This window comes from Rattus norvegicus, chromosome X (assembly GCF_036323735.1).
Source record: "Rattus norvegicus strain BN/NHsdMcwi chromosome X, GRCr8, whole genome shotgun sequence".
NCBI lineage: Eukaryota > Metazoa > Chordata > Mammalia > Rodentia > Muridae > Rattus > Rattus norvegicus.
Genome location: NC_086039.1, coordinates 630,200 through 702,288, shown reverse-complemented (window position 1 = coordinate 702,288; position 72,089 = coordinate 630,200). Strand labels below are relative to the sequence as shown.

Here is a 72,089-nt window from a genome sequence, read left to right as displayed (position 1 = left end):
CCTGTAATATCGTGAAGCCATAGATTTATCTTTTTGAAATTGTAACCAGTTTGAGCAAATTATACATTTCATCATGTACTATGACCCTGATGTGTGTAGGTTTTTTTCAAGGTGCTACCTGAGGCATTCCACAGGGAACCAAGATAAAGAAACTCAACAGAGTGATTGAGGGACCTGTGATACCCTGGTCTACATTTCCTATAGAAATTTTCATGTATTTTGTTACTTTTAGAAGTAATACTGGATCTAAAACCTTCTGTTGAACACATAGTGATGGCCATTTTTACTGCCTCTAACAGACATCAAGATTCTAGGGAGATGTCTCCAAATGACACTTTTCCCAAGTGCATGATTTTGTTGTAGCCACCATTTATTGTCTCCTTATATTCATTTATTTGTTTATGTGTTGTCTATCTCTGTCTCTTCTGACCATTCCGTTATTTGTCACTGTGAATTGAGATTTTTTTTATTAAAACTAATAAGCCATTCACTCCTTGGGGATATTATCTTTATTATTTCCTGAAAACCACAAGGAGGTGTGTATGGATTCTTTTAGAATGGCCTTCCTTTAAGGTTAAATGGCTGAGTTCAGGGGAAAAAAACACTGGAAATCTGGAAAAGTATGGCAGGGCATCATAAGAACTCCTGGCCATTCTAATTAGTTTCCTTCCATAGATGTGTGCTTAGGTTTATAACAACACATTCCTCCCTCGTTTGCACTTGATTCCTTAAAATTATATCTGTGACAACTTTAAAAATAACCTTCCCACAGGAAATAACAGGAACCAAACCAACATCCCAAGAGTACACAGGGATTGACCTATAACTCTTGTCACATATGTAGCAGAGGATCGACCCGGAAGGAGAGGTCCCTTATCCTGTCAAGGCTCAATGTCCCAGGGTAGGGGAATGTCAGGAAATGGAGGCGGGAGGGAGTAGGTGGGTCGGTGGGTAAGGAGCTCGCTCATAGAATCAGGAGAAGAAGGATGAGATACTTGGTTCCTGGAGGTGAAACAGGGAAATGGAACAACAATTATAATGTAAATAAAAATTAATAAATTATATCAATCTTACAGTAACCAAGCTTGGAGAGAAAAAACATTAAAAAGATTCTACACATTTTTTAAGATGAGGAAGAACTACATCTCTCCTCTTTCTTTTTAGGATTGGTGAACTCATGCTGTGCATCAGTCAGGCCCAAGTTCCCTTTCCTCTTCTTCTCCTGAAGTATCTCCTTTCATACCTATGATTAATCAAATTAATTTCCTTGTGTCCTGAATACCGGAATATGGCCACAGTATGTGCAGTTTCTGCAATTATTTAATACCCCTTAAGGCCACTTGGCATGCCCATGAACTGAGAGAGAAACCTAGGTAGGACCAAGGGCTTCTCCTTCCATTGGTGCACAACAAGGCCATCCTCAGCCACATATGCAGTTGGAGCCATAGGTCTGTCAATGCACATTCTTTGAATATTGGTCTAGTACCAGAAAGATCTAATTCATTGTAATTGTTGTTTTCATGGTGTTGAAAGCACCTTCAGCTCTAGTAATCTTCTCTCAAAATGTTCCAACAAGAGGTCCGTCTTCAGTTCACTGGTTTGCTACTAGCATTCATGTATATAGTTGACCTGCTCTAGCTGTGTCTTTCAGGCAATATCTACACCCGGTTCCTGGCAGAATGCATTTCTTAACTTCATCAATCTTCTCTAGTTTTGGTGGCATGCATATATATATATATATATATATATATATATATATATATATATATATATATATACACACACACACACACACACACACACACACACACACTTTTGTTGTCTCCTAACGCTATGAGGGTACATGGAATGTTAACGTGGATTCTGTGCCACTTGGTCAAGAATATAGAATCCACAAATGACAATGCCAAATAGACTACCTATTGTTCTTTTGAACCTATTGAAGTTGAGGTTTCACTGGACCTCAAGCAATTCCTCTCCCAGCACATCCTCCTGAATCTTATATTTGCCCTGAAGAAAGATCATGGTAGAACATCCAAAACCCTCAAGTCTGGCCGTGGGAAGATATTTGAGAACTGATATCTAATGTGACTACAGAACCACGTTAGGTAGTCCATATTGTCCTTTGCTTTACTGATGTCTGATAAATTTTGGATAAAATGAGGATTTGGGAGTTTATCATTTCGAAGAGGTAAACAATATTAATCTTATATTCACTCTATAGCTGGGCATTCTTTGTTGCCAAAATCATTGCAAAATATTGAATTGGAAAACAGAATGTTTGAATACACATTCAGGAATCTATGTAAAGTCCACTATGAAGGAATGTACAGTAAGAAAATGTCATACAATATTCTTTCAATTAAAGGTCTATTGGGAAAATACTGTCCTTTAAGAAACAGAAAACACCTAGGAAATTGAACTGTATTTCACAGGAATGATCCAATGAATAAAATTATTATCCAGAAGATTCTCCTCCACTCCAAGTTCCTAGATCTTTTCTACCCATGCCGAGTCCCTAACTAACTTTCGCCATTCAGAGCATGTAACCACTAATGATGCAAAGAGAAGTCACTTTCTTTATTGAGATGTAGTATGTAATATTTTCCACTGTGTCAAAGGACACACTCCTGGAAAGGGCACCCTCTAATCTTGTCAATGTAAGGAAAGCTGTTCTGCAGGAAGGCCATGGCAGTTCTCAGTGACATCACCATTAGGCTTTTCCTGAAAAATATCTTTATCCAGAAGAGTCTTAGGTTCTTCGGTGATGTCACAGGTGTTGTTGTGACTGCTCTGCCTCTCAGATATTCCTTCAGTACCTCTACGGTTTACTAATTGTCTTCTAATTCAGAGTAAACAGCCATTTGGGAGGTGAACAAAGAAGAAGAAGAGATCAGAGATGGAGAGAATGAAGCTGGCCTTTTGTTTTAGTTTAAAAAATCGACGAAATATGTAGTCCATGGGAACGCTCACTGAATGCTCTCTCAGAATAGTTATGGTTCATTGAAGAGATGGTGTTGATCTCAGCCTTCCACACGTGGGAAGCTGGAGCCTGGATCCACTCAGTAGCATCTAGATTTACTTGCTGGCTATGGTTCCTGGAAATCAGAGATGTTTATATCATTAATATCTATATTCCAAATGTCAGGAACTGGGATGGACAGAGTTGATTTTCTAAGAGCTCATGGATTCTATTCTTTCTGCCCAGAAGGAAAGGTTCCTAAGGAAGATGGAAACAACAAGTATTGTGTCCTCAGCTCAGTGTAAACTCCTCCATGCTTTGGATTCCTAGAGTGCAGTTTGTGTCTGAAACTGATATCTGGGAAGGAGAATTGCTTCTAGTTGAGACTTCATTACATCAGACTTTCGACTATATTACTCTGATTATCATTCCCTGACAAGACCATTTAGATTTCTGAGTCAATAAGTGTGATTAGTTGGCACTTTTCTTTTCTTTTATTTCTTTCATTTTTTTTATTTTTTAGCAAATTTTATTCTTTTCTTATTGAATATTTCTATATTTACATTTCAAATATTATTTCCTTTTTCAATTTCCTGGCCATAAAATCCCTTATCAGTTCCCCTCCCCTTGTTCTATTACCCCACTTACTGTACCTTGAAAATCATTTGAACAGGCAGTCAATCCCAAGGAAGACCAATGGCCTCTTCTTCCATTGGTGCCCAATTAGGTCATCCTCTGCTACATACGCTTTTGGAGCCATAGGTCTGTCCATGTACAGTCTTTGAATATTGGTTTGGTAAAAGAAAGCTCTGGTTCATTGGCATTGTTGTTCTTATGGGATTGAAAGCCCCTTCAGCTCTTGTAATCCTTTCTCAAAATCTACCAAAATGAGGTCCGTTTTCAGTTCACTGGTTTGCCACTAGCATTCAATTCTGTATTTGGCATGCTCTAGCTGGGTCACTGTGTAAAGTTCTATACCTGGTTCCTCTCAGCATGCACTTCTAAGCTTAATCATTCTTATCTAATTTTGTTGGATGAAATTATATATATATATATATATATATATATATATATATATATATATATATTCTTGATGGTCCTTACAGCTATGAGGTTATTTGGAAATTTAGCATGAATGAGCAGATCTAGGTCAAGAATTTAGAATCCAAAAATTACAGTGTCAAATATACTCCCTCCTGTTCTTATGAACCTATTGAAGTTGATGTTTCCATGGACCTAAAGCCATCCCTCTCCTTGCCCATCTTCCTGAATCTTAGGGTTGGACTGAAAAAAGAATCATGGTAAAATATCCAAAACCCTCAAGTCTGTCCCTGGTAACACAGGAAGATTGATATTAGAGAACTGATGTCTAATGGGACTACAGAAACACATTCAATAGTTCATGTTGTCCTTTGTTTTCCTGATGTCTGGTAATTTTTGGATAAAATGTGGATTTGGGAGTTTATCATTGAAATGGGAACACAATACTTACACTGTTATAATGACTCTATAACTGGGCCCACTTTTGTTCCAAAACAATTGCAAAATAATGAAATTGGAAAACGGAATTGTTGAGTAAACATTCAGAAATATATATAAAGTTCACTATCAAGGAATGTAAAATTGGAAAATGTAGTAAAATATTCATTCATTTAAAGGTCTGTAGGAAAAACACTGGCCATAGGAAACAGAGAAAACCTAGAAAATTGATTTGTATGTCACAGAAATTGACTGGGATTAAAAATATTATCTAGAAGAATCTCTTCCCCCAAATGTTCCTAATTTTTTCTACCAGTAACAAGCCCCTGACTATCTCCATTCAGAATATGTAACCACTAATGAAGCAAAGAGAAGTCTCTAGGTTTAGAGAGATGTATGTAAAGGTTTCCACTGTGTCACAGGAGACACTCCTGGAAAGGGCACCCTCTAATCTGGTCAATGTAAGGAAAGCTGTTTAGCAGGTAGGACAAGGCAGTTCTCAGTCACATCACCATTAAGACCTCAACGAAAAATCTCTTGTAACCTGGAGAGTAGTAGATTCTTCTGTGATGTCACAAGTGTTGTCGTGACATTAACTGCCTCTCAGATATTCCTTAAGTACCTCTACCTCTAGGGTTTACTAATTGGCCTATAATTCAAAGTAAACAGCCATTTGTGAGAGAGAAGATCAAGGAGGAGGGATAGGGAGAAGGAAGCTGGCCTTCTGTCTTGGTATAAAAAGAACAAATATGTGCTCCTTGGTAAAGCTCAGTGAGTCCTGCTTAGGGGTTGAGTGGGTTCCTCAAAGAGATAGCCTAAATCATAGCCTTCCACATATAGGAATCAGTAGCTGGGAGCCTCTCAAAGTATGTAGACTTCCCTGCCTATTATGGTTCCTGGAAGTTATTGAGTTTATATCATTAATTTCTTTATTCTAAAAGCTAAGTCTTGGGAAGGACAAAGTAGTTTTCCTGAGAGCTCAAGGCTTTTCTTTGTGCCCAGAACAAAAAGGTGCTAAGGAAGAAGGCAAAGGCAAGTATTGTGTCCTCAGCTCAGTGTAAACTCCTCCATGCTTTGGATTCCTTTAGTGCAGTTTGTGTCTGAAACTGATATCTGGGAAGGAGAATTGCTTCTAGTTGAGACTTCATCATCTCACTCTTTTCACTACTATTACTCTGAGTAGCATTCCCTAACCGTTACCCTTAAGATTTCTGAGTCAGTAAGTTTTTATTCCTTTTCCTTCCTTTATTTTATATTTTTTTTCAAGAAATTTTAATGAATTTTTAATCGGATATTTCCATATTTACATTTCAAATGTTATTTCATTTCAAAAGTTCCTTTCCATAGAGCTTAACTAGTATCCTCCCCTTTTTCTATAAACTCCCCTTGTCATTCTCTTTAACTGGGAGTCAAACCCATGGAGTACAATCGGCTTCTCCTTACATTGGTGCCCAACAAGGCCATCCTCTGCCACATATGCAGTTGGATCTTTAGGTCTTTCCATGTACAGATTTGAATATTGGTTTGAATGAACCAGAAAGCTCTGGTTCATTGGCATTGTAGTTCTTATGGGATTTGAAATCTCCTTCAGTTCTTGTAAACCTTTCTCAAAATCTACCAACAGGAGGTCTGGATCAGTGCACTGGTTTGCCACTGGAATTCACTTCTGTATTTGACATGCTCTAGCTATGTCTCTCAGGGAAGATCTAAATCTGTTTCCTGTCAGCATGTACTTCTTAGCTTCATCAATCCTATATTCATATCAATCTTATATTCTTATATTCCTTCAGTATCTGCTGTAAACTCATAGATATTTTCCCCCTTCTAAAACAGACTGAAGCAAGCATAAGTTGGGTTCCTTTTCTTGACCTTCTAGTGGTCTGTGGATGGTACCATGAGTAATTTGAGCTTTTGGGTCAATACACACGTTTGGTGATTGCATACCATGTGTGTTTTTCTGTGATTTGTTTGCTTCACACAGGATGATATTTTCTTGTTCAATCCATTTGTCTATGTCTTTCCTGTAATCATTGTTTTATAGCTGATTAGTAGTCCATTGTGTAGATGTACCATATTTTCTGTATCCATTTCTCTGATGAATGCCATCTGGGTTCTTTCCAGCCTATGGGTATTTTAAATAAGGTTGCTATGAACATGGTTCTGTATGTGTCTTTTTTTATGTCTTCTTTTCGGTATATGCCCAGGAGTGGTATGGCTTGGACCTCAGTTATTGCAATGTCCATTTTTCTAAGAATCCTTCAGACTGATTTCCAGAATGTTTGAACCAGTTTGTAATCCAACCAACAAAGAAGGAGTGTTCCTCTTTCTTCACATCCTTATCATCATCTTCTGTCTCCTGAGTTTTTTTATTACAGTCATTCTGACTTGTGTGAGGTGGAAACTCAGAGTTGTTTTCATTTACATTTCTATGATGACCATTTCTTTACGTTCTTTTCAGATAATTGATTTCCTTCAGTTGAGAAATCTTTGATTAGTTCTGGAACATAATTTTAATAGGGTTATTTGTCTCTCTGAAGTCTAAATTTTGAGTTCTTTGTATGTATTGGTTATGGCCCTCTATCAGATGGAGGATTGGTATAGACCTTTCCAAATCTGTTCCTTGCGGTTTTGTCCTAAAAGTGTCCTTTGGCAGGCAGTTTTCTACTACAGTGAAGAACTGTCAGTTAGTAAACTAAAACAAGGACTGGCTCCTTACTGACTTCCCTATGTGTTCTGAACAGTAGATGGGGAAACTAAACAACCATGTTATACCCCTACAAGGCATGCCTATCTATAGTCGTGGATCTAGAGAGACCTATCAGAGATTCTGGGCATCTGTCAAAGAAATGTAGGCTGGTGAAGTTTGCAGTTTTCATCCTGGTTTCTGTATCTACAGGCTATGGTGTTGTGAAGACAAGATACCACATGTGCAGCTGTGAATAAGTCTGAGAAGGCTGACTTCTTGGATTTATGAAGCATTACTATGTGATCCAGAGGAAATCAGCACGCCCTGCTCAGCAGAGCTCTGGGAATGCTGACACTCTTGCTTCATGTTCATATTAACCTAGGTCAAAAGATCACCTGTCAGGTATGTTCTTGAATATCCTTCAGTGTGCTAGTATTGGATTGAAATGAAATACTCTTCAGGAGAGGTGTGGGAAACAACTGAACTCTTCCATTAGAATCAGAGAGATGAGCTGTATTCACATTCAATTGACTGTGTATGCTTCTGGTCTTTGGCTTTGACTATGCAGATCTATTGTCTCATACATCATTGTCCATGTGGCCATGTTGCGGGGAAAGCACGACACACAATTCTTTCCCATTTTCACATCCTCCATTCTAGGGTAATAGATTTTAGAAAAGCCCTTTCCATTTTATATAGTAGACCAACTGACCTAACTTTTCTTCAATAAACTCTTCACTATTATCTGTATACCTTGTTTGTGTTTGTGTTTGTGTGTGTGTGTGTGTGTGTGTGTGTGTGTGTGTGTGTTTCAGTTTGTGCGCTTAAATGGTTAGTTTGTATGCAAGTTTAGAGAAGGATTCTATGTAAGAAATCTCTAAACTGTGGATGGGGCAGCATCCAAATGTTCTCCCACATCATGACCTTCTAGAAATAGTAGCATAATCTGCAAAAAATAATACAGTTGAAAGTAAAACTTGGAGGAAATGCCCTGGGATGGCTACATTATCACTGTTGACTGTGACATTTTTCTCTTGGCTTCTGTGGCCAGACATGAAGGCTCTGAAGCAAAGTTGCATCCTGATGATCTGTGAATAAGATGAAGGAGGCTATCAACTGGGTCACATGAAGCATATGAAAAGCGTGACAGCAGCAGCTCTCTGCTCCCAGACCCCGTGAGAGAGAGACCCAACCGCCTGGTCAGGTGGGCACTCCTGAGGCTGCAGAGCGGAAGAGACCACCAACACTGCTCACCCCTGCCCACATCCCTGGCCCAAGAGGAAACTGTATAAGGCCTCTGGACTCCCGTGGGGGAGGGCCCAGGAGCGGCAGGACCCCTGCCAGAGACACCGCCGGACCCTGAAGGAAACAGACCGGATAAACAGTTTTCTGCACCCAAATCCCGTGGTAGGGAGAGCTAAACCTTCAGAGAGGCAGACAAGCCTGGGAAACCAGAAGAGACTGCTCTCTGCACACACATCTCGGACGCCAGAGGAAAAAGCCAAAGACCATCTGGAACCCTGGTGCACTGAAGCTCCCGGAAGGGGCGGCACAGGTCTTCCTGGTTGCTGCTGCTGCAGAGAGCCCCTGGGCAGCACCCCACGAGTGAACCTGAGCCTCGGGACCACAGGTAAGACCAAATTTTCTGCTGCAAGAAAGCTGCCTGGTGAACTCAAGACACAGGCCCACAGGAACAGCTGAAGACCTGTAGAGAGGAAAAACTACACGCCCGAAAGCAGAACACTCTGTCCCCATAACTGACTGAAAGAGAGGAAAACAGGTCTACAGCACTCCTGACACACAGGCTTATAGGACAGTCTAGCCACTGTCAGAAATAGCAGAACAAAGTAACACTAGAGATAATCTGATGGCGAGAGGCAAGCGCAGGAACCCAAGCAACAGAAACCAAGACTACATGCCATCATCGGAGCCCAATTCTCCCACCAAAACAAACATGGAATATCCAAACACACCAGAAAAGCAAGATCTAGTTTCAAAATCATATTTGGTCATGATGCTGGAGGACTTCAAGAAAGACATGAACACACTTAGGGAAGCACAGGAAAACATTAATAAAAAGTAAAAGCCTACAGAGAGGAATCGCAAAAATCCCTGAAAGAATTCCAGGAAAACACAATCAAACAGTTGAAGGAATTAAAAATGGAAATAGAAGCAATCAAGAAAGAACACATGGAAACAACCCTGGATATAGAAAACCAAAAGAAGAGACAAGGAGCTGTAGATACGAGCTTCACCAAAAGAATACAAGAGATGGAAGAGAGAATCTCAGGAGCAGAAGATTCCATAGAAATCATTGACTCAACTGTCAAAGATAATGTAAAGCGGATAAAGCTACTGGTCCAAAACATACAGGAAATCCAGGACTCAATGAGAAGATCAAACCTAAGGATAATAGGTATAGAAGAGAGTGAAGACTCCCAGCTCAAAGGAGCAGTAAATATCTTCAACAAAATCATAGAAGAAAACTTCCCTAACCTAAAAAAAGAGATACCCATAGACATACAAGAAGCCTACAGAACTCCAAATAGATTGGACCAGAAAAGAAACAACTCCCGTCACATAATTGTCAAAACACCAAACGCACAAAATAAAGAAAGAATATTAAAAGCAGTAAGGGAAAAAGGTCAAGTAACATATAAAGGGAGACCTATCAGAATCACACCAGACTTCTCGCCAGAAACTATGAAGGCCAGAAGATCCTGAACTGATGTCATACAGACCCTAAGAGAACACAAATGCCAGCCCAGGTTACTGTATCCAGCAAAACTCTCAATTAACATTGATGGAGAAACCAAGATATTCCATGACAAAACCAAATTTACACAATATCTTTCTACAAATCCAGCACTACAAAGGATAATAAATGGTAAAGCCCAACATAAGGAGGCAAGCTATACCCTAGAAGAAGCAAGAAACTAATCGTCTTGGCAACAAAACAAAGAGAATGAAAGCACACAAACATAACCTCACATCCAAATATGAATATAACGGGAAGCAATAATCACTATTCCTTAATATCTCTCAATATCAATGGCCTCAACTTCCCAATAAAAAGACATAGATTAACAAACTGGATACACAACGAGGACCCTGCATTCTGCTGCCTACAGGAAACACACCTCAGAGACAAAGACAGACACTACCTCAGAGTGAAAGGCTGGAAAACAACTTTCCAAGCAAATGGTCAGAAGAAGCAAGCTGGAGTAGCCATTCTAATATCAAATAAAATCAATTTCCAACTAAAAGTCATCAAAAAAGATAAGGAAGGACACTTCATATTCATCAAAGGAAAAATCCACCAAGATGAACTCTCAATCCTAAATATCTATGCCCCAAATACAAGGGCACCTACATACGTAAAAGAAACCTTACTAAAGCTCAAAACACACATTGCACCTCACACAATAATAGTGGGAGATTTCAACACCCCACTCTCATCAATGGACAGATCATGGAAACAGAAATTAAACAGTGATGTCGACAGACTAAGAGAAGTCATGAGCCAAATGGACTTAACAGATATTTATAGAACATTCTATCCTAAAGCAAAAGGATATACCTTCTTCTCAGCTCCTCATGGTACTTTCTCCAAAATTGACCATATAATTGGTCAAAAAACGGGCCTCAACAGGTACAGAAAGATAGAAATAATCCCATGCGTGCTATCGGACCACCACGGCCTAAAACTGGTCTTCAATAACAATAAGGGAAGAATGCCCACATTAACATGGAAATTGAACAATGCTCTACTCAATGATAACCTGGTCAAGGAAGAAATAAAGAGAGAAATTTAAAGCTTTTTAGAATTTAATGAAAATGAAGGTACAACATACCCAAACTTATGGGACACAATGAAAGCTGTGCTAAGAGGAAAACTCATAGCGCTGAGTGCCTGCAGAAAGAAACAGGAAAGAGCATATGTCAGCAGCTTGACAGCACACTTAAAAGCTCTAGAACAAAAAGAAGCAAATACACCCAGGAGGAGTAGAAGGCAGGAAATAATCAAACTCAGAGCTGAAATCAACCAAGTAGAAACAAAAAGGACCATAGAAAGAATCAACAGGACCAAAAGTTGGTTCTTTGAGAAAATCAACAAGATAGATAAACCCTTAGCCAGACTAACGAGAGGACACAGAGAGTGTGTCCAAATTAAGAAAATCAGAAATGAAAATGGAGACATAACTACAGATTCAGAGGAAATTCAAAAAATCATCAGATTTTACTATAAAAACCTATATTCAACAAAACTTGAAAATCTTCAGGAAATGGACAATTTCCTAGAAAGATACCAGGAACTGAAGTTAAATCAGGAACAGATAAACCAGTTAAACAACCCCATAACTCCTAAGGAAATAGAAGCAGTCATTAAAGATCTCCCAACCAAAAAGAGCCCAGGTCCAGACAGGTTTAGTGCAGAATTCTATCAAATCTTCATAGAAGACCTCATACCAATATTATCCAAACTATTGCACAAAATTGAAACAGATGGAGCACTACCGAATTCCTTCTATGAAGCCACAATTACTCTTGTACCTAAACCACACAAAGACACAACAAAGAAAGAGAACTTCAGACCAATTTCCCTTATGAATATCGATGCAAAAATATTCAATAAAATTCTGGCAAAGCGAATTCAAGAGCACATCAAAATAATCATCCACCATGATCAAGTAGGCTTCATCCCAGGCATGCAGGGATGGTTTAATATACGGAAAACCATCAATGTGATCCATTATATAAACAAACTGAAAGAACAGAACCACATGATCATTTCATTAGATGCTGAGAAAGCATTTGACAAAATTCAACACCCCTTCATGATAAAAGTCCTGGAAAGAATAGGAATTCAAGGCCCATACCTAAACATAGTAAAAGCCATATACAGCAAACCAGTTGCTAACATTAAACTAAATGGAGAGAAACTTGAAGCAATCCAATTAAAATCAGGGACTAGACAAGGCTGCCCACTCTCTCCCTACTTATTCAATATAATTCTTGAAGTTCTAGCCAGAGCAATCAGACAACAAAAGGAGATCAAGGGGATACAGATCGGAAAAGAAGAGGTCAAAATATCACTATTTGCAGATGACATGATAGTATATTTAAGTGATCCCAAAAGTTCCACGAGAGAAGCTGATAAACAACTTCAGCAAAGTGGCTGGTTATAAAATTAGTTCAAATAAATCAGTTGCCTTCCTCTATACAAAAGAGAAACAAGCCGAGAAAGTAATTAGGGAAATGACACCCTTCATAATAGACCCAAATAATATAAAGTACCTCGGTGTGACTTTAACCAAGCAAGTAAAAGATCTGTACAATAAGAACTTCAAGACACTGAGGAAAGAAATTGAAGAAGACCTCAGAAGATGGAAAGATCTCCCATGCTAATGGATTGGCAGGATTAATTTAGTAAAAATGGCCATTTTACCAAAAGCAATCTACAGATTCAATGCAATCCCCATCAAATTACCAATCCAATTCTTTAAAGACTTAGACAGAACAATTTGCAAATTCATCTGGAATAACAAAAAACCCAGGATAGCTAAAGCTATTCTCAACAATAAAAGGACTTCAGGGGGAATCACTATCCCTGAACTCAAGCAGTATTACAGAGCAATAGTGATAAAAACTTCATGGTATTGGTACAGAGACAGACAGATAGGCCAATGGAATTGAATTGAAGACCCAGAAATGAACCCACACACCTATGGTCACTTGATTTTTGACAAAGGAGCCAAAACCATCCAATGGAAAAAGATAGCATTTTCAGCAAATGGTGCTGGTTCAACTGGAGAGCAACATGTAGAAGAATGCAGATCGAACCATCCTTATCACCCTGTACAAAGCTTAAGTCCAAGTGGATGAAGGACCTCCACATCAAACCAGACACACTCAAACTAATAGAAGAAAAAATAGGGAAGCATCTGGAACACATGAGCACTGGAAAAAATTTCCTGAACAAAACACCAATGGCTTATGCTCTAAGATCAAGAATCGACAAATAGGATCTAATAAAACGGCAAAGCTTCTGTAAGGCAAAGGACACTGTGGTTAGGACAAAACGGCAAACAACAGATTGGGAAAAGATCTTTACCAATCCTACAACAGATAGAGGCCTTATATCCAAAATATACAAAGAACTCAAGAAGTTAGACCGCAGGGAAACAAATAACCCTATTAAAAAATGGGGTTCAGAGCTAAACAAAGAATTCACAGCTGAGGAATGCCGAATGGCTGAGAAACACCTAAAGAAATGTTCAACATCTTTAGTCATAAGGGAAATGCAAATCAAAACAACCCTGAGGTTTCACCTCACACCAGTGAGAATAGCTAAGATCAAAAACTCAGGTGACAGCAGATGCTGGTGAGGATGTGGAGAAAGAGGAACACTCCTCCATTTTTGGTGGGATTGCAGACTGGTAAAACCATTCTGGAAATCAGTCTGGAGGTTCCTCAGAAAATTGGACATTGAACTGCCTGAGGATCCAGCTATACCTCTCTTGGGCATATACCCAAAAGATGCCTCAACATATAAAAGAGACACGTGCTCCAATATGTTCATCGCAGCCTTATTTATAATAGCCAGAAAATGGAAAGAACCCAGATGCCCTTCAACAGAGGAATGGATACAGAAAATGTGGTACATCTACACAATGGAATATTACTCAGCTATCAAAATCAACGACTTTATGAAATTCGTAGGCAAATGGTTGGAACTGGAAAATATCATCCTGAGTGAGCTAACCCAATACAGAAAACGTACATGGTATGTACTCATTGATAAGTGGCTATTAGCCCAAATGCTTGAATTACCCTAGATCCCTAGAACAAACAAAACTCAAGACAGATGATCAAAATGTGAATGCTTCACTCCTTCTTTAAATGAGGAAAAAGAATACCCTTGGCAGGGAAGGGAGAGGCAAAGATTAAAACAGACACAGAAGGAACACCCATTCAGAGCCTGCCCCACATGTGGCCCATACATATACAGCCACCCAATTGGAACAGATGGATGAAGCAAAGAAGTGCAGACCGACAGGAGCCGGATGTAGATCGCTCCTGAGAGACACAGCCAGAATACAGCAAATACAGAGGCGAATGCCAGCAGCAAACCACTGAACTGAGAATAGGTCCTCCATTGAAGGAATCAGAGAAAGAACTGGAAGAGCTTGAAGGGGCTCGAGACCCCAAAAGTACAACAATGTCAAGCAACCAGAGCTTCCAGGGACTATGGCACTACCTAAATACTATACATGGACTGACCCTAGACTCTGACCCCATAGGTAGCAATGAATATCCTAGTAAGAGCACTAGTGGAAGGGGAAGCCCTGGGTCCTGCTAAGACTGAACCCCCAGTGAACTAGACTATGGGAGGAGGGCGGCAAAGGGGGGAGGGTAGGGAGGGGGGCACCCATAAGGAAGGGGAGGGGGGAGGGGGACTTTTGCCCGGAAACCGGGAAAGGGAATAACACTTGAAATGTATATATGGGGGGAGGGCGGCAATGGGGGGAGGGTTGGGAGGGGAACACCCATAAGGAAGGGGAGGGGGGAGGGGGATGTTTGCCCGGAAACCGGGAAAGGGAATAACACTCGAAATGTATATAAGAAATACTCAAGTTAATAAAAAAAAAAAGAAATGTATATAAGAAATACTCAAGTTAATAAAAAAAAAGAAAGAAAAGTAGGGAAATAAATACCACAAAACAAACAAACAAACAAACAAAAAAAATAAAGAAAATCAATGCCAACGACACAGAGTCTTCTGGTACTATATGGATATTGAAAGATTGTACATGGATAGCCCTATGGCTCGAACTGCATATGTAGCAGAGACTGGTTTTGTTCGGCCCCAATGGAAGGAGATGCCCTTGGTCTAAATGAGGTTTTATTACGAATTCAAGGGAATGTCAAAATGCAGTAAGAGTGATTATACAAAAAAGGTAGGGGGACCGGTTAGGGATCTTATGGGCAGGAAACAGGGAAAGGCAAAAATATTTGAAATGTAAATATGGACAAATCAAATTAATAAAGCAAAAAAATGCTAAAAAATAAAAAAAAATAAATAAGTTAAAGATAAGATAACTGCCATTTAAACACATATTGACTGAGAAATCTAAGGGGTCACGATCAGGAGTCAGAGAAATATTATTGAAAAGACTGATATGATGAACTAGAAACATGTCTCACTCCCAAATACCAGTATCAGACACAAACTGAACTAAGGTTATCCAAATAATCGAGGAGTTTATTCTGAGTAAGGACATAATACTTGTCTTTCACTTCTTCCTTAGGACTTTTTTCTTTTGGGCAAAAAAATAAAAGCCATGAGCTCTAAGGAAAAGGACAGCCCCCTTCCCAACAAATGGCTTTTGTTATAAAGATATTAATGATATAAACTCCCTGACTTACAGGAATCACTAGAAGCAGGGAAGTCCAGATTCTTCTGACCGAGTCTGAACACCTGATCCCATATGTGGAAGGCTCAGATCAATTCTATCTCTTCAGCTTACCTACTCAACTCCTACCAAAGACTCAGTGAAATTTTCCAGGGTCGACATATTTCTTCATTTTTTTTCTACCAAGACAGAAGGCCATCTTTGTTCTCCCCATCGCTGAGCTCTTCACCCTCTTTGTTCTCATTCCCAAATTGCTGTTTGCTCTGAACTAGAGGCCAATTAGTTAACCCTATAGGTATTGAAAGAATATCTGATAGGTATTTGCAGACACAACAAAACTTGTGACATCACAGGAGAAGGTAGGGCTCTCCAGGACACAAGTGATTTTTCAGGGAGGGCCTAATTATGATGTAACTGAGAATTGCCATGGCCTCCTGCTGAGCAGCTTTCCTTACATTGCCAAGATTAGAGGGTGTCTTTTCCAGGAGTGTGTCGTTTGAAACAGTGGAAATCTTTACATACTCCATCTCCATAAAGAAAGAGACCTCTCTTTGCATCATTAGTGGTTACATGCTCTGAATGGTGAAAATTAGTTAGGGGCTTGGCATGGGTAGAAAAGAACTAGGAACTTGGAGTGGAGGAGAATCTTCTGGATAATAATTTTATTCACTGGACCATTCCTGTGAAAGACAATTCAATTTCCTAGGGGTTTTCTGTTTCTCAAAGGGCAGTATTCTCCCAACAGACCTTTAATTGAAAGAATATTGTATTACATTTTCTTACTGTACATTCCTTGATAGTGGACTTTACATATATTCCTGAATGTGTATTCAAAAATTCTGTTTTCCAGTTCAATTTTTTGCAATGATTTTGGCTTCAAAGAAGGCCCAGCTTTAGAGTGAATATAAGTTTAAAATTGTGTATCTACTTCAAATGATAAACTCCCAAATCCTCATTGTATCCAAAATTTTTCAGACATCAGTAAAGCAAAGGACAACATGGACTACAGAATGTGGTTCTGTAGTCCCATTAGATATCAGTTCTCAAAAATGTATCTTCCTGTGTTCCCATGGCCAGACTTGAGGGTTTTGGATGTTCTACCATGATCTTACTTCAGGCCAAACATAAGATTCAGGAGGATGTACAGGGAGAGGAATGGCTTGAGGTCCAGTGAAACCTCAAGTTCAATAGTTTCATAAGAACAGGAGGTAGTCTATTCGGCATTGTCATTTGTGGATTCTACATTCTTGACAAAGTTATGCAGAATCCATGTTAACATTCCACCTACCCTCATAGTTGTAGGAGAAACCAAAAGTGTGTTTGTGTGTATATATATATATATATATATATATATATATATATATATATATATATATATATATATGCCACCAAAACTAGAGAAGATTGATGAAGCTAAGAAGTGCATTCTGCCAGGAACCAGATGTAGATATTTCCTGAAAGACATATCTAGAGCCGGTCAACTACATACAAGAATGCTAGTGGCAAACAGTGTACTGAAAACAGACCTCTTGTTGGAAGATTTTGAAAAAGGATTACAAGAGCTGAAGGTGCTTTCAACACCATGAAAACAACAATGCCAAAAAACTAGATCTTTCTGGTACTAGACCAATATTCAAAGAATGTGCATTGACAGACCTATGGTTACAACTGCATATGTGGCTGAGGATGGCCTTGTTGTGCACCAATGGAAGGAGAAGCCCTTGGTCCTCCCTAGGATTCTCTCCTAGTTCAAGGGCATGCCAAGTGGACTTAAGGGGGATTAAAGGAAGGACTTAAGAAGGATTAGGGGAAGGGAACGGGTAGGGATCTTATGGGCAGGAAACTGGGAAAGGAAAAAAAAACATTTTAAATGTAAATATAGAAACATCCAGTTAAAAAAGCAATAAAATTTGCTAAAAAATAAAAAAAAAATGGAAGAAATTGAAGAAAAGAGAACTGCCAGATAATCACATCCATTAACTTGGAAATCTAGAGGATCACTGTCAGGGAAGGGTAGTAGAGTAATACTAGTGAAAGACTGAGATGGTGAAGTCTCAACTAGAAGCACTTCTCTCTCCCAGATATCAGTGTCAGACACAAACTGCACTATAGGAATCCAAAGCATGGTGCACTTTATACCGAGCTTAGGACACAATGCTTATATTTCCATTATTCCTTAGGACATTTTCTTCTGGGCAAAAAGAACAAAAGCCATGAGTTCTCAAGAAAACTATTGTACCCTTCCCAACACTCAAGTTTGGGATAAACAAGTTAATGTTATAAACTCTCTGACATCCAGGAACCATAACAAGCAGGGAAGTCCAGCTGCTGAGAGGCTCCCAGCTCCTGATTCCCATATGAGGAAGGCTCTGATCAATGTTATCTTTTCATCAAACCAACTAAACCCTACACAAGATTCACTGAGCTTTACCATGGACAAGATATTTCTTCATTTTTTTTATACCAAGGCAGAAGGCCAGCTTCTTCTCCCCATCTCTGATATCTTCATCCTCTTTCTTCTCCCTCCCAAATGGCTGTTTGCTCTGAATCAAAGGCCATTTAGTAAACCCTAGAGGTAATGAATGAATATCTGAGAGGCAGTTGCTTTCACGACAACACCTGTAACATCACAGAAGAAGCTAGAGCCCTCCAGGATACAAGAGATTTTTCCAGGAGGTCCTAATGATGATGTCACTGAGACCTGCCATGGCCTACCTGCAAAACATCTTGAGCAGGTATGTTGACTGAAGGCAGCCGAAAAAAAAAAATACTAAATGTATGACATCGCAGTTGTGATGATCATTCATTAATTAGACCCGTTACCATAGAGATGTCTTATTCAGGGGAATGTATGGATGATAAAGCAGTAAATGGCCCTGAATTAAGAACCAGATGCCTGGTAAAGTTTCACGTTATTCACCCCCATGTTGTATGGGCCCTGAGCGAGAAGAGGGGGACTAGTGGGCAGGTTGTTGATTTTGCAGAGAATGGTAGAAATAGAAACCAATTGGGGTAGGTAATAGTATTATTGAAGAGAAAGGTTTATGACTTTTATGGTGTATGTCTGATAACACAAATATGTCCATAAATCATTATTTTAATGTATTTGAGAATATTCATGTTAATATGCAATGAAGTTAAAGTTGGGTTTTATGTCTTAATTCATTAATTTAAATTACATTTTTATATGATAGGGGAATATATATTAATGTATGATATACATTAATTTTGTAATGTTCTAGATTATTTAATGTACAATATAAACCTGACGTCTGTCTTAGACATATCCTGCCATGCCGTTCAATGTAGGTAGTTATAATATACATTGTTACTGGCAATTCATAGAGTTCTGTGGACCCAAGACAGGTAGCCTGGTCAAGCTGAATTACCAGAAAACTGCCAATTGTTTCTGAAAGAATGATCTTTCCTTCTCCTGTTCACTACCAACCTGTGATTCAAGGTATCCATTTGATTCTTTTGCATGCTCACATCTTATTTATACTGTGAAGTCTCAGGTAGCAGGTCAGTATGATCATGGGTTTTAGGGACCCTTGTTGGGAATCCAGGTCAGTGATCTTGTTACCTTTAGTCACAAGGCAGACATCTCTTTGATGTCCATAGTAGTAAGCCTAGCAGATCATAGGGGAATCCAAATATTCTCTTGGAGAGCCAAGACTTTCTCTATATTCTTAATGTCCTTTACTCAGCAAAAAGGACAATTTTGTCTCTGTATTATAAAAAAGACATGTGGAGTATCCAAAGCATAATGTCTGTGGATGTACAAGATGACAGGTTTCCCCTTTCCTTATTTGACATCCTGAGTCAGAGTGATAAATCAGTTCTCTTCTCTGGGCCTAGGTACCTGGCCCTAAGGCTTCCGTGAAATAATTTCAATAACAGTAACTATTGAAGCTACTCGATACCTTGCTCAATGTTTAATGAAAATACTACCAACTGTGCTGACTATTGCATTAGTGTCTTTCTTGGGATGGGGTTTTGCAGTAATCCATTAGGTCTGTCTAGATAAATTGGACCATTGTTGTTACCTTGGACAGTCAGTGATGAGCATCTGTGGGTCTACACCACACAACAGGGTAACAGGATTTATGTCAAGTGGGTCTTCTTAACTACACTCCAGGATGGTGCAGGAATAGTATCTGTAAGTGTGCAACAGGGACATATAGAAGCCAGGGTCTCATGAATACACTTGGGAGAAAATAGGGAGGCAAATTTTAAAACAGGGGCAGAAGGAACACCCATTCAGTGCCTGCCCCACATGTGGCCCATATATATACAGCCACCAAACTAGATAAGATGGATGAAGCAGCAAAGAAGTGCAGGCTGACAGGAACTGGATATAGATCTCTCCTGAGAGACACAGCTAGAATACAGGAAATGCATAGGTGACTGCCAGCAGCAAACCACTGAACTGAAAACGGGGCCCCAGTTGAAGGAATCAGAGAAAGCACTGAAAGAGCTGGAATGGGCTCAAGACCCCATATGAACAACAATGCCAAACAACTAGAGCTCCCAGGGACTAAGCCAATACCTAAAGACTATACTTGGACTGACCCTGGCTTCAAACTCATAGGGACAATGAATAGCCTAGTAAGAGCACCAGTGGAAGGGAAAGCCCTTGATCCTGCCAAGACTGAACGCCCAGTGAATGTTATTGTTGGGGGGAGGGTGGTAATTGGGGGTAGGTTGGCAAGGGGAACACAAATATAGAAAGGGAGGGGGAGGGGTTGGGGGATGTTAGCCCGGAAACCAGGAAGGGGAATAGCAATCGAAATGTAAATAAGAAATAATCAAGTTAATATAGATGAGAAAAATAATAGAAGCCAGATTGTGGTGTTCCTTGTAGAAAGGCTTCAACTCTCTTGTCTGATAGGAGTATAAAATGCTGACACAGAATTAACTACCTTGCTTCTTTCACAGAAGAGGGGCAGCTAATATAGCCTTTAGACAAGTGATCATTCCTGAGGCTACAAGGTCCAGTTGTTTAGAGGATGCACACAAGGTGTTTTCACGGCCCTAAAATGTTCATGTAAATCCTTCATGCAGTGTCTTTTCATGTGTTTCGTGAAAAAAAAAAGATGGAAACATTCTGAGGAACCTTGAAATTCTAGGAGTTAAACCACAATGAACTATCAAGTATCAAACTCCATACCATCTGTCTCCATGCAGATTAGGTTCTAGTATCCCCATGTGTTCTGGGGTATCTAGGATTTGCTGTTTCTCCAAAACCCTGGTATCCAGGCAGAGCAATACCCACACACACAAATAATCTCTCAAACCTGTCTAGTACCTCCGGAGTTGAGAACAGTGGGATTACATCAACCATTCTATGATACAGGTTCCTTTTGCCTCCCCCAGATTTTTGCCAATATTGTTGTCCTCCTAATATAGAAATGTGAACATTCCTAGCTCACCCTTGCTAGCTAAGTGATTATAACTCTTGGACCAGTGCCTCAGTGTCCCTTGTTCAATTATTTTGAGCTTCAGGAGAGAGGAGGAGGTTATCTCTCTGTTGTAAGGGTGTCAACATGTGAAACTTCTGAGGCCATCAACAGACAGGACTGAAGAATTTTGAAATCCATGAAAGAATAGGGTCTAAGGTATTTGCCCACTTTAACTCATTCTGAAATGGTCATTCAAATGTTAATTTTATCTCCTTTGCAAAAAGCACCTGAAGAATACATCTTCCAAGAACAAGAAAATCTACATACTTTACTGGAGATTCAGACTTCTGAGTGTATATGAGATCGGAACTATGGGGTTGGTAGTCTCTACCCTCTATTGCCAGTCCCTCATATCTTGGATAGTTCATATGATAAATAGCCCAGTTTCTTCTCAAGTAATGACAACAACTCCAGTGAGACTGTGAGGATATCAGGATGCCCATCTCTTTCAGTTGGTAATATAGACTGTATCTCTCCCTTTGCTTCCAGAGTGTGCATTATTTAATCTACATATGCACAAATGATCTGGTTAGTTGAATAATTATGGGATTATGTTTTAGGGACAGGTCTGGGAAGATAGATTATCCCAATATACCTAGGATTCTTCACTACTAATCTGAAACTACAAGTGTGAGTTTTAGTCCAACTATCTTTTTAATACGGTTCAGGACTTTCACAAAGAAGATATTCTTTTGGTAAACAGAAAAAAGGTTAACTTTGTTAGTATATGTAAGTCGAACTGTGTCTAATTTTTCAAAAAGATGATGGTTGCTTTCTGTTTATGCAAGAGGCCTCTTGCCAGAAGGAAACAGGAAGAAGGGGGGCAATGAGACATGATTAATAACAGGTGAGTTATTATCCCCTTGCCTATGTCAATGGCATGTTTGCTGCTTCAGAGACATTAAGGGAGTTTTCCTTTTGCTACCGTGAATGGTACCTTTTGATCAGGTAATTGTCACAGTACATTATTGAAGACTGAATATGTAGATCCAGTGACCATTATGAAATCAATTGCTTTGTCACAATTTTAGGTTTTACTATAGATTCTTGGAGTACAGTAGCCTGGGTGCCATCACTGTCCTAACTGTAGGACTTGCTGTACCTTTTACTTCCAATTACAGCACTTATTTTCCAATGTTCACTTTATTTTCAAGAGGTATATTGGTCTTTCTCCATGGGTTGCTTGCTCTCTTCTAGCCCTTTTCATGTTTGTTTTAACGGACTTTATTATTATTCAGATTTACACTTCCGCTTACCGCTGATGGCTTTCTTCTTTTTTTTTTTTTTTTTTTTTGAGTACATTTAGTTTATTGTAAAAAGTGATGGAGGGGGAGAAAATAAATGATATGAAATATTCATAATATTAACATATACATGTTCTATTATTATTTCACTTTTGGTACATCCACATTGTTTATGTTGTCTACAATGACAACAAAGAAGCAAATTCACAAATCTGATAGCATTAGATATCAGCATTCAGCTTTCATATTCTACATGATCTTTGAAGAATCTGCTCCCATGCTCCTCAAAATCATTTTGTTCACTCCAGTCCCCTGAATGATGAGATCATTCATGGCAATTGTAACAACAGAAGAGTGAGACAAGAAGGAAAAAAATGCATGACCCCTGTGTTATCCCTTACATCATTGTCCTGGACTCAACAACCTATCACATCCTTCAGCATTTACCATCCATATCAAGTCACACAACTACATTTGAAAGCTGAGGCTATACTTCCCATGTATAAGCAATGATGGCATATGACACAGCCCATCCTTCCATGTGAAAAACATGCAGGTTTACTCCTTTTCTGCATAAAATCACACTCAACAGTTCTTTCCTTAGCTTTTATTTGCCTATGAATTCTTGCTAGGAAAAGACATTAAACTACCACATTCAGCATGCTCCTTTGAGAATTTTGTCTTCCTCTGCAGAATGTTTAAGAAACCTTTTCTATCTTAAAAGTTTGGTCAATAAAATTGCCATTATTCCTTTCATTAATAATCCCAGTCACCTATTCTTATTATTGTTTATTACTATTTTTACTATTTTTATTAATACTTATTAGTATATACTTTAGAAGTAAGTCCTACCAAGCTCTTGAAGACTTTTATCCTAACAAGACTTAAAGCTATATGTTATACAACAAGCCATTCCAGGACTTAGCACCTTAAACTACTGAACACTTTCTGACAGCCTCGGGTACAAAGCAGGACAACAACTGTAATGTCTCTACCCCCGTTAGCTTCATCTGTTCTGAGGTCTGTTGCTAAAAGCAATCGGAAGGTCAGACAGGATGCAAGCAGAAGAAAAATAAACTTATTTATTTGACAAAGGAGATTCAGTGACAGTTATCAAAATAAAAACAAAGAAAAACCTGCTTATTCGGCTTCCCAACATAGAGTGGATGGAAAAAAAATGCCTTTTAAAAAATATCATATATGTTTTTAACTTCTTTTTTTTAGCATGCCATTTCTTTTCTTTTCTTTTTTTTTATTAACTTGAGTATTTCTTATTTACATTTCCAGTGTTATTCCCTTTCCTGGTTTCCGGGCCAACATTCACCTAACTCCTCCCCTCCCCTTCTATATGGGTGTTCCACTCTCCATCCTCACCCCATTGCCGCCCTCCCCACAACAATCATATTCACTGGGGGTTCAGTCTTAGCAGGACCCAGGACTTCCCCTTACACTGGTGATCTTACTAGGATATTCATTGCTACCTATGGGGTCAGAGTCCAGGGTCAGTCCATATATAGTCTTTAGGTAGTGGCTTAGTCCCTGGAAGCTCTGGTTGCTTGACATTGTTGTACTTTTGGGGTCTCGAGCACCTTCAAGCTCTTCCAGTTCTTTCTCTGATTCCTTCAACGGGAGTCCTATTCTCAGTTCAGTGGTTTGCTGCTGACATTCTCCTCTGTATTTGCTGTATTCTGGCTGTGTCTCTCAGGAGCGATCTACATCCGCCTCCTGTCGGCCTGCACTTCTTTGCTTCATCCATCTTGTATAATTGGGTAGCTGTATATGTAAGGGCCACATGTAGGGCAGGCTCTGAATGGGTGTTCCTCCTGTGTCTGTTTTAATCTTTTCCTCTCTATTCCCTGCCAAGGGTATTCTTATTCACCTTTTAAAGAAGGAGTGTAGCATTCGCATTTTGATCATCCATCTTGCGTTCCATGTGTTCTATGCATCTAGGGTAATTCAAGCAGTTGTGCTAATAGCCACTTATCATGTGCATGCCATGTGTGTTTTTATGTGATTGGGTTACCTCACTCAGGATGATGTTTTCAAGCTCCAACCATTTGTCTATGAATTTCATAAAGGCATTGTTTTTGACATCTGAGTAATACTCCATTGAGTAAATGTACCACATTTTCTGTATCCATTCCTCTGTTGAAGGGCATCTGGGTTCTCTCCAGCTTCTGGCTATTATAAATAAGGGGGTGATGAACATAGTGGAGCATGTGTCTTTTTTATATGTTGGGGCATCTTTTGGGTATATGCCGAAGAGTGGTACAGCTGGATCCTCAGGTAGTTCAATGTGAAATTTTCCTAGGAATCTCCAGACTGATTTCCAGAATGGTTGTACCAGTTTGCACTCCCACCAATAGTGGAGGAGTGTTCCTCTTTCTCCACATCCTCGCCAGCATCTCTTTTTACCTGAGTTTTTGATCTTAGCTATTCTCACTGGTGTGAGGTGAAATCTCAGGGTTGTTTTGATTTGCATTTCCCTTATGACTTAAGATGTTGAACATTTCTTTAGGTGTTTCTCAGCCATTCGGCATTCCTCAGCTGTGAATTCTTTGTTTAGTTCTGAACCCCATTTTTTAATAGGGTTATTTGTCTAACTTCTTGGGTTTTTTGCATCTTTTTAATATAAGCCCTCTATCTGTTGTTGGATTGGTAAATATCTTTTCCCAATCTCTTGGTTGCCGTTTTATCCTAACCACAGTGTCCTTTCCCTTCCAGAAGCTTTGCAGTTTTATGAGACCCCATTTGTCAATTCTTGATCTTAGAGCATAAACCATTGGTGTTTTGTTCAGGAATTTTTTTCCAGTGCCCATGTGTTTGAGATGCTGGCCTAGTTTTTCTTCTATTAGTTTGACTGTATCTGGTTTGATTTGGAGGTCCTTAATCCACTTGGACTTAAGCGTTGCACATGGTGATAAGCATGGAACGATTTGCACTCTTCTACATGCTGACCTCCAGTTGAACCAGCACCATTTTCTGAAAATGCTCTTTTTTCCATTGAATGGTTTTGGCTCCTTTGTCAAAAGTAAAGTGCCCATAGGTGTGTGGGTTCATTTCTGGGAGCTGCCTTATGTATAATACCCAAGAGCTAGAAGAATCCGTAATGGCATTCATCAGAGGAATGAATACAGAAAATGTAGTACATCTAAACAATTGTGTACTACTCAACTCTTAAAACCAATTATCTCAAGAAAGCCAAAGACAAATGGGATGATCTAGAAAATATCATAATGATTGAGGTTACCCAATCACAAAATGGTATGAAATCACACATTTTATGAAATCACCAAAAGTGGATATTGGCACAAAAGCTAAAATTACCAAAGATGCAGTTCACAGACAACTGGAAGCTCAATAAAATGATACACAAAATGTGCATGCTTTAATCCTTTTCAAAAGGTGGACACAATAATATCTATGAATTTCGAGCAGAGACTGAGGAAATCCCATTCAGAGCAGGCCGTACATGTGGCAAAAATATATACACATCAGTCACCAAAACTAGATAAGATTGATGGAGCTAAGAAGTGCATTGTGCCAGGGACTGTATAGAGATCTTTCCTGTGAGACACAGCTAGAGCATATCAAATAAAGAAGTGAATTCTAGAGGCAAATCAGTGAATTGAAAACGGACAGTAGGGGAGTTATAGAAAAAGAGGAGTGGGGCCGGTTAGGGATCATATGTGCAGGTAATAGGGAAAGGAAATAACATTTCAAATGTAAATATAGAAATACCCAATTAAAACAGGAATAAAATTTGCTAAAAAAATAAAAAGAAATAAAGAAATTTAAGAAAAGAACACTGCGAAGTATTCACAGCTATTGACTCAGAAATGTAAAAGTCATTTTCATGGAATGATAGTCAGAGTAATACTAATGGAAAGACTGAGATGATGAAGACTCAACTAGAAACACTTCTCTCTCCCAGATATCAGTATCAGACAAAAACTGCACTATAGGCATCCAGAGCATGGTGGAATTTACTCTGAGGCGAGGACTCAATACTTGTCTTTCCATTCTTCCTTAGGACCATTTTCTTCTTGACAAAAAGAATAAGGCTATGAGATCTCAGCAAAACAACTGTGCCCTGCCCATCACTTGGCTTTGGAATAAAAAAAAATAATGATATAAACTCTTTGACTTCCAGGAATGATATGAACAGGTAAGTCCAGATGCTTCTGAAAGGCTCCCTGCTCCTGATTCCCATATGTGGAAGATTCACATCAAGCCTAACTCTTCAGAGATCCCACTCAATCCCTACTAAGGACTCTGAGCTATTCCAAGGATGATGTACATCTTCCTTTTTTTATACAAAGATAGAAGGCCAGCTTCCTTATCCACATCACTGAAATCTTTATCCTCTTTGTTCTCCCTCCCATATGGCTGTTTACCGTGAATTAGAGGTCAATTATTAAACCCTAGAGGTACTGCAAGAATATCAGAGAGGCAGTTGCAGCCACAACACTTGTGATGTCACAGAAGCAGCTAGGGAGTCCAGGTTACAAGAGATACTTGCAGTAGGGCCAAATCATGATGTCACTGTGAACTGCCATGTCCTACCTGCTAAACAGATTTCCCTACATTGACCAGATTTTGAGTGCCCTTTCCAGGTACGTCTCCTGTGACACAGTGGAAACCTTTACATAGTCCATCATTCTAAAACTGTTGAAATCTCTTTTCTTCATTAGTGGTTACATGCTTTGAATGGGGAAAGTTACCCATGGGTTTGGCATGTGTATAAACGATTTAAGAAAATGGAGTGCAGGAGATTCTTCTAGATAATAATTTTTTCCCAGGTTCATTCCTGTGAAATACATAAAAATTTTGTAGGTTTTCTCTGTTTCCCAAAGGCCAGTATTCTCCCTACAGACCTTTAATTGAATGAATATTGTGTTTCAATTTCTTATTGTACATTCCTTGATAGGGAACTTTATAAATATTCCTGAATGTTTACTCAAAAATTCTGTTTTAAAATTCCATTTTTTGCAATGATTTTGGCCCAATGATAAAGTGAATATAACAGTGTAAATATTGTGTACCTACTTCAAATGATAAACTCCCAAATCCTTATTTTATCCAATAATCACAGACATCAGTAAAGCAAAGGACAATATCAACTCTAGAATGTGGTTCTGTAGTCCCAAAAGATAATCAGTTCTCTAATATCTCCCTTCCTTATTTCCAAGGTTCTGACATGAGGGTTGAGGGTTTTTTAACCTGATTCTTTGTTCAGGCCAAACATAAGGTTCAGGGGGATGGACAGTGAGAGGAATGTCTTGAGGTCCAGGGAAAACTTAACTTCTATAGTTTCATAAGTAGAGAATGGCATCTATTTGGCATTGTCATTTGTGGATTCTACATTCTTGACCCAGTTGTGCATAATTTATGTTAAAATTCCACCAAACCTCATAGGTGTAGGAGACACCAAAATTACATAAGATTGATGAAGGTAAGAGGTGCATGCTGCCAAGAACTGGAGAAAGATCTTTCCAGAGAGTCATAGTTAGAGCATGTTAAATACAGAAGTGAATGTTAGTGGTAAACTGGTGAACAGAAAGCATGTCTCTTCTTGGTAGATATTTAGAAAGGATTACAAGAGCTGAAGGGACTTTCAACCCCATAAAAACAACTATTCCAACAAACCAGAGCTTTCTGACACTAAACCAATATTCAAAATCTGCCCATGGAAAGTCCTATGGCTCCAACAGCATATGTGGCAGAGGATGGATTCCTTGGGCACCAATGGATGTAGAAGCCCTTGGTCCTTCTCAGGTTTGGTTCCCAGTTCAAGGAAAGGTCAAGGTGCAGTAAGGAGGGTTGTAAAAGAAGGGGAGTCGGTCCAGTTACAACCTTATGGAGAGGAAATTTGGAAAGAAAATAGCATTTGAAATGTAAATATAGAAATAGCCAATAAAATAAGCAAAAATTTACTAAAAAAATGGAAGAAATGAAAAAAGAAACTGCTAGCCATTCTCACCTATTAATTCAGAAATATAATGAGTAACTGTCAGGGAATGGTAATCAGAATAATAATGGTGAAAAGACTGATATGATTAAGAGTCGACTAGAAGCACTTCTCTCTCCCAGATATCAGTGTCAGACACAAACTGAACTATAGGAATCCAAAGCGTGGAGGAGTTTACCCTGAGATGAGGACATAGTACTTGTCTTTCACTTCTTCCTTAGGACATTTTTCTTCTGGGCAAAAAGAATAAAAGCCATGAGCTGTCAGGAAAACAACTGTGACCTTCCCAAACTTGGGTTTTGGGATAAAGAAATTAATGATATAAACTCTCTGATTTCCAGGAACTGTAAGAGCAGGAAGTCCAGATGCTTCTGAGAGGACCCCAGCTCCTAATTCCCATTTGTAGACGGCTCAGATCAAGACAATCTCTTCATGAAACAACTCAACACCTACTAAGGACTCAGAGAGCTTTCCCAAGGACCTTTTTTGTACCAAGACAGAAGGTCAGCTTTCTTCTCCCCATCTCTGATATCTTCATCCTATTTGTCCTCCCTCCCAAATGGCACTTTACACTGAATTATAGGCCAATTAGTAAACCATAGATATATGGAATGAATATCTGAGAGGCAGTTGCTGTCAGGACAACACTTGTGACAACACAGAAGAAGATAGGGCTCTCAAGGATACAAGAGATATATTACGGGGGTACTAAGGATGATGTCACTGAGAACTGCCATGGACTACCTGCTAAACAGATTTCCTTACATTGACCAGATTTGACGGTGCCCTTTCTAGGAGAGTCTCCTATGACACAGTGGAAACCTTTTGTACTCCATCTCTCTAACGCTAGAGACTTCTCTTTGCTGCATTAGTATTTACATGGTCTGAATGGACAAAATTAATCGGGACTTGGCATGGGTAGAAAAGATCTAGGAAGATGGAGTGGAGGAGATTCTTCTTGATAATAATTTTGCTCCCTGGTCCATTCCTGTGACATACAGGTCAATTTCCTAGTTTTTCTCTGTTTCCCAAAGGCCATTATTTTCCATACAGACCTTTAATTGAGTGAATATTGTATTTCATTTTCTAATTCTTCATTCCTAGATAGGGCACTTTGTATTCATTCCTGAAAGTGTACTCAAAAATTCTCTTTTACAGTTGCATTTTTGTAATGATTTTGGCAAAAAAGAGGGCCGAAGTATAGAGTGCAGAGAACAGTGTAAATATTTTGTACCTACTTCAAATGATAAACTCCAAATTCTTATTTTATCCAAAAATCATCATACATCAGTAAATCAAAGACAACATGTACTATACAATTCGTTTCTCTATTCCCATTTGATATCATTTCTGCAATATCTTCCTTCTTGTGTTCCCATGGCCACACTTGAGGTTTTTGGATATTTTACAATGATTCTTTTTTCAGGCCAAACATAAGACTTAGGTGGATGGGCAGGGAAAGAAATGTTTTGAGTTCAACTGAAACCTCAATTTCAATAAGTTCATAAGGACAGGAGGGACCTTTGCATCTGTAGATTCTACATTCTTGTTCTAGATGCGCAGAATCAATGGTAAATTCCATCTAACCTCACATAGGAGCCAATATATATATGATAGATAGATAGATAGATAGATAGATAAATAGATAGATAGATAGATAGATAGATAGATAGATAGATAGATAGATAGATCTGCCACCAAAATAAGATAAGATTGTTGAAGTTAAGAAGTGCATTCTGCCAGGAAGAGGATATAGACATTTCCTGAGAAACACAGCTAGAATATGTCAATTACATAAGTGAATGCTTGTGGCAAACCAGTTACTTGTAAATGGAACTCTTGTTGATAACTTTTGAGAAAGGATTACAAGAGGTAAAGGGGTTTGCAAACCCATAAGAAAAACAATGTCAATGAACCAGAGCTTTCTAGTACTAGACCAATATTCAACGAATGTACATGGACATACCTATGGCTCCCACTGCATATTTAGTACCAGATGGCCTTCTTGGGAACCAACAGAAGTAGAAGCTCTTGGTCCTCCCTATATTTGATTCACAGTTCATGGGAATGCAAAGGGGTAGTAAGGGGATTATAGTAGAATGGGAGGTGGACTGGTTAGGGATCTTAGAGACAGGAAATTGGAAAAGGAATAACATTTGTAATGTAAATATAGAAATATCAAATTTAAAAAAGCTATATATTTTGCTAAAAAAGAAAAAAATGAAAGAAATAAAAGAAAAGAAAACTGCCAATTAATTACACCCTTTGACTCAGAAATCTAAAGGGTCACTGTCAGGGAATGATAGTCAGAGTAATACTAGTTCAAAGACGAAGATGGTGAAATCTCAAATAGAAGCAATTTTCTCTCCCAGATATCAGTGTCAGACACAATCTGCACTCTAGGAATCCAAAGCACGGAGTAATTTACTCTGAGCTGAGGACACAATACTTGTCTTTCCCTTCTTCCTTAGGACCAAAACCATCAGCTTTAAAGAAAACTGTGCCCTTCCCAACACTTGGCTTTGGAAAAAAGACATGAATGATATAAATTCTCCGACTTCCAGGAACCATAACTAGCAGGGAAGTCCAGATGCATCTGAGAGGCTCCCATCTCCTGATTACCATATTTGAAAGGCTCCAATCAATACTATCTTTTCAGCAAACCTTCTCAACCACTACCCAGAAATGACTGAGATTTCCCATGGACCACATATTTCTTTTTTTTTATAACAAAGCAGAAGGCCAGCTTCCTTCTTCCCATCTTTGATCACTTCATCCTCTTTTTTCTCCTTCCCAAAGGCTGTTTATGCTGAATTAGAGGCCAAATAGTAAACCCTAGAGGTACTGAAGGACTACTGGAGAGGCAACTTCTGTCAGGACAACACTTGTTACATCACAGAAGAAACTAGGGATCTCCAGGATACAACAGATTTTTTTAGATAGGCCTAATGGTGATGTCACTGAGAATTGCCATGGCCTACCTGCTAAAGTGTTTTCCTTTCAATGACCAGATTCGAGGGTGCCCTTGCAAGGTTTGTCTCCTGTGAAACAATGGAAACCTTTTCATACTACATGTCTTTAAAGCTAGAAACTTCTCTTTATTTCCTTAGTGGTTACATGCTCTGAAAGGAAAAGATAATCAGGAGCTTTGCATGGGTAGAAAAGATCTCGGAACATGGAGTGGAAGAGATTCCTCTGGATAATAATTTTATTACCAGGTCCATTACTGTGACATACAGTTCAATATCCTAGGTTATCTCTGTTTCCCAAAGGCCAGCATTTTCCCTACAATCCTTTAATTGAATTCATATTTCATTACAGTTTCTCATTGTACATTCCTTGATAGGTGACTTTATATATTCCTGAATGTGAAGTGAAAAATTCTGTTTTCCAATTTCATGTTTTTTTGCAATGATTTTGGCAACCCAAGGGTCCCACCTAAGGTTGAATATAAAAATGTAAATATTATGTACCTACTTCCAATGATGAACTTCCAAATCCTTAGTTTATCCAAAAATTTCGAGACATCAGAAAAGCTAAGGATAACATGAAATATAGAATATGGTTTAGTAGTCTCATTAGACATCAGTTCTTTAATATCTAACTTCCTGTTCCTCTAGGGCCAGACGTGAAGGTTTTCGAGGTTTTACCATGGTTGTTACTTCAGGACAAACATAAAATTCAGGAGGATGTGCAGGGAGATGAATGGCTTGATGTCCAGGGAAACTTCAACTTCAATAGGTTCATAAGAACAAGAGGGAGGTGTTTGGAATTGCCATTTGTGGATTCTACATTCTTGACCTAGGTGTACATAATCCATGTGAAAATTCCACCTAACCTCATAGCTGTAGGAGCCACCAAATGTATAGTTGGAACCAGATGTACATCTTTCCTGAGAGACACAGCTTGAGCAAGTCAAATACAGAAGAGAATGCTACTGGCAAACCAGTGAACCAAAAATGGATCTCTTGTTGGTAGTTTTTGAGAAACAATTACAAGAGCTTAAGGGGATTTCAATTCCATAAGAACAACAATGCCAGTGAACCAGAGCTTTCTGGTACTAAACCAATATTCAAAGACTGTACTTGGACAGACCTATGTGTCCAACTGCATATGTAGCAGTGGATGGCCTTGTTGGGAACCAATGGAAGGAGAAGTTCCTGGTCCAACCTAGGTTTAACTCTCAGTTCAAGGTAATATCAAGGTTCACTAAGGTAGGTTATAGAAGAATGTTAGGGGGACTAGTTACGGGTCTTATGGACATGAAACTGGGAAAGAAAATCAAATTTGAAATTCAAATATAGAAATATCCAAATAAAAAAAGCAATAAAATTTGCTAAAAATTAAAAAAAAATGAAATAAATTAAAGAAAAGACATCTGTCAGCTAATTACACATATTGACTCAGAAATCTAAAGGTTAACTATCAGGAAATGGTAATCAGAGTAATACTAGTGGAAAGACTGAGATGATGAAGTCTCAACTAGAAGCTCTTCTCTCCCAAATATCAGTGTCAGACACAAACTGCACTATAGGTATCCAAAGCATGGAGGCGTTTACACTGAGCTGAGGAGACAATACTTGTCTATCCTTTGTTTCTTCGGACCTTTTTCTTCAGGGCAAAAAGAGTGAAAGCCATGAGCTCTCACTAGAACAACTGTGCCCTTCCCAACAACTGACTTTTGGAATGAAGAAAATGATTATATAAACTCTCTGAATTCCAGAAACCATATCAAGCAGGGAAGTCCAGATGATAATGAGAGAATCCCAGCTCTGGATTCCCATGTGTGTAAGGCTCAGATCAAGGCTATCTCTTCAGATACAACACTCAACGCCTACCCAAGACTCACTGAGCTTTCCCATGGACCATTTATTTCTTCCTATTTTTATACAGAGAAGGCCAGCTTCCTTCTCTTTTATCTCCCTAACAAATGGCTGTTTAGCCAGAATAAGAGGTCAATGAGTTAACCCTAGAGGTCCTCAAAGAATATCCAAGAGGCAGTTGCTGTCACCATGACACTTGTGACATCACAGAAAAGCTAGAGCTCTTCAGGATACAAGAGATATTTCAGGGAGGACCTAATGATGATGTCACTGAGAACTGCCATGATCTAACTGTTGAACAGCTTTCTTTACATTGACCAGATTTGAGGGTTCCCTTTCCAAGAGTGTCTCTTGTGACACACTGGAAACCTTTAAATACTATATATCTTTAATGCTGGAGACTTCTCTTTGCTTCATTAGTACGTACATGTTCGGAATAGAGAATGTTGGTCAGGGGCTTGGCATGGGTATAAAGATCTAGGAACATGGGGTGGAGGAGATTATTCTGGATAATAATTCCACTCCCAGTTCCATTCCTGTGACATACAGTTCAAGTTCCTAGGTTTTCTCTGTTTCCCAAAGTCCAATATTTTCCTTCCAGACATTTAGGTGAATGAATATTGTATTACATTTTTTTATTGTACATTCTTTGAAAGGAGACTTTATATATATTACTGAATGTGTACTCAAATATTCTGTTTTCCAATTTTAATTTTTGCAATAATATTGGCAACAAAGTTGGCCCAGCTAAAGCATGAATATAACAGTATAAATATTGTATACCTACTTCAAATGATAATCTCTCAAATCCTTAATTTAAGCAAAAATTACCAGCCATCAGTAAAGCAAAGGACAATATGGACTTTAGAATGCGGTTCAGATTTTCTTTTAGGCTTGAAAAATTTTGCGAAGAAGGTTTTGTGGGTGTATTTGTGTCTTTATCCCTCCATTGCTGGTCTTTCCAGTCAATGGGATTTGGCCTCTTAATGTTTCATATCACCAATGTAATTCACAGCTTAGGTCACCCCATTGATTCGTGGGTACCTCCATTATACCAGGTCTCTTTCTCTTCCTGGAGGTTTCTCCCACCTCCTCATCTCTTAAAGTTCAAGATTTCCTTTCTTTCTCATGACTATCGGGTCCTATCTCCTGTCCCTGCACACACAGGATCCATTCTCCTCTTCCTTCCATCTCTCATCTAGTTCCTTTCCTCAATCGGCCTCCTAGACTATTTTATTCCCCATTCTAAGTGAGAGTCAATCTTATGCACTTTGGCCATTCTTCTTGTTTATCTTCTTTGTACCTTTAAGCTTTGTGGAGGATGTCCTGTAGTTTATGGATAATATTACTTATAATTGAGCAATTTCAACAACCCTCTTGATCATATTTTACAGTAGTATGTTAAAATTGAAAATTATAATTTAGTATGAGTGAATGTCATGAGGACCAAATTTAAGTAAAAAGAAACTTAAAACAAGATCAAATCACAGATTTTAAAAATTGACCTAATAATAAAAATTCTCTACTATCATAAGGAATTATTATATCACAGGCAATTTTTAAGTGGTACCATAAATTTGGCAGACAAATGATGTTTTTAACAAGTAATTATGGATAATATGACTAAGATCAAATAAGATAAATATATTATTTTCATTCTGATATCACTTCCTGGCATTTTTCCTCAAACATGATGTTTATAGCATTGAACATTATGGTATTAGTTTTAAATTTTAATATTTATTTTAACCTAACCTATAAAGTAACAGGTTGCCATATGTTATGTTTGTAGACAATCACCCTCATCCTCGCTTCCTCAGTTCTTTGTTTCCGCCTGCCCTATGTCCCTCACCACTTATACTAGTCTCTCTTCATTATTCTTACTTCTAGATTCATATCCCACATGCTCAATATCTTCCATACCACACTGTTTAAAACCCTACTCTCTAATCTCTCTAATCTCTGTGACGTATACCAGTTAAGTGAACTCAAACCACCCACAGCTTCACATAAATACAAGTATATTAAAAGGAGATTCTTTGATCTCTTTGAAAAAGAACACATGGTATTTGCCTTTCTAAGTCTTTGTTACCTTACTCGGTTTAGTTTTCCTAGGGAGAATGAAGTACCATTGTGTATATTGTCACATTATTATATATCTATGTATCAATGAATATTCATTATGATTCTCAATAAAAGAGCAATAGATTTATTTTTGAAAAACGATGAGAAAGCTCAGATAGAAAAGTCAAGAAACTAAGAAACTAAGAAACTAAGAAACTAAGAAAATTTCAAAGATAAATATGACGAACATATTTGTGTTTATATTAACTGGAGCAGTGTGTGTTAAAGTTAATAAAGGATGTGGTATTTATAATATTTTTATACTAATAAAATGTAGAATATTCAATAATTTAGAGAATACTTATAAAATTGTTCATCACTAAGTTATATTTCCACTAAAACTGTAATCTTTTTATAAACTATTTTACATATATATATGTATATGTATATATATATTTTACCTTCAAAATAAAGAATATTAAGAAGTTAGTCATAAAATTCAATAACAACACCAAAGACGAATTATATGAATAACCAACAGAATAGGAGATATTGCAAACCTCTCCAGTTAAATTAAGAGACTTAGAAAAGTGATAGCATTTTAATAGAAAGGCACATGGCAAACAAGATACAATAAAATCCTGAAACTATACTAAGATGGTTACTATTCATTCCTATGTGCTAAGATTTCATCAACAAGCATGGTACATGAAGATAATGTATATGTCAGAAAAATTAATTCATGTTTAACATAGTAACTTTCTTCATAAAACCCAAGCAGACACTTCTCTTTTTTGTTGCTTAAAAAGTATGTACAAAGCACGGCTTTTGATTATAACACTAATATTTCAAAACTATCATTAAATATGCAAAGATCTTAACACAAAACCCATAGTTTTCATAGCAACCATACAAACTTAAGAAGGAAAAGAAAACATTTTTAAGTACATAGATGTGCGTAATGAAGTCCCCACCTTACCAGTAACAGATGGGTCAAATTTATTGTTCTATGTATTACATAGAATACTCTATCCCAGTTCACTGTTCCTTAGCATATGTTTTTCCTCATCTTTCTCTGTTACTTATCTTCTGAAAGCAGGTGGTATTTCTCATAAAATTAGTTCAAATCATCCAATCTTCACTCCAACAAAAAGAAGGTGTTGACATTAGAGGAAAACCAATTAAAGGTTCTCATTCTTTATTGTGCAAAATTTTATGTATGATTTTGTATGCTTAATATGCTTCTACACCTTAGTGATGACAATTCAAGATTGGCATGAAATCCATCATTCTTAATTCACAATGTAAAAGCCCTTTAGCTAATCACAGAAAAGCCTTCAAAGTGTATTTACATAGGATTATTTAGTAAAAATTCAACTTATAGTTTAAGGGGAATAGTGATGTAAAACATCTTTTCTTACATTTTCGTTGCCTTCACAATGTAAAAGCCCTTTAGCTAATCACAGAAAAGCCTTCAAAGTGTATTTACATAGGATTATTTAGTAAAAATTCAACTTATAGTTTAAGGGGAATAGTGATGTAAAACATCTTTTCTTACATTTTCGTTGCCTTCACATTATTTTATAGCTAAGAGATTTCATTAGAATCAAGAAAGAATTGTTAACATCTTACTAAAATAAAATGAGAATTTTCTCTGTATAATACAGAACTTATTCTTGAGCATTTTTTTGACACTGTTTCTTTTATATCCCTGGCAGTACCAGAACTCACTATCTCTTTCACCTATTCTCTCTCTCTCTCTCTCTCTCTCTCTCTCTCTCTCTCTCTCTCTCTCTCTCTCTCTCTCTCTGTAGACCAAGCTGGCCTTGAACTTAGAGTTCGGCCTGCTTCTGCTACCCAGTGCTAAGATTAAAGGCCTGTGCCACCACACTCCGTGCTTTTCTACATCTTTAACAAGCTCTTGTCTGATTATATTCCAAATCTTATGAAGTTAGCTCCCTAAAGTACCTAGAAGAAATTCAGTATCAAAAATATATTTTGCACACCTAAATCCCTCGTCCCGAGTTGCTGATTGATCTACACACGTAGCAAGCTCTCTGAAGGAACTGAAAGACACAAATTTTTGCTTTCATTACAGGAATAAAGAAAAGGCCTGTTCACTGCACAATCTCATGATATCACGGAACAATTCTTCCAACACTAGAAAGTGAAATCTTATAATGACTCCTGTACCTGAAGCTACAGTTTCTTTCCTTCTATTTAGTTGTGCTCATTGTCACCACCATTTCATTATAACCAGGTTTAACCCAAAGGTATTCTCTGCCCCAAGAATTCATTTCTACTATATTGACATATTCAGTCATGTTCAGTTAAATTTAAGCACTGACCACACCAAAGTGAGGATTTATATAATATCCAACAGAAACATAGGAAGAAATGCTACAAAAATAAATTTATACTGAATAAATAATCAAAATGTGTTTTATTTGTTGTAACACAACATCTATCCATTTTCATTGTATTGATTGGTTCTGGGTATATTCACAAGCCAAGAAAATTGTATTTAAGCCCGGAAAAAACTTTTGAGATTTAGTTCTCTCTTTTATATAGACTATGAAGCCTAAACTTAGATATCAATGCTTAATAGAAAGCAATTTTACATGTTGTGTCATTTCACTGTTTCTCAGATTTTTTTGTATAATTGAAAGTGTATAGCTAAATCTTGTAATTTAATGTTTTTCCCACTTCATTTCAATTTCTACTTTAACTCTGAGTAATAAGTCCAAATGGGATCTGATTACATATATTGGCCCCGTACGATTTTTTTAAAAATTATAAGGTAAAGTTTTATATGCTAGAAAGTACACTTTTGAGAGTACATTACACTGGAAATTTAGTTCATCCTTTTTCATTAGTTTTGTCTGAAAGACTATTATTTACAAATTTGTTTTAAATTTTTAGAAGTATTGTGTGTGTTTGTTTGTTTGTCTGTGAGTATGCCTGTTTGAGTATACATACATACATACATACATGTATATCTTTGACAATTCAAATATAATAAGACCAGAGAAAGTAGCTTGAGTGTTATTGATAATTTATGGACACTGAATTTTTGTATATGCTGTATATGTAACCTTGAAAATATGTACTGTATATATTTTCAAAAGCATTGTTTAAATATGTATACTACATGAAGCACACTAATTGCAGTTTTAGCCTTTTCCACACTAATTTTATCTCTTTAGATGTCTAGAAAGAAATACACGGAAGCATGAATCATCTCTTAACTCCAAATGTAGGTAGACTCTATGATATATTTTGCTTTTTTACATGATTGCTCACCTTTAGTTCATAAATTATATATTTAATTTGCTCTATTTATGTTACAAAGGAGTGGCACATTGCTTTTGTAATGTGTGGCACATTGTATATATGTATTCATTGATAACTTCCTTCTTTCAACAAACATTAAGAATAAATGATTTATAAACATTATTACAAAATCTAAGATCATTCAGTTTCTTCCATATTCAAATACCAAAATGCATAAATATAGAAAGAATTTCCTGATTTTGACTATTAACAGAAATATTTGATATACCATTCCTATAAACAAATTTTGATATATCCATTAAAATTTCTTCAATGAGTAGTTTAAATATTAATGAAGGTAAGTATAGACATATTGTTAGTATATTTGAATCACAAATGATGTCAGTATTTTACATAGCCAAATATGCGTAAACATGTAATTTTACACCTGAATTCCATAAACGTGCATTTATATATTTCCACTCAAAATCAGCTGGGTCCAACTTACACGCATTCTCACAATTATACTCTTACACACACACATATGCATTCATTCTTGTAATTACATATTTAAACAGACATCCTTACTTACATAAGCATAGGGAGCAAGAGACCAAGCACCAGTGCAGAATGATGAGGTCCAATCTTTATAACATAAAGAAAAAAATCACTTCGACCCTTTTAATGCTAAGTGAATTAAACCCAAGTGTGTAAGAGAAAAGCCTTGTTCCTTTTGATAAGAGTAAGCATGCATTGCTATTAAGAAATGACCTGTTCTGTCCCATGGTAAGGAGAAACCTGCCTGCACCTTCTGTTCTTTCCTGCTTCTTCTCTTTTCCTCTTCTCCTCTGCATTCTGCAGATTGCCCTCTTATGTTACTTATAGTATCTACATTATTCCTCTCTACATTTCTTCTCAGCCCAGATATTTTTGGCTCAGTTCTACTAAGCGCAGTTCTCCTTAACTCAAAGCTGACTTTACAGCTCTGTCCATCTCCAGGTCAGTCCACCTGTCTCTGTCCTTCCAGTTCAGTCCTTCTCTCTCAGTCCTTCTGTGTGACTTCTCTTTCTCCTCAGAACTTAAACATCTTTAAGAATATATGATCCCATATTACAATGTTCATCACAAGTTCATATGAAAGATCAAGCATAAATTGAAACATAATTTACAACCGAGAATTTTTACATCAATATCCATCAAGAGTAATTATCTGGCGAAACATTCATCACCTGTGTCAGCTCCACAGGCTCACTGAAGATCCAAAACCATAGTTGTTAGTGATGTTATATATAGATAAACCCAGTTAATATCTTATATTAACTGTCCTTGCACCTGCAACAAATCGTTTGTTTTCTTTTTATGACTCTTGATAACTGTATTGCAACATCATGGAATGTGTTCTTAGTAGGAGAAAGTCTGTTTACTATCTCAGAAAAATTAACTGTTGACACCAGGGACACCGGCAGAATTGTCACTGCAATTTTGACTATTAGAAAGGGACTTATACGGGTTCGGGGTTTAGCTCAGTGGTAGAGCACTTGCCTAGCGAGCGAAAGGCCCTGGGTTCAGTCCCAGCTCTGAAAAAAAGAAAAAGAAAAAAAAATATAGAGACTTATAGCAGTCCCACTATAATAGAGATTAATAACCATTGATATAATTTTAGGAATTATTGTAGAATCATTATTAAGACTAAAGAATTCATCTATTTGCTTGTATAGTATCACTACGGGACAGTAAAACTTCGTATGACTGCAGAGATCTGCTCCAAAGGGGTGTGCTATTACTCAATGATTGTTATATATGTCTAATAATAACAACAGGAATAGCATTTAATAGCGTAAACTTTCCCAAAATGAATCCCTTACAACTTTGCTTAATAAGGGAGAACCAGTTGTAGATTATAAAATAATCCGAAGCTGTGTATCTCAGGATGATCACCTGCTAGTTATTAGCCTGTCCTGTTATGGGTCCTGACACTTTCTTCTCAGTCTTACATGGTACCTTCTCAAAAACTGACAATCTGATCCATCATAAAACAGGCCTCAAAAGATACAAGATGTTTGAATTAATCCCATGCATCCTATGATATCACTACAGACTAAGAATGGTATTCAATAACAACAAAAACAACCATAGTCCCACATATACATGGTAGCTGAAGAATGATTTACTCGATGAGAACTTGTTCAAGGAAGAAATAAAGAAAAAAAATTAAAGACATTTCAGATTTTAATGAAAATGAAGGCATAACTTGGGAACACAAAAAAGCAATGCAAGAGGAAAACTCATAGTTCTGAGAGCCTCCACAAACAAACAGAAGCTATGATACACTAGCAGTTTGATAGAACACCTGAAATCTCAGAACCAATAAAAATCCAAAGATTAGTCAGCAGGAAATAATCAAACTCACGACTGAAATCAACCAAGTAGAAATGAAAGGAATTATATAAAGAATCAACAAAACCAGGAGCTGGCTCTTTGAAAAATCCAGAAATAGGTAAATCCCTTATATTCAAATTAAAAATAACAAAATCAGAAATGAAATAGAGATATAACCAAAGAAAGTGAGGAAACTCAAAAAATTATCAGATCCTTCTATAAAAGCCTATACTTAACAAGTGGGAAAGTAAGGATTCAATGGATAAATTTCTAGAGAGATATAAGGTACCAAAGTTGAATCAGAATCAGATAAACCACCTAAATTCTCCCATAACTTGTAAAGTAGTAGAAGCAGTCATTAAATGTCTCCCAACCAAAAGATCCCAGGACCAGAAAGGATTAGTAAGGAATTCTCTCAGACCTTCATAGAATACCTAATACCAATATTCTCCAAACTATTCCACAAACTTGAAATAGAAGGAACACTACACAATTCCTTCTCTGATGCCACAATTATGCTTACAACTAAAGCAAACAAAGACCCAAAAAAGAAAGAGAATTTCAGACCAATTTATTCATGAATATCCCTGCAAAAATTCTCAGTAAATTTCTTGCAAGTCAAATCCAAGAACACATGAAAACAATGATCCATCATGATCAAGTAGGCTTCATCCCAGAGATACAGGGATGGTTCCATATACAGAACCTGACCACTAATCAAACTAATCCCACTATAAAAACAAATTCAAAGAAAACAAAACAAGCAATCATTTCATTAGATGCTGAGAAAGCATTTTACAGAACGTAGCCCTTCATGTTACAAGTCTTGGAAAGATCAGAATTTCAAGGACCATACTGAACTCAATAAAAGCAATATACAGCAAACCAGAGGCCAATATCAAACTAAATGGAAAAAACTTAATGCAATCCCACTACAATCAGGAACTAGACAATGATAACCACTCTCTCCCTACCTTTTCAATATAGTATTCAAAGCCCTAGCCAGAGTAAACAGAAAACAAATGGATGTAAAGGGATACATATTGCAAAGGAAATTTTCAAAATGTCACTATATGCAGATGTTGTGACCCGACAATTTCCACCAGTGAATTTCTAAGCAGATAAACAGCTATAGCAGAGTGGAAGAGTTTAAAATTGATTCAAACAAATCAGTATCCTTCCTCTGCTCAAAAGAGAAATAGGCTGAGAAAGAAATTACAGAAATGACACCCTTGACAATAGTGAAAAAGCTTATAAAATACCTCTGTGTGACTCTAACCAAGCAAATGAAAGATATACATGACAAGAACACAACTGTCTGAAAAAAATAAATTGAAGAAGATCTCCGAAATTAGAAAGATCTCCCATGTTCATGTATTGGCAGGTTTAATATTGTAAAAATGGCCATCTTGCCAAAAGAAACCTACAGATTCAATGCAATCTCCATCAACATTACAACTGATTTCTTCACAGACATAAAAATGGCAGTTTGCAAATTTATATGGAATAAAAAAAATCCCAGGATAGAGAAAACTATTCTTAAAAATAAAATCATTTGGGGAAATCGCTATCCCTGAGCTCAAGTTGTATTACAGAGCAATGGTGAGGAAAAACTGTATTGTATTGGTATTGAGACAGTCAGGTATAACAATGGAATAGAATGTAAGACCCAGAAATGAACCCACACAGCTATGGCCACTTGATAATTAACAAAGGATCTAAAACCATACAGTGGAAAAAAAGATAGCATTTTTTAAAAATTGTGCTGTTTCAACTGAAGGGCAGAAGGTAGAAGAATGCAAATCAATCCATTCTTATCTCCTTGTACAAAGCTCAAGTAAAACTGGGTTAAAGAACTCCAAATAAAACCAGATACACTGAAACTAATTGATGAAAAGCAGGGGAAAGCCTCAAACAGATTGGTACTGGGGAAAATTTCCTCAATAGAACACCAAAGGCTTTTGTTCTAAGATCAAAAATTGAAAAATGAAACTTCATAAAATTTCAAAGTTTCTCTAAGACACAGAACACTGTTATTACTTCCATACAGCAACTAACAGATTGGGAAAAGATCTTTACCAATCCTATATCCGATGGAGTGCTAATATCCAATATATACAAAAAAACTCAATAAGCTATCCTCCAGAGAATCAAATAACCCTATTTAATACTGGGCTACAGTTCTAAACAAAAATTCTCAACTGATGAATATTGAATGGATGAGAAGCACCTAAAAATGTTCAACATCCTTACTCATTGGGGAAATGCAAATCAAAACAATCCTGAAATTCTACCTCATACCAGTCAGAATGGCTAAGTCAAAAAAGTCAGGTGACAACAGTCTCTGTCAAGGATGTGGAGAGAAAGGAACACTCTTTCACTGTGGAAATTACAAGCTCTTAAAATCACCCTGGAATCCAGGCTGGAGCTTCTTCAGAAAATTAAACATAGTATTTACTACCTGAGGATCCAGCTGTACCATTGGATGGCATATACCCAAAACTTGCTCCAACCTACAACAAGGACACGTGCTCCACTATGTTCAGAGCAGCCTTATTTATAACAGACAGAAGCTGGAAAGAACCCAGATGTCCCTCAAAAGAGGAACAGATTGATATAATGTGGTACATTTAAACAATGGTGTGGTATGCAGCTATTAAAAAGAATGACTTCATGAAATTCATACGGAAATGGATGAAACTAGAAAATATAATCCTGAGTGACATAACAAAAACACAAATAAATGCACATAGAATGCCCTCACTAGTAAGTGAATATTAGCCCAAGAGCTCATAATATCCACCATAAACTCATATGCACTCTGAAGCTTAACAAGAAAGGACAAAGGGGGATTGCTTCATTAACAATTAGAAGGGGGAAGAAAATTTTCATGGGAGTCAGATGGAGGAATCACCCTGTGTGGGAGAGGGGAGTGAAATAGAAAATTAGGAGATCAGGATAAGATGTTGGAAGAAACAGGGAAAAAAACAGAGGACCAGGAAAATTAGTATAGAGAGAAGGAACAGTTGAGGATGGGGGTAACCTCTAGGATAAACCAGATACTAGGAATGCGACAGGTTCCCTGGACCCAATACTGATGACATTGGCCAACATCAACAATAACACTGAAATTAACCTGAAGACACCACCTCCAGTAGATAGACATGGCCCCCAGTGTAAGGATGGGACCACTCACCCATCTCAAATATATTCAGAGTTATCCTGTCTAATGGAATTGCAGAGGGGAAAGTGGGGCAGAGGCTGAAAGAAAGGCCATCCAGAGATCTGCAGACACCAACCTGGACACTGTTGCTGCTGCTGATATGTGCTTGCAAACAGGAGTCTGATATGCCTGTCCTCTGAGAGGCTTTGCCAACACCTGACTGAGACAGATGCAGATATTCACAGCTAACCATTGAACTCAACCTAGAGATCCCAATGGAAGATGTAGGGGAAGGGCTGAAGGGGCTGAAGGGGATTGTTATTAGAGATAGAACAACGATATCAATTAACCAGACCCCTCAGGGAACCCATGGACCTAACCACCAACCATTGAATATACATGTTCTGGTACCCTACAAATGTAGCAGAGAATTGCCTCATCTCACATCAGTGGAAGGGGAAGCACTTGGTCCTTAGTAGCTTGATGTCCCAGAGAAGAGCGAATCTAGAGGGGTGAGGTAAGAACGACTGGGGGTGTTGGGGACGCACGTTCTTAGAGACAAAGAGGAAGAGTATGTGGTGGTGGGGATTATAGAGGCGGACCGGAAAGGGGGTAATATTTGAAATGCAAAAAAATACAATTGTTAATAATAGTAATAATAAAGGCAACTGCATACGATATCAAGACATATTTAGAATTTCAATATATGTGATTAGAGAAAATACTTTCCATTGTGTAGCATACTCAATATTTCAAATATATCATCACGGAAAGAATATTAAGAGCTTTGGGACAAGAAAAAATAGTGATACATCAAGGCAGAAGCATCACAGTAATATCTGGAACTCAAATGGAATTCTAATATCAATCCCATGCATTCAATGCTCTATACAAATCCTATAACATGTTCATTCCCTAAAAAAATCCACCAGTGATTTTCTAGTCCCTGCAGTCTCTGAGGATCAAGGGCCTGGATCAACCTTTCCCATTCGGTTATGAGGCTCCAAGACACATCACTGCACCACAGATGGCCTCTGGTTAGAGGGATCTACCGTGTTGTAAGTGTCGCTTGACCGCACAGTGTCCTAAGCACCCCTTGCCCTTTCCATTCATGTTGCTCCTTCCCGAATCCCTTGTCTTGGCCCCTGACAGTGTGCACAATAGCAGAATAGCACTCTGGACACAAAGGAAGAGATTCGACAGGGTTCCTCCTCATTCAGAAAGCTTGGATGATCGCCCCGCAACTACAAGCAGAAATGACAAGTGAAGCAGCTCCTGACTGCCTGGTGCAGACCTCGCGACTGCCTCTTGCAGAACTCGCTACTGCCCCATGCAGACCTCGCTACTTCCCTGTGCAAACTCGAGGACAGCTCCTCTCGAGCTTTGGATGTTTCCTGAGATCAATGGTCACTCGATATTTCCCTGCTTTGCCTTCCGGACTTGTCCACAGTTCTCGGAAGATAGAGAGACATACTCAAAGGATACAGCTCAACTGATGCTTACCATGACTCACCACTGGCAAGTACATTCACTGCCCCTTCACATGGTAGTAGCCCATTCGACATTTCTTGTTCAATTTCCTTAAAGACTAAACGACCAGATGTGAGGAGAGAGGCCAGCGACCCTCATCCCGGACTTCACCCTCTGACCATGCATCAACGATTTCTCAGCCTCCACGGCCTGGACCCTTCAGTGTCCCCCAAGATGACAACAACACCTGAGTGCAACAGTGGAATCAGTTGAAGGATTCCCAGCCTCCACAGCCTGGAAGCCCATTCAGTGTCCCCCAAGATGATTATAACACCGGACTCCAATGGGGGAAGCATTTTAAGGGTTCCCAGCCTCCACAGCGTGGAAGACCTTCAGTGTCCCCCAAGTGGATTATAACTTCCTACCCCAGTGGGGGAAGCAATTGAGCACCAGAGACCCGAGCTACTTTGCACCTCCCGGACTACTTAGAATGGCTCGGGACAAGTTCAGATACCCAAAACCCTATGAAGATCAGAGATTCAAAAAACCTGATGCTCGTGTTACAGAAAACCTGCAGAAACTCAAAGATCATATAAAGGCTTCAGTCAATAAGAGGGACGTAGACTCCAGAAGGGAACTGACAGAGAAGAAGAAATGGACAGTTCCACTTCCTCTGAGGGTTTCTGAGGGCATGAGTAATACACTGATCAAGGATAGCAGATCACTGAGAAACCCACTGACTAGGCATATCAGAAGATCTGCTTTACATCCTGCTACCCGAAAAAGAGTGGCCTCATCTAAGTTCCCATTCTTGGTTCTTGGGAAGATGAAAAAAAAAAGTAAAGAAAAGAAAAGCGGGTTATGTCTACTGGGTTTGAGGAACATGTGGACTAGGACGAGTTGGTAGCCAGAGTGCCTGTAACATCTACAAAACACAATACTGGAAAGAATAGTGAAAGACTCAAAGAATATCACACTGTGCCTGGGCCACTTTTTGCTGACTCTTATACTGACAAATTGGGACAGGTACTTTCCCCACACATTCCAGGTTGCCAACATCCTTCCCTATCTAGACATGGAGAACTTGGATCTCCCATTTTTCCCCAAGATGTTCCTACCCACCCAGGACTTTCCGGAAATAACCAAATGGTTCCAATGTTCTATAGGGTTATTCCACATTTGCCCAGGTGTCCAAAATTCCTCCCACAGATCCTGAAAGGAAAATCATACATTCTCCTCTTCCAGAGGGAGTATCTTTTTTTCTTCCATCTTTATTAAATTGAGTATTTCTTATTTCCATTTCAAATGTTATTCCCCTTCCAAGTTTGCCCATTAACATTTTCCTAGCCCCTCCCTCTCCCCTTCTATAGGGGTTTTCCTCTCCCGATCCACCCACACATTACTGCCCTTCTCCCAAAAATGCCATTCACTGGGGGTTCATTCTTGGGAGAACCAAAGACTTCCCCTTCCACTGGTGCCCCTAATAGGCATTCATTGATACCTGTGAATTTGGAGTTCAGGTCAGTTCATGTATAGGCTTGGGTAGTGGCTTAGTCGGTTGAACCTAGGTTTGGTTGGCATTTTTGTTCAGATGGGGTCTCAAGCCCATTAACTCTTTCAGGCCTTGCTCTGATTCCTTTAGCAGGGGTCGCATTCTCAGTACAGTGGATTGCTGCTGACATTTGCCTAAGTATTTGCTGTATTCTGGCTGTGTCTCTCAGGAGAGATCTACATTGGTTCCTATCACCCTGCATTTCATTGATTCATCCTTTTTACCTAGTTTACTGGCTGTATATGTATGGGCCCCATGTGGGGCAGGCTCTGAGTGGGTGTTCTTTCTGCCTCTGTTCTACAATTTGCTTCCCTATTCCCTGACAAGGGTATTCTTGATCCCCTTTTAAAGAAGGAGTGAAGCATTCACATTTTGGTTCTGTGCATCTAGGGTAATTCGAGAATTTGAGCCAATAGCACTTATCAATGAGTGCATACCATGTATGTGAATCTGTGATTGGATTACCTCACTCAGGATGATATTTCCAGTTCCATTCATTTGCCTAAGAATTTCATAAAGACATTGTTTTTGACAGCTGAGTAATATTCCATTGTGTAGATGTACCACATTTTCTGTATCCATTTCTCTGTTGAAGGCATCTTGGTTCTTAGCTTCTGGCTATTATAAATAAGGCTGCTACGAAAATAGTGGAGCATGTGTCTTTGTTATATGAAGGGACATCTTTTGGGTATATGCCCGAGAGAGGTATAGCTGGGTTCTTAGGTAGTTCAATGTCCAATTTTCTGAGGAACATCCAGACTGATTTCCAGAATGGTTGGACCAGTCTGCAATCCCACCAACAATGGAGGAGTGTTCCTCTTTCTCCACATCCTCGCCAGCATCTTCTGTCACCTGAGTTTTTGATCGTAGCCATTCTAACTGGTTTGAGGTGAAATCTCAGTGTTGTTTTGATTTGCATTTCCCTTGTGTGTAAAGATGTTGAATATTTCTTTAGGTGTTTCACTGACATTCGATATTCTTCAGCTGTGAATTCTTTGTTTTGCTCTGAACCCCATTTTTCAATAGGGTTATTTGTCTCCTGCAGTCTAACTTCTTGTTTTCTTTGCATATTTTGGATATTACCCTTCTATCTGTTGTAGGATTGGAAAGATCTTTTTTCTATCTGTTGGTTGCCATTTTGTCCTAAGAACAGTGTCCTCTGCCTTACAGAAGCTTTGCGGTTTTATGAGATGGCATTTGTTGATTCTTGATCTTAGAACATGAGCCTTTGGAGTTTTGTTCAGGAAATTTTCTAAAGTGCCCATGTGTTCCAGATGCTTCCCCACTTTTTCTTCTGTTAGTTTGAGTTTATCTGGTTTGAAGTGGAGGTCCTTGATCCAGTTGGACTTTAGCTTTTTACAGGGCAGTAAGAGTGGGCCAATTTGCCTTCTTCTACATACTGACCTCCAGTTGAACCAGCACCACTTGCTGAAAATGCTATCTTTTTTTCCATTGGATGGTTTTGGCTCTTTCTCAAAAATTAAGTGACCATGGGAGTATGGTTTAAGTTCTGGGTCTTCAATTCTATTCTACTGGTTGATTTGCCTGGCTCTGTCTCAATGCCATACAGTTTTTATCACTGTTGCTCTGTAATACTAGAGTTCAGGGATAGTGATTCCCAAGGAAGTCCTTTTATTGTTGATGATAGTTTTAGCTATTCTGTGTTTTTTGTTATTCCAGATGAAATAATGAATTGTACTGTCTAACTCTACGAAGAATTGGATTGGAATTTTGATGGGGATTGGAATTAATTTGTAGGTTGCTTTTGGTATAATGGCCATTTTTACTATATTATTCCTGCCAGTTCATGAGCATGGGAGATCTTTCCATCTTCTGAAATCTCCTTCACTTTCTGCAGAGACTTGTGGTTCTGCTCATATGCTCATATCTTTTACTTGCTTGGATAAAGTCACCTTGAGATATTTATATTATTTGGGGCTATTGTGAAGGTTGTCATATGCCTAGTTTCTTGCTCTGCTAGTTTAGCTTTTGTGTAGAGTTACTTTTATACCCAGCCACTTTGCTAAAATTGTTTATCAGGCTCAGGAATTATCTTGTGAAACTTTTGAGGTCACTAAATATACTATCATATCATCTACAAACAGTGCTATTTTTATTTCTTCCTTGCCAGTCTATATACCTTTGACTTCCTTTTGTTGTTTGCTTCCTCTGGCTAAGACATCGTGAATTACATTGTATAAATTGTGAGAGAGTGGACAGCCTTGTCATGTCCCTGATTTTAGTGGGATTGCTTCATGTTTCTCTCCATTTAATTTAATGTTAGCTACTGGTTTGCTGTATATGATTAGGAACGGTCCTTATGTCCCTATAATTTCCAGGACTTTTATCATGAAGTAGTTTTAAATTTTTTCAAATGTTTTCTCAGCATGTAATGAAAGGATCATTGGGTTTTTATCTTTGAGTGTGATTATATAGTGGATTATGTTGATGGTTTCTATATACAAAACCATCCCTGCATGCCTGGGATAAAACCTACATGATCATGATGGATGATTTTTTGATGTGTTCTTGGACTCAGTTTGCAAGACTTTATCGAGTATTTTTGCACCAATATTCATAACGGAAATTGCTCTGAAGTTTTCTTTTTTGTTGGGTCTTTGTGTGGTTTATGTATAAGAGTAATTGTGGCTTCATAAAAGGAATTCGGTAGTGCTCCACCTGTTTCAAATTTGTTGTATAGTTTGGACAGTATTGGTATGAAATGTTCTATGAATATTGGATAGATTTCTGAACTAAACCCATCTGATCTTGGACTCCTTTTATGTTGGGAGGCTTTTAATGATTGCTTGTATTTCTTAACAGTTATTGGTTGTTTAAACGGTTTTTCTGTTCCTGATTTAGCTTTGGTACCTGGAATTTGTCGAGAAAATTGTCCTTTTTCTCCATATTTTCAAGTTTTCTTGAATATGGGCATTTGTAGGACAATCTGATAACTTTTTTTAAATTATTTTTTCAGAGCTGGGGACCGAACCCAGGTCCTTGTGCTTGCTACAGAAGTGCTCTACCATTGAGCTAAATTCTCAACCCCCGATAAATTTTATAATTTGCTCTGATTCTGCTGTTATTTCTCCCTTTCCGTTTATGATTTTGTTATTTTGGAAACACTCTGTGTGCCCTCTGGTTAGTCTGGCTATGGGTTAATGTATCCTGTTGATTTTCTCAAAGAACCAGCATTTGGTTCTCTTCATTCTTTGTATAGTCCCCTTTTTTTCTACTTGGTTGATTTCAGCTCTGAGTTTGATTATTTCCTGCCTTCTACTACACCTGTGAATATTTGCTTCTTTTTGTTCTAGAGTTTTAGGTGTGCTGTCAAGCTGCTGCTGTATGCTCTCCCCTGTTTCTTTATGCAGGCACTCAGAGATATGAGCTTTCCTTTTAGTATAGCTTTCATTAGTCCCAAAAGTTTGGGTATATTGTACCTTAATTTTCATGAAATTCTAAGAAGTCTTTAATTTCTTTCTTCATTTCTTCCTTGACCAAGTTATCATGGAGTAGAGCATTGTTCAACTTCCATGTATATGTGGGTGTTCTTTCCTAATTGTTATTGAAGAACAGTTTTAGCCCATGGAGTCTGATAGGATGCATTGGATTATTATTATCTTTCCATATTTTTTTAGGCCTGGATTTTGATTGATTATATGATCAATTTTAGAGAAAGTGCCATGAAGTGGTGAGAAGTTATATCCTTTTATTTTATGATAGAATGTTCTAAAATATCTGTTAAGTCCATTTGGTTATAACTTCTGTTAATCTGCCTATGTCTCTGTTTAATTTCTGTTTCCCTGATCGGTCTAATGATGACAGTAGGGCGTTGAAATCTCCTGCTATTATTATTTGCGGTGCCATATGTTCTTTGAGCTTTAGTAAGGTTTCTTTTATGTATGTAGGTCCCTTTTTATTTGGAGCATAGATATTAGTGATTTAGAGTTCATCTTGGTGGATTTTTCCTTTGATGAATATGAAGTGTCCTTCCTTATGATTTTTGATGACTTTTGGTTGAAAGTAGATTTTATATGATATTAGAATCGCTACTCCAGCTTGCTTCTTCAGACAATTTGCTTGGAAAGTATTTATTCAGCCTTTTACTCTGAGGTAGTGTCTGTCTTTGTCTCTGAAGTGTGTTTCCTGTAGTTCAAAACGCTGGGTCCTCATTACATATCCAGTTTGTCAATCTGTGTATTCTTAGTGGGAAATTGTGTCCTTTGAAGTTGAGAGATATTAAGGATTAGTGATGGTAACTTTCTCTTATTTTCATATTGAAGGTTAGTTTACGTTTCTGTGCTTCTCTTTGTTTTGTTGTGAAAAGATTAATTTCTTGCTTTACCTATGATTTTACCTGACTCCTTGTGTTGGGGTTTGCCAGTTAGTTTCCTTTGTCTTACTCGATATGTAAAAATATATTATGCAAATTTGGTTTTGTCATGTAATATCTTGGTTTCTCCAGCTATGTTAATTGAGAGTTTTGCTAGATACAGTAACCTGGGCTGGCCTTTGTGTTCTCTTAGTGTTTGTATGACATCGGTCCAGGATCTTCTGGGTTTCATAGTCTCTGGTGAGAATTCTAGTGGAATTCTGACAGCTTTGCCTTTATATGTTATTTAACCTTTCCCTTTACTGCTTTTAATATTTATATTTTTTTGTGAATTTGGTGTTTTGACTTTTATGTGATGGGATTATTTCCTTTTCCAGTCCAATCTATTTGGAGTTCGGTAGGCTTTGTGTACGTTTATGGACATCTCTTCCTTTAGATTAGGGAAGTTTTCTTTTATAATTTTGTTGAAGATATTACGGTCCCTTGATGTTGGCAGTCTTCACTCTCTTCCATCCTGTTATCCTTAGGTTTTTATCTTCTCATTGTGTAATGGATTTCCTGTATGTTTTGGGCTAGGAGTTTTTTTTCGGTTTTACATTATCTTTGACAGTTGTGTCAATGTTTTCTATGGAATCTTCTGCTCATTAGATTATATGTGCTATCTCTTTTATACTGTTGGTGATTCTAACATCTGTGACTCCTGGTCTCTTTCCTAGGTTTTCCATCTCCAGGGTTGTCTTCCTCTGTGTTTCTTTATTGTTTCTATTTCCATTTTTAATACCGGGATGGTTTTGTTCATTTCCTTCTCCTGTTTTGTTGTTTTCCCAGTAGTTCTTAAGGTACCTTTTTGTTCCCTCTTTATGGGATTCTACCTGTTTACTTCTGTATTTGTTTACTGACCTGTATTTTCTTACAGGAGTTGTTTATGAACTTCTTAACATCCCCCATGGTTATGATAAAATGTGAACTTAAATCTAGATCTTGCTTCTCTGGTGTGTTTGGATATCCAGTGTTTGCTTTTGTGGGAGATTTGGGCTCTGAATGAGCCTAAGTAGTCTAGATTACTGTTGTTTGAGTTCCTGTTCTTGCCTCTAGCCATCAGGTTGTCTCTGGAGTTAGCTTGTCTTGCTCTTTATGACTGTGGCTTGACAGTCCTGTAGGCTCGTGTGTCAGGACGGCTGTAAACCTGTTTTCCTGATTTCTTTTAGCCAGTTATGGGAACAGAGTATTCTGCTCTCAGCCGAGTAGTTTCTCCTGTCCACTGGCTTTCAGCTCTCCCTGTGGGCAGGAATCAGAAGGAAATTCACATACTTCTCCTAGGTCCTTCTGTGCGGGTGGGGGCACGGAAGGCACAAGGTGTTTTCCTCTTGAGACAGGAATCTGGGGATAGAGTAGTATCCTCTTGTTTCCCAGGAGTGTCCGCTCCTCTGAAAGTCTAGTTCCCCCACCCTCTGGATTTGTGTGCAGGGAGCTATTCAACCAGTTCATTTCAGATCCAGGCACAGTCTGGGACATGGTGCTCCTGCAGTTTTACTCCTCTATATTCCTGGGTCCAGAAGCACTATGCTCTTTTGTCTGGGGCCAGAGATGTGGGTAACAGTGGGAAGACATGGGAGCCTCTTTTCCTTGTAGGTTCAGTATTGTGCACAATACTGGGTAATTAGCTCTCTCTCCCACAGCGTCTAGGAGCAGGGAGCTCTGGGCCGGTATGACGAGTTTCAAGAGAAAGCTAGAAACTGGAAGTGCCTGGTCCCAGAAGAGTTCTGCCTTTGCTTGTTCTGAGTCCACCAGTCAGGTCACTTAGAGCAGAAAAGTTGGATTTACCTCTGGTATCAGGCCAGAAGTCGTTCCTCAGCTGACTTTCAGCTCTCTATGAGAGCCACAAGCAGAAATGTCCTACCCCTACTGCTCCTAGGTCCCTATGCACAGGAGGCCCAGTTGGAGCTAGGTGGATTTCAGGGGTTTCCACCCCTCTGATGCTCTAAGTCTTCCCAATCCCATGAGATTTGGGTGTAGGATGCATTTTGGACTAAACTAGATAAAGATGCAGTTTGGACTGCAGGGCTCCTGTACCTTGACTGCTCCTATATTCATGTATCCAGAGGCACTGTGCAGTTTCCTCTTGGGCTCGGGATGTGGGCACAGGTGGGCACAAGCGGCAGTCTCTCCTTCCCTGAGGTCCCAGTATTGCCCACTCTTCTGGGTGATCAGCTCTCTGTCCCACAGAGTTTCCAAAGGAGTTTCAAATGTTCATTCCCTATCCTGTAGGTCTCTAATCATTCCAATTCTCCTCCAAATGTGATGGACAAGATCCCTCTGGTCAAGGGGATGTACAACAGGCCCCATCAGACAATGAGGGCTGCAAAACTACTTCTCTTAAAGGTAATCTCAGTGATTATTCATATTCCACAAATGGATTAATACATGCCCCCTCTCCACCGGAGACTTTAATACTGTTGACAGCTGCCAAAGCAGGGCAGAGAGCTATGTCCAATCCGAAAGACAGTCAAAGATGTCCCCAATCTACATCAAAGTGCCTAATGCAATCTGCTTAGGGTAAAGTGAGTTTTAAACCTAATTCTGCTGAAAAAGGGGGTTTCAGAACTTCCCTATTAAACCAAGAGCAACTTAAAAGTCCTCCACTATTAAAAATGAGATTAAATCATCACTTATGGTCCAGGGTGAAAAAATGCAGTCACAAATCCCAAAGTGAACCTCATAACACACATACCAGCCCAAGCAGAGACAAAACTTTCCGCATGTACACCATTAGATCAAGGACCATTGACAATTTCAGAAGGGGCTCTTCAGTGTTCCATACCCAAGCAAGATGTGGTAGAAAATTCTGAGTCCACCAAAGGAACTCTTGTGCCTTCAGCATATAAAAAATAGGATCTAGCACCCTCACCATCTCCCCCAGTACTTACAATGTCACTATACAACAGAGAATTATTCAAATATCCTCTACCACCGAAAAGGTCCCTCCTGACTTGTAATCAGGCCCAAAAGAACCAAGTTTATCACAACACACTGTCAATGAGCCATGCAGACTCCATATTTATACAAATTGCAGAGAAGATACAACATCCCCTACCTCCTCAAGGACTCTAGGTCATTCTGTCCTGTAAGGAGAGGCTCTAAATTTTTCCACATATACAGCAGAGATGCTACCATATCCCAAAACTTAGCAGGATTCTCTGAGTAGTACTCTATCTCTTAAAGAGACTGTGGGACAAGAAACATCTACAAAAGGAGTTCTACCCACAGCCACATATGTAGAAATGGTTTGCCGATGTGACACATGTACAAAAGATGTTCTAGGACATATTACGTCTGTAGAGAAGGTTATGGATTCAACCATATATGAACCAGGTGTGGGGGAACATGATAACGAAACACCAGTGTCTTTACCATCCTCAACAGCTGAGGAAAGGGATTGCTTGGATTGCATTTGTGCAAAGCAATGGATATGACCTCTGCTAACTTCACAGGTGTCTATACGAACTTCTTAATCTCCTCAAGCTCAGCCAACATCCACAAACACAAAAGACGCTACAGACTCTTCCAAATATTCCCAAAGGGTATCCAGTCCTTCTTTATATCCACAAGCAGACCCAGAACATCTGCAAAATACTTCAAAGGCTCTGGATTTTACCTTCTCTCCTGAAGGTGCCTTGGAAGCCGTTTTGCCTATCAAGCAGGCTAGGGAACCTGACACTTCTATATGAAAGTCTGATTCCATTTCTCCAGCAGAAGAAAATTTTCTTGGAACTTCCACAATTACACAATGATGTGTAGAAACATCCTTATCTGCTCATGTGGCTCCCAGATCTTTCACATATGTCCATGATGCTCTAGGAGAAGTCACATCTTCAGAGGTAGCTCTAATACCTAACCCCCATTCTGATGTCACAGTCAGGATTTCTACACATATACATGATACATTAAGACCTTCCTCATCTGAGAAGGATGTCTGAGGATCTACTGCACCTGAACAGCATGCTTTACAACTATCCCTGTCTACCCAAGTAGATTTATATCACATGTGCACTCTGGGAAGAAATAGATGGCATTCTCCCTCTACCATAGTGGACCATAAGCATCCAGTCTCTAGAAACACAGGGTTAAGATTTTATCCTTCGGATGGAGTCTTGAGAACTTTCTCCTCTGAGGAAGACAGTTGTGAATTGGGATCTTGTGTTATCTTTGGTAACAAAGAGACACCAAAAGATACAACTACTCCTCAGGTGAGTCCCACACATTCTCCATCTGTCCAAAGGCCCTTGGAATTTTCCAAAAATGACGAAGGAATTTTGGAAAGTTGCCAATCCTTACATGGGCATACTGGACATTCCATATTGTCACAAGATGCTCAAGAAACTCATTTTTCTACCAAAAAGGCATGTTCACCGTCTTCCCAGGGATTCAGGGAATTTCTTCACACCGCTCTAGGGCTCCAGAAAGTGTTGTCCATTGTGATCAAAGTGATTTGTCATTGTGCAAATTAGACTTCAAAATTACAAAAGATATTTTTATATTTTCAAAGGTCTGAGGGAAAGTCCACATCGAAAAATATCTTTTAGACCTTGTGACATCAGCCCAAGCATATCAGAAATATTCCATGTCTTCTAAAGCATCCAAAAATCAATCTGGCTTAGCAGTCTTCCTGGGAAACATTTACCATCAGCCGTACAATCCCCAGGACCAATGAAATAAAAAAGGGGTATCTAGAAACTTTACCATCTGCCCAAAGGTCTTTAGAATGTTCAGCAACTTCTCCAAGATCACAGTTAAACCAGAGATCAAAAAAACTAAAGCCATCTTCCCAGGGTGTTTTCCCAAGAACAACATGTTTCTTTTTCTTTTATACCAAGACAAAAGACCAGCTTCCTTCTTCCCATCTCTGATCTCTTAATCCTGTTTGTTCACCCTCCCAAATGGCTCTTTACTCTGAATTAGAGGCCAATTAGTAAACCATAGATATATGGAAGGAATATCTGAGAGACAATTGCTGACGAAGCAACACTTGTTATGTCACAGAAGAAGCTAGGGCTCCCCAGGATACAAGGGATTTTTCATGGAGGGCCTAATGATGATGTCACTGAGAACTGCCATGGCCTACCTGCTAAACAGCTTTCCTTACATTGACCAGTTTAAAGGGTGCCCTTTCCAGTAGTGTCCCCTTTGACACAGTGGAAACTTTACATGCTACATCTCTCTACAACTAGATAATTCTCTCTGCTTCATTAGTAGTCACATGCTCTGAATGGAGAAAGTTAGGCAAGAGCTTAGCATTGGTAGAAAATATCTAGGAACAAGGAGTGAAGGAGATTCTTCTGGAGATTAATTTCATTCCCAGGTCCAATCCTGTGAAATACAATTCAAATCCCTAGGTTTTCTCAGTTTCACATGTGCCAAAATTTTCCCTACAGACCTTTAATTTAGTGGATATTTTGTTACATTTTTTGATTGTACATTCATTGACAGGGGACATTATATATATATTCCTGCATGTGTACTCAAAAATTTCATTTTTCGAATTCCATTTTTTGCAATAAATTTGGTAAACAAACTTGACCCAGCTATAGCGTGAATATAACAGTGGAAATATTGTGTACTACTTCAAATGATCAACTCCCAAATCATTATAATATCCAAAGATTAACAGACATCAGTTAAGCAAAGACAACAATGACTATAGAATGCAGTTCTATAGTTCTATTACATATCTTTTCTCTAATATCTATCTTCCTGTATTCCCAGGGCAAGACATGAGAGTTTTTCAGTCCAAACGTCAGTTTCAGGGGGATGTGCAGCAAAATGTATTGCTTGAGGTCCAGTGAAACCTCAACTTCAGCAGGTTCATAAGAACAGGAAGGAATCTATTTGGCATTGTCATTTGTGGATCCTATATTCTTGACCTAATTGCACAGAATCCATGTAAATATTCCACTAAAATTCATAGTTGTAGGAGCCATTTTATATATATATATATATATATAAAATCAGGCATCAAAACTAGATAAGATTGATGAAGCTAAAATGTGCATTCTGCCAATAAACAGTTATAGATCTTTCATTAGAGAGACAGCCAGAGCATGTCAAATACAGAAGTGATTGCTAGTGGCAAACCAGATAACTGAAAAAAGACCCCTTGTTTGTAGATGTTGAGAAAGGATTTCAAGAACTGAATGGACTTTCAACCAAATAAGAAAAACAAGTTCAACTAACCTGAGCTTTCTGGTACTAAACCAATATTCAAAGACTGTTTATAGACAGACTTATGGCTCCAACTGCATATGTGGCAGAGTATGGTGATTTTGGGCATCAGTGATAGGATAAGCCGTTGGTTCTCCCTAGTTTTTATTGCTAGTTCAAGGGAATGTCAAGGCTCAGTAAATGCATTATAGAAGAAGGGTAAGAAGACCAGTTAGGAATCTTATGGACAAGAAACTGGGAAAGAAAATAACATTTGAAATGTATATATAGAAATACCCATTTAAAAATGCTATAAAATTTGCTAAAAAAATAAAAAAAAAATTAAAGAAAGAAAAGAAAAGAAAATTAGCAGCTAATCAGACCTATTGGCTCAGTAATCCAAATGGTCCCTATCAGGGAATTATAGTCAGAATAATACTAGTGGAAAGTCTGAGGTGATGAAGTCCAAATTTGGAGCAATTCTCTCTCTCAAATACCAGTATCAGAACATACTGCTCTATAAGTATCCAAATAATTGAGTAATTTCCTCTGAGCTGAGGAAAGAATACATGTTTTTTTTACTTCTTCCTTAGGACCATTTTCTTCTGGGCAGAAAGAATAAAAACGATGAGTTCTAAGGAAAAGAACAGTGTCCTTCACAACACCTGGCCTTTTGGATAAAGATATTAATGATATAAACTCTCTGACTTCCAGGAACCATTAGAAGCAGGGAAGTCAGGATGCTTCTGAGAGGCTCCAGCACCTGAATCCCGTATGTGGAGGGCTAAGGTCATGTCTGTGTCTCAAGTGAATATACTCAACTCCTACCAAGGACTGAGATTTCCCATAATCCATGCATATCTTCCTTTTTTTATACCAAGACAGAAGGCCAGCTTTCTTTTCCACACCTCTGATTTCTTCATCCTCTTTGTCCTCCCTCCTAAATGGCCCTTTACACTGAATTAGCAACCAATTAGTAAACCCTATATGTACTGAAGGAATATTGGAGAGGTACATTGAATAGATTCAAGAATGTGATTTGCAGGTGTGTCTCCTATGACACAGTGGAAACCTGTACGTACTACAAACTTCATCTCTCCAAGTCTAGATACTTCTCTTTCCTGTATTAGTGTTTACATGGTCTGAATGGAGAAAGTTATTCAGGGGCTTGGCATGAGTAGAAAACATCTAGGAACATAGGATGGAGGAGATTCTTCTGGATCATAATTCTATTACGAGGTCCATTTCTGTGATATACAGTTCAGTTTCCTAGGTTTTCTTTGTTTCCCAAAAACCTGTATTTACCCTACAGACCTTTAATTGAGTGTATATTGTATTTCATTTTCTATTTGAACATTCCTTGTTTGGGGAATTTATATATATATATATATATATATATATATATATATATATATATATATAGTATATACGTATATATATTCTGGAATATATATATATATATATATATATATATATGTGTGTGTGTGTATATATTCTGGAATATATATATATATATATATATTCCAGAATGTGTTATCAAATAATCTGTTTTCCAATTCCATTTTTTTTCATTGATTTTGGCAACAATGTGGGTCTAGCAATAGAATGAATATAACAATGTAAATATTGTCTACCTACTTCGAATGATAAACTCCCAAATGCTTATTTTATCCAAAAAATAGCAGATATCAATAAAACAAAGGACAACATTGACTATAGAATGTGGTTCTATTTCCAATTAAGTATCAGTTCTCTCATATCTACCTACCTGTGTTCCCACCATGATTATTTCTTCAGGCCATACATCATACTTAGGAGGATGGGCAGTGAGAGGAATGGCTTGAGGTCCAGTTAAACATCAACCTCAATAGGTTCCTAAGAACAGGAGTGAGATTATTTGCCATTGTCATTTGTGGATTCTACATTCTTTAGCTAGTTGCGCACAATCCATGCTAAAATTCTACCTAACCTCATTGCTGTAGGAGACACCAAATATATATATTTGAATATATATATATTCAAAACTAGATATGAGTGATGAAGCTATGAAGTGCATTCTGCCAGGTACCGGATATAGCTCCTTCCTAAGAGAGACAGCTAGAGCATATCAAATACAGAAGTGAATGCTAGTGGCAAACTAGTTTACTGACAACTGATATGTTGTTGGTAGATTTTGAGAAGGGATTACAAATGCTGTGTAAGTGAGGGTTCTGAGGGTACCTGGAAGAGAATGTGGGACAAAGGACCAAAGAAGGATGCCAAGACAAGAGTCTGAAAAAGGCGTCAATTTTATTTTTCTCCAAGGCTGAATTTATACCATAAGAGGGTTAACAGAGGGAGGTGGAACTAAGAAACATTTACGCAGGGCAAAACACATGATTTGTTTGGTCACGGATTGATGTTGAAAGGATGGTACAGAGTTTACAGGTTTGTCATATTATTAATCAGCAGGACAACATTACCATATTTTTATTTTCTTGACCACCAGATTTGTATTAGTCTTCTGCAGCTGACTGGGGATTTTCCATGAACCCAGTCATACTTAATACTAATCATAATAATAACATCTACAATGGAGGGCTTCAAGGGAATTGCAACCAACATCTCCAATTTACATATATTCAAATGTAAAAGTGATCATTGCCCATGCATGTACTGGAATGCACCCCTTGGAAACTGCGTCTGTCTAACTTGGGGTGTCATTTGTCACATGGCAAAGAGAATCTTGTAGCCAGGGCCCATCATGGGATAAGGCAGCAGCTAATGTCGGCCCTCCTGTCTTAGGCCATTTATTCATGAATATATCATTCTCTATCCATCAATGACTGTCCAGCTCTGCACGCAGGGGTGAGAATTTTTTGGTTTTTCAGCAAAGGCATCAGGACAGTAGGCAAAAAAGAATGATGGCCTCATTTGACTGAGGAACAAAAATGTCCTTCCCTGGACTGGGATGGAGATTTGTAGGTGAACTTGACCCTCATCAAAGCATCGTCGATAGTTAGCCTATGATAATATAAGTGAATAGGTTTTGTTGTTATATTATCTCCCTGTTACTTAACAAGGCTGATAAATGATTAAATGTCCAAGGGCCAAAATATATAAGCAAAAGACAAGGAGATAAATAGGTATACCATGCATGTCCAATAAGGAATAAGCAAACCCCGAATAATTAATGTACAGCATCATTAACTGAAAAATAAATAATGTGTTGATACATAGAAGGAAAAATAGCATGCTGATTGACATTTTTTAAAGTCTCAAAATAAATCAAATAGACAATACAATTTGGGTTCCTGCAACAATCATAATTGCATTATCCAAAAAGTCAAATCCTATGAATGGTATTGCATTTTTGAAGAATACATAATTTAGCTGTCCTGGAGTGGGTGTTAGGTTTCTCATTCTTCTTGAAGCGATGCAGTTCTTTGAGGAAGCAGGTCCTTTGAGTGGAATGCAGGCTGTAGATGAAGTCGCGTGTACCTTACGCCATGTTAAGTGCCTCGCTGGGCTCCTTCTTTGGATCTTTTTGCCCAAAAGCAGGTCAGTAAGAATGCACTGTATCTTTTAACAATTTTAAAGTAATTATAATCTCTGTATCAACCTCTGATTGAAACGTTCTAAGACCCCAAGTATATCAATTTAATATTTAGGGGAATGTACCATCCCTTGTTTTAAAATTAGTACCTTCAGAATGTGAATCTGGGACATCCATATTAGCAGGATGGGATATATTTTAAGTCAAATTACACAGTGTCTTGGGTGATAAAATTCTTAAGAACAGCGGTAAGGTGCCAGGCAAGAATGCTAGGGGGTGACATGGTGAGAGCACATGGAATAACCAGATAGGTGACAAATAGCATTCAGTCATACAGCTAAATGGGCCAGCTTTCTTGGGGCAAAAAGGCCAGCCCATAATCAGGCACAAGCTTTGTGCCTGTGAAACAAAAATGAGAGCAGAGTGGCAGCTGGTTTGTTACTGGCTGTCTCTCGGGACTTTGATTGTCCTGAGCTCAGCTCAGCTCCTTAGAGTCAGCTCAGTGGCTCTGCCTCTCAAGAGACCCAGCCTCTGAAGGACACTAGGCTTCCAGTAAGAATTAATAACAAAAGGATAGAGAGATGGTTAAGAACTGAGTGCTAGATGCCAAGTGGCTGATAAAATAATTGTATGGTTCGTCTACTTTAAGGGGGAAGTTTCTTCCAGGCTGTCATACATGCTAGATGTCCTTGTGCCAAAAGACCAGGAGAAAATAGCATTTGAGAATTGAAGGGGGGCTTGCCCAGGGGGTGTTATCCGATTGAAGCCTCAGATATCATAGAGTAAGCTATAGTTACAGGCAATTGGTTTTAAGGACGCTTTCGGCTACCATTCCTGAGGCAGTGGTCACAATTGTGTTGGGTTTCCGGACTCTTACAACCAATAAATAGATTACTAACATTGGAGTACTGATCTTTAATAGAAGTATAGCCCTCCAAGGACTGCAGTGGTAGCCGTTCACCAAGCCGCCTCACTGAGTTAGAGGGCCATGAAAAAGAAAACATTGATCCTGACCGTGGCCACAGCCTCCAGTTGGAGTAAGCTGAAGAGCCGGTGCTCTTCTTGTCATCCTAGAGTAAAGCCTTTTCTGTCTGGCACAAAGAAGTTCCTCGCAGTCTGCTGCAGACTCTTTCTGAAACTATTTTCGGGACTACCCTGATTCTCAACCTGGGGCATTTTGACCACAGGGGCAAGAACTGACTGCTGCAGGAATAGGATCAGAGGCACTGTCTATGTCAATGATGACTAACAAGGCAGGTGACTTAATGCTGAAGACCAACTCCTCACTTGCAATAGGGCCAGCAGATAAGGCAGGTTCCCTGGCAGAAAACAATTTCTCTCAAGCAAATTATTTCCAAGTTAAGCACCAAGTATACCAAGTAAAACTTCTTGAGAAAGAAAGCAAACAGTTCCATGATTTCAAACACTATCATCAGTCCAAGTCCAAAAATGAAACAACAGCCAAAAAAGACACTCGACAATACCAAAGAAAAAAACTAGACAAACAAGACCAAGAAAAAGCATTCTATAAGTGAATTCCACAGATGCCCATTACCTTCAATACCTGGCCCAAAATGCAGCTTAACCTTAGCTGTTTCTGGGATGAGGCAGAACATCTGATCCCACCTCCCAATGTGATTCTAGAGTGTCCTCTATATTCCTTTCTCCTCCTAGAGCATCCTCTAGGGCCTATGGCCTGTGACAACAAGCAAGTCGACCTGTCACAGCCATAAGCCCCTTACAGGACCAATAGCGACCACCAAGTGGACTCTAATACTTCTCCAGTTGGGACTCAAACCCTTCAGACAGCGGGGCATACAACACAAGTCAGCATGAAACAAAGGCGAAACATGACACCGAGACAAAACAGAAAGTAACACAGAACACAAAACACAGATTTGCTCAAGCTTACCTCTGATCTCTTAACCAATTGTGGTCTGGAGGGAGCACAGTCCCTGTGATGCACCAAAGTGCTTTAAGACCCCATAGCCCTATTCTCTGTGTCCTGTCACAAAAGATGAGAGTAGAATGCTTGTCCCATCACTCAGCAATAGCTCTGGGAGGGGGTTAGGGGTGGGAGCCAAAGGTCCAAGAAGGAGCAAAGTCTTCCACAAACAAAGAAGACAGACCAGCCTATTAATAGGGAAAGACTTTCTCCTCCAGGACACCTTCAAAGAGCCGCAACTTGGGTGCCTTTTGTAAGTGAGAGATCAGAGGGTGCCTGGAATAGAATTGGGACAAGGGTTCTTGGGACAAATAATGACGTTAAGACAGGAGTCTGACCAGGGCGGCAATTTTATTTTCCTCCAAGGCTGAATTTATACCATAACAGGGGTAACAGAGGGCAGGGAAAAGTAAGAAACATTTACCAAGGACCAACATACAATACTGGTGTGGTCAGGTAATAAGGTGATGTTCACAAAGTATCAGAAATGTCACAGGTTTGTCATATTATTAGTCAGCAGGACAACTTTAAAATAGTATTATTTTTTCTTTACCACCAAATGTGTATTACTATTTTGCAGCTTGGTGGGGATTTTCCATGAAAATAGTGATAGTAAATTCTAACCATAATAATATCATCAACAGTGGAGGGCATCAAGAGTGTCGCTCCAAACAGAACTGAAGGGGCTTTCAACTACATAAGAAAAACAATGCCAAAGAACCAGAGATTTCTGGTACTAACCCAATATTTTGTGCATGGACAGAATTATGGCTCCAACTGCATATGTAACAGAGGATGACCCTGTTGGGCACCAATAGAAGGAGAAGCCCTTGGTCTTTCCAGGTTTGACTCCCAGTTCAAGGGAATGTCAAGGTGCAGTATGGGAGGTTATAGAAGAAGGGGAGAGGGGTCAGTTAGGGCTCATATTGACAAAAGACTGGGAAAGAAAATAACATTTGAAATGTAAATATAGAAATATCCAATTAAATAAGCAATGAATTTTGCCAAAAAATAAAAAAAATGGAAAAAGTAAAAGAAACTGCTACCTAATCTCACCTATTGAAATCTAAAGGGTTACTGTAAGGGAATGGTAATCAGAGTAATACTAGTGAAAGACAGATGATGAAATCTCAACTAGAAGCATTTCTCTCTCCCAGATATCAGTGTCAGACACAAACTGCAATATAGGTATCCAAACCATGGAGGAGTTTTCTCTGAGCTAGGGACACAATTCCTGTCTCTCCCTTTTTCCTTAGGACCTTTTTCTTCTTTTCAAAAAGAGAAAAGTCCATGAGCTCTCAGGAAATCAACTGTGCCCTTCCCAACCCTTGGCTTTGGGAATAAAGAAATTAATGATATAAACTCTCTGACTTCCAGGAACCATAAGAACAGGGAAGTCCAGATGCTTCTGAGAGGCTCACAGCTCTTGATTCCCATATGTGGAAGGGTCAGATCAATGCTGTCTGTTCAGGGAACACACTAAACACCTACCCAGGATTCACTGAGCTCTCCAGTGGACCATGTATTTCTTCCTTTTTTATACCATGACAGAAGGGCAGCTTCCTTCTCCTCTTCTTGGATCCTTTCATCCTCTTTGCTCTCCCTAAAAAATGGCTGTTTACTCTGAATTAAAGGCCAGTTACAAACCCTAGATGTACTGAAGGAATATCTGAGAAGCAGGTGGTGTCACAACAACACTTCTGACCTCACAGAAGGAGCTAGGGCTCTCCAGGTTACAAGATATTTTTCGGGAAGGACCTAATGATGATGATGTCACTGAGAACCTCCATGTCCTACCTGCTGAACAGCTTTCCTTATATTGACCAGTTTCAAGAGTGCCTTTTCCAGGAGAGTCTCTTGTGACATAGTGGAAACCTTTACATACTCCATCTCTCTAAATCTAGAGAATTGTCTTGTCTTCATTAGTGGTTACATGCTACTACCCAAAGACTATACATGAACTAACCCGGGACTCCAAAATCATTGGTATCACTGAATGCCTAGTAGTGGCACCAGTGGAAGGGGAAGACTTTGGTCCTCCCAAGACTAAAACCCCAGTGAAGGAAAGTAATATGGGGGTGGATCGGGTTAGGAACACCCCTATAGAAGCTGAGTGGGAAGAGCTAGGAAAATGTAAACCTATAACCTAGAAAGGGAATAACATTTGAAATGTAAATAATAAATTTGCAAGTTAATGAAAATAGAAGAAAAAAAAAACACTCCTTCTGGAAGAGGAGAACATATGATTTTCCGTTAAGGATCAATGGGAAGAATTTTGGACAACTGGACAAATGTCGAAAAACCCTATTGAATATTGGAAACATTTGGTTATTTCCGGAAAGTCCTGGGTGGATAGGAACATCTTGGGGAAAAATGGGAGATCCAAGTTCTCCATGTCTAGATAGGGAATGATGTTGGGAACCTGGAATGTGTGTGAATATTACCTGGCCCAGTTTGTCAGTAGAAGAGTCAGCAGAAGGTGGCCCAGGTACAGTGTGGTTTTCTCTGAAACTTTCACTGTTCTCTCCAGTACTATGGTTTGTAGATGTTGCAGGCACTCTGGCTACCAACTCGTCAAAGTCCAGATTTTTTCAAACCCAGTAGACATAACCCGCTTTTTTTTTTTCATCTTCCCAAGAATGGGCACTAAAGATGAGGCCACTCTTTTTCTAGTAGCAGGATGTAAAGCAGATCTTCTGGTATCCCTGGTCAGTGTGTTACTCAGTGATCTGCTATCCTTGGTCAGTGGATTACTCATGCCCCAAGGAACCCTCAGAGGAAGTGGAACTGTCCATTTCTTGTTCTCAGTCAGTTTCCTCTTGGGGTCTAGGGCCCTCTTACTGACTGAAGCCTTTATATGATCTTTGAGTTTCTGTAGGTTTTCTGTAACACGAGCATCAGGTTTTTTGAATCTCTGGTCTTCATAGGGTTTTGGGCATCTGAACTTGTGCCGAGTCCATGTAAGTAGTCCTGGAGGTGCAAACTTGCTCGGGTCTCTGCTCTTCAAGTGCTTCCCCCATTGAGGAATGATGTTGTAATCTGGTTCGGGGACACTGAAGGCGGTCTCAGGTGACGTAGGCTGGGAACCCTAGAAGTGCTTCCCCCATTGGAGTCCGGTGTTATAATCTGCTTGGGGGGACACTGAAGGGGCTTCCAGGCTGTGGAGGCTGGGAAATCGGTAGTGCATGGTCAGAGGGTAAAGTCCCGGATGAGGCTCGCTGGCCTCTCTCCACACATCTGGCTGTTTAGTCGTTAAGAAAATTGAACAAGAAATCGTGAATGGGCTACTACCACGTAAGGGGCAGTGAATGTACTTGCCCAGAGGTGAGTCTTGGTGAACATCAGTTGAGCTGTATCCTTTGAGTATGGGTCTCTCTCCCGAGAACTGTGGACAAGTCCAGAAAGAAAAGCAGGGGAATCTCGAGTGAACCTTGATCTCAGGAAACAAAGTTGGATAGGGGCTGTCCTCGAGTTAGCACGGGGCAGTAGCGAGGTCTGCACGGACCAGTTGCGAGGTCTGCACCGGGCACTTGCGAAGTCTCCACGGGGAAGTCGCAAGGTCTGCATGGGGCAGTTGCGAGGTCTCCAAGGGGCAGTCTCGATGTCTGCACGGGGTAGTGACAAGGTCTGCTGGGGCAGTCACGAGGTCTGCGTGGGGCAATAGCGAGGTCTGCACGTTGCAGTCGCGAGGTCTGCACGGACTAGTCAGGAGCTGCCTCACTTGTCAGTATTTGTAGTAGCGGCGCGATCATCCAAGCTTTCTGATTGAGGAGGAACCCTATCGACTCTCTTCCTTTGAGTCCAGAGTGCTATCTGCTCTCTGTCAGGGGCCGAGATAAGGGATTCTGGAAGGAGCAACATGAATGGAAAGGGAAAGGGGTGCTTAGGACATTGTGCGGTCAAGCGAATATTACAACAGGATAAATCGCTCTAACTGGAGGCCATCAGTGGTGCAGTGATGTGTCTTGGAACATCATAAGCAAATGGGAAAGGCTGATCCAGACCCTTGCTCCTCAGAGACTGCAGGGACTAGAAAATCATTGGTTGACTGTGTTACGGAATGAACGTGTGAGGATGTGAATAGAGCATAGAATGCATGGGATTGATATTAGAATTCCATGTGACTTCCAGGTGTTACTGTGATGCTTCTGCCTAGATGTATCACTATTTTTTCTTGTCCTAAAGCTCTTAATATTCTTTCCAATATGATAGTTTTGAAATATTGAGTATGCTACACAATGGAATGTATTTTTTCTAGTCACATGTATTGAAATTCTAAATGCCTCTTGATATCTTACGCAGTTGCCTGGCTAGAAAACCTGGGATGCTTTCAATACTGGTAAGCTGATTGAATACAACTGTTTGCATTACAAACTTTTCTTTTAAATAATTCTTTTGGTGATCCCCAATTAGATTGTGCAAATGCCTCCCGCCTTTTACAGACATATCTACAATCACCCTTGCTTGGAGAAAGGAGTTAAGTGTCATGCCTTCTTTGAATGAAGAGAAAGATCTAAGGCTACACTCCTCAGAGAAACAAGCAATCAGGAACTGTAGGAAGAAATATGCATCTAGGGAACACTAAGTGTTCCAAGCTAACCTGAGCAGTAAAATAATGTATGGAAAATACCACTCTTAATAATAATAATAATAATAATAATAATAATAATAATAATAATAATTATTATTATTATTATTAACCATTGTATTTGTTTTCATTTCAAATATTAACCCCTTTCCAGATCCTGTTAATAAACCCCATCCACCACATACTCCTCCTCTTTGTTTCTAAGAGGGTGCCTCCCCAACTCTCCCAATCATTCTTGCCTCACCCATCTAGAATCACTGTTCTCTGAATTGCTCTTCTCTAGGACATCAAGCATCTAAAGGACCAAGTGCTTCCCTTTCAACTGATGTGAGTTGAGGCAGTTCTCTGCTACATATGTAGGGTACCAGACAATGTATATTCTATAGTTGGTGGTTAGGGCCAGGGGTACTCTGAGGGGTCTGGTTAATTGAAATCATTGTTCTACCTCTAATTACAATCCCCTTCAGATTCTAAATCCCTTCCCCTACATCGTCCATTGGGATCTCTAGGTTCAGTTCAATGGTTGGCTTTCCTGGCAAAGCCTCTCAGAGAACAGGCATATCAGACTCCTGTTTGCAAGCACATCTCAGCAACAGCAACAGTGTCCGGTTAGTTGTCTGCAGATCTCTGGAAGGCCTTTCCTCCAGCCTCTGCTCCATTTTTGCCCCTGCCTTTTCATTAGACAGGGATAACTCTGCTTTAATAAGAGCTGGGTGACTGGTCCCATCCTTGCACTGGGGGCTATGTCTATCTACTGCAGGTGGTTTTTCAGGTTCAATATCACTGTTGTGTATGTTGGCTAATGTCATCACTGTTGGGTCCGGGGAACCTGTCGCATCCCTAGTACCTGGGACATTCTAGAGAGTACCCCCTTACTAGTGAGTACATGCTATGTGCCTTTATTTGTGATTGGGTTACTTCACTCAGGATGATATTTTCTGATTTCATCCTTTTGCCTATGAATTTCATGAAGTCATTCTATTTAACAGCTGAGTATCAAACCATTGTGTAAATGTACCACATTATATGAATCTGTTTCTATATTGAGGGACATCTGGGTTCTTTCCAGCTTCTCTCTTTTATAAATAAGACTGCTATGACCATAGTGGAGCACGTGTCCTTGTTGTAGGTGGGAGCAAGTTTTGGGTATGTGCCATCGAATGGTACAGCTGGGTCCTCAGGTAGTAAATACTATGTTCAATTCTCTGCAGAACCTCCAGCCTGGTTTCCAGAGTGGTTTTAAGAGCTTGCACTATCAACAGTGACAGAGTGTTCCTTTCTCTCCACACCATTGCCAGAGTCTGTTGTCACCTGATTTTTTATCTTAGCCATTCTGACTGGTATGAGGTAGAATCTAAGGATTGTTTTAAATTGCTTTTCCCCAATGACTAAGGATGTTGAATATTAGTTTAGGTGCTTCTCAGCTGTTCAATATTCATCAGTTGAGAATTTTTGTTTAGAACTGTAGCCCACTATTAAATAGTGTTATTTGATTCTCTGGAGTAAATCTTCTCCTTGAGTTTTTTGTAAATATTGGATATTGGCTCTCTATCAGATGTAGGATTGGTAAAATCTTTTTCCAATCTGTATGTTGCTGTATGAAACTAAATACAGTGGTCTTTGCTTTACACTAACTTTGAAATTTTATGAAGTTCTATTTGTCGATTCTTGATCTTAGAGCAAAAGTAATTGGTGTTCTATTCAGGAAATTTTCCCCAGTACCAATGTGTTCAAGGTTTTCCCTGCTTTTTCTTTAATTAGTTTCAGTTTCTCTGGTTTTATTTGGAGGTCTTTAATCCACTTTTACTTGAGCTGTGTACAAGGAGATAGGAATGTATTGATTTGCATTCTCCTACATTCTGTCCTTCAGTTGAAACAGCACAATTTTTATCCACTGAATGATTTTAGATCCTTTTTCAATAATGAAGTTGTGTGGGTTCTTTTCTGCATCTTCAATTCTATTCCATTGATCTACCTGCCTGTCTCAATACCAATACAATACAATTTTTCATCACAATTGCTCTGTAATACAACTTGAGCTCAGGGATGGTGATTTCTCCAAAATGATTTTTTTTTCAGAATAATTTTCTCTATCCTGTGATTTATTTTATTGCAAATAAATTTGAAAACTTTCACTTTTATGTTTGTGAAGAATTGATTTGGAATATTGATGGGGAATCCATTCAATCTATAGGTTGCTTTTGGTAAAATGGCCATTTTTACAATATTAATCCTGCCAATACACGAACATGGGAGTTCTTTCTAATTTCTGAGATCTTCAATTTCTTCCTTCAGAGACTTGTTTTCTTGTCATATATATCTTTCACTTGCTTGGTTAGAGTGAATCTGAGTTATTTTATAAGCTTCTTTATTATTGTCAAGGGTGTCATTTCCGTAATTTCTATCTCAGCCTATTTCTCTTTTGAGTAGAGGAAAGCTACTTATTTGTTTGAATCAATATTATATTCTGTCACTCTGCCAAAGTTGTTTATCAGGCTTAGAAGTTCACTTGTGGAATTTGTGGGGTCACTTAAATATACTACCACATAATCTGCATATAGTGACATTTTGAATACTTCCTTTGCAATATTTATCTCTTTACCTCCATTTGTTGTCTAATTACTCTGGCTAGGACTTCAAATACTATATTGAAAAGGTAGGGAGAGAGTGTGTGTCCTTGTCTAGTTTCTGATTTTAGTGGGATTGTGTTAAGTTTCTCTCCATTTAGTTTGATGTTAGCTACTGGTTTCCTGTATATTGCTTTTACTGTTCTTCAGTATGGTACTTGAATTTCTGATATTTCCAAGAGTTTTACCATGAAGGGTTAGGTTCTATAAAATGTTTTCTCAGCATCTAATGAGATGATTGCTTGTTTTTTTTTTTTCATTGATTTGTTTTTGTAGTGGATTAGACTGATTGGTTATTAGGTTCTGTATATTAATCCATCCCTGTATCTTTGGGATGAAGCATACTTGATCATGATGGATCATTGTTTTGATGTGTTCTTGGAATTTGCATGCAAGAAATTTACTGAGAATTTTTGCAGGGAAATTCATGAAAAAAATGATCTGAAATTATCTTTCTTTGTTGGGTCTTTGTTTGCTTTACTTATAAGCATAACTGTGGCGTCAGAGAAGGAATTGTGTAGTGTTCCTTCTATTTCTAATTTGTGGAATACTTTGGAGAATATTGGTATTAGGTATTTTATGAATGTCTGAGAGAATTCTGTACTAAACCTTCCTGGTCCAGGGATCTTTCTGTTGGGAGACAATTAATGACTGCTTCTACTACTTTACGAGTTATGGGAGTATTTAGATGGTTTATCTGATCGTGATTCAACTTTGGTACCTTGTATCTGTCTAGAAAATTATCCATTTAATCCTTACTTTCCAGTTCTGTTAAGTATAGGCTTTTATAGTAGGATCTGATAATTTTTTGAGTTTTCTCATTTTCTATGGTTATATCTCTATTTCACTTATGATTTTGTTATTTTTAATTTGAATACTAAGGATTTACCTGTCTTCTGGATTTTTTTAAAGAACCAGCTCCTGGTTTTCTTGATTCTTTATATAATTCCTTTTGTTTCTACTTGGTTGATTTCAGTCCGGAGTTTGAATATTTCCTATTGTCTAGTCCTCTTGGTGTATTTGTATTTTATTAGTTCTGAGATTTCAAGTGTTCTGTCAAACTGCTAGTGTATCATAGCTCCTGTTTCTTTGTTGAGGGTCTCAGAGATATCAGTTTTTCTCTTAGCATTGCTTTTTTGTATTCTCAAGTTAGGCCTTCATTTTCATTAAATTCAAGAATGTCTTTAATTTTTTTCTTTATTTCTATTTGAATAACTTCTCCTCGAGTAAATCATTCCTCAGCTACCATGTATAAGTCGGACTTTGGTTGTTCTTGTTGTTATTGTAGACAATTTTTAGTCTGTAATGATCTTGTAGAATGCATGGAATTAATTCAATCTTCTTGTATCTGTTGAGGCATGTTTCGTGATGGATGTTATTGTCAGTTTTGGAGAAGGTACCATGTGGGACTGAGAGAAAAGTGTCAGGAGCCATAAGAGGACAAGCTAATAACTAGCAGGTGGTCATCCTCAGATGGACAGCCTTGGATTATTTTATAGTCCACAACTTGTTTGCCCTTATTAAGCAAGGCTGTAAGGGATACATTTTGGGAAATTTTCCTGCTTTTGAAATGCTATTACTGTTGTTATTATTAGAAATATATAACAATCATTGAGTAAGAGCACACCCCTTTGGAGGAGATCTCTGCAGAGCTACGAAGTTGTACTGTCCTGTAGTGATGCTATACAGACAAATAGATGAATTCTTTACCCTTAATAATGATCCTACAATAATTTTTAATATTATATCAATGGTTATTAAGCTCTTTTATAGTGGGACTGCTAGAAGTCTCTTTTTATAGTCAAAATTGCAGTGAGAACTCTGCCAGTCTACCAGGTGTCACCAGTTAATTCTTCTGAGATAGTAAACAGACTTTCTCCTATTCAGAACCCATTAACAAGGTTGTAAAACAGTTATC

The 72,089-nt window shown here is 38.6% G+C and overlaps 2 long non-coding RNA genes across 3 annotated transcripts; one reads left to right on the top strand and one right to left on the bottom strand.

The window, feature by feature from the left end:
* The first annotated feature begins 24,652 nt into the window (after positions 1-24,652).
* Positions 24,653-33,081, top strand: LOC134484132 (uncharacterized). 2 transcript variants are annotated; one of them, XR_010061513.1, is made up of 4 exons: positions 25,210-26,418; positions 28,563-28,724; positions 30,693-31,253; positions 31,842-33,081. It is a non-coding gene; the product is annotated as an uncharacterized LOC134484132 (long non-coding RNA). The 2 variants fall into 2 exon arrangements; XR_010061512.1 differs by lacking the exon at positions 31,842-33,081 and having other exon boundaries at positions 24,653-26,418; positions 30,693-31,789.
* On the bottom strand, positions 26,982-64,832 carry LOC134484133 (uncharacterized). The gene is made up of 3 exons (XR_010061514.1): positions 64,448-64,832; positions 59,245-59,351; positions 26,982-31,757 (listed from the first exon to the last, which is right to left on the bottom strand). It is a non-coding gene; the product is annotated as an uncharacterized LOC134484133 (long non-coding RNA).
* Positions 64,833-72,089: the final 7,257 nt, after the last annotated feature.